At 39.2% G+C, this 72,089-nt stretch overlaps 1 protein-coding gene across 1 annotated transcript; it reads right to left on the reverse strand.

Annotated features, from left to right (window-relative positions):
* Window positions 1–16,522: 16,522 nt before the first annotated feature.
* LOC145088493 (telomere repeat-binding protein 4-like) lies at window positions 16,523–20,608 on the reverse strand. The gene is made up of 8 exons (XM_079026858.1): window positions 20,375–20,608; window positions 19,218–19,361; window positions 18,323–19,133; window positions 18,062–18,235; window positions 17,893–17,972; window positions 17,584–17,801; window positions 17,098–17,497; window positions 16,523–16,985 (listed from the first exon to the last, which is right to left on the reverse strand). Exons 2-8 carry the CDS (start codon window positions 19,299–19,301, stop codon window positions 16,797–16,799), a joined length of 1,956 nt encoding a protein of 651 aa, XP_078882984.1. The 5' UTR covers window positions 19,302–19,361; window positions 20,375–20,608; the 3' UTR covers window positions 16,523–16,796.
* Between the last annotated feature and the right edge of the window lie 51,481 nt (window positions 20,609–72,089).

Raw genomic sequence — 72,089 nt, forward strand, 5'->3', positions numbered from 1 at the left:
AACTAAAATCTAATTTTATCTAAATTAATTAATAAGTATGAGTTTTCTCTAGTTTTACAAGACTAGAAACTTACTAACTATCACTTAATCTAAAAACTAGGAAAGCAAAGAACTAACTAGATTCAATAATGGGAAGGAACTTCTGTTTAGTTCAACTCAATTGATCCTATGGTTGATTTTGTAACATACACGTTTTGAAATCGTGTTTTAAGTAAATAATATTATGAAATATTAAGTGAATTTGAAACGGCCCCAATGGAGAAATACGCACAAGTATACTTGGATGAAACTGTAGCAAGACATGGTGTGCCACTAAAGATCATTTCCGATCGTGATACTCGCTTCACTTCTCACTTTTGGGCGAGTATGCAACATGAATTAGGATCTCGAGTTGCTCTCAGCACAGCTTATCATCCCCAGAAAGATGGTCAAACGGAGAGAACAATCCAAACAGTAGAAGATATGCTTCGTGCATGTGTTTTGGAGTTCGGTGGTAACTAGGATAAATACTTACCTCTTGTCGAATTCTCGTATAATAATAGTTACCACGCTTCAATCAAAATGCCACCGTATGAAGCATTATATGGTCTCAAGTGTCGTACTCCATTATGTTGGCGAGACGTAGGACAGAAGATCCTTGGAGGCCCTGAAATGATTCAAGACACCACCGACAAAATTCAAATCGTACGAGAAAGAATGAAAGCGGCCCAGGATCGACAGAAGTCCTATACAGAAAAGAGAAGACGACCCATAGAATTCCAAGTTGGTGATTTCGTGATGCTGAAGGTATCTCCATGGAAAGGCCGTATGAGATTTGGGAAGAAAGGAAAGTTAAGTCCTAGATTTGTTGGTCCTTTCAAAATCATCCAGAGAATTGGAAAGCAAGCATACCGCTTAGAATTACCTGAAGATTTGGCAGGTATTCATGATGTGTTTCATGTGAGCTATCTGCGCAAATGCTTGAGCATCAATGATGAGACAGTTCCATTATCCGAGGTGAAATTGGATAATAAGTTAAGATATGTAGAAGAGCCGGAAGAGATCGTGAACGAAAGAACAACTAATCTACGTAATAAAGAAGTGGAGTTGGTGCTTGTCAAGTGGAAACACCATCGAGACCCAAATTATACTTGGGAAAATAAGAATGAGATAAGAGCAAAATATCCCCATTTATTTTAATCGATGTAATTTCGGGGACGAAATCCTCAAAAGGAGGAGGTATTTGTAACATACACGTTTTGAAATCGTGTTTTAAGTAAATAATATTATGAAATATTAAGTGAATTTGAATGTTGAGTTCTAACAGATAGTTTTTACTAGAAATGAAGTAAAACTATGTTTAGAATCACTCATAAAATGTTGGAAGTCTTATGAGATTCAAATTAAAAACCAAATAGTAAAATATAGCGAAAATATAAAATTTGGAATAAGTAAAATTTTATTATTGAAAGTTGTAGATAATCTCATTAGAAACATTTGGGCGAAAACCTCATCGAAATCCGAGTTATAACGAAGAAGTTATGACCAAACGAAGATCCGTGATAAATCCGGAAAATACTTTGTCGCGTAAAAATTTAGTTTTCGATAAACTAATTTTTAGCCTTACTAATCTAAATGAAAGTTGTAGAACTCGTGAAAATAATCAACTTTCATATAAAGACCGTTTGAATCTGATTTCGTATGAGAAAGTTATGATTTTTCGATGTTTCAGCTTAGCAGTAAACAGCTAAAAACTCAAATTTTAGATCGAGTGATTTTTAGCCGACACAACCTAAACGAGAATTGAAGGTCTCGTCATTAGTAGTGCAACGGTAAAAAGTCTGACGAAAACAGACGTCGGATGAAGAAGTTATGAATTTTTAACGGATTTTCCTGTCCCTGTCTGTTAAAAATAATAATATTAAAATTAAAGTCAAAATTAGCCGAAAAAGTCTAAACGAAAGTTGTAGAGCATAATTTTAGCTACGCGTGCATATAAAGAACGTCAAAAACGGAGCTCGTATGTGAAAGTTATGGATTTTAGAAGTTTTTGCACAAAAACCGAGAAATCCCGCATACGTGGACTTCGGCCACGTCACCCTCGCTTAAAACATGCCACGTATCCGAAATTGGTGAGTCACCGAAGCCAGCTGGCGAGACGTGTCGCCTGCCCTCGCATCCGAAGTCCGGTCCGCTAAGAATCCGACGCGTGCCCTTTATCACGTGTGCGAGCCTCGCAGGGGTGCCACGTCCGAAGCCTCGCCTTGGTCCAATCAGAAGCCGACACCGAGCCCCTCGCATGCGCAACCCACGTGCGAGCCACCTGCGCACCCTCGCCCTGCTGATGCCGCGTGTCCTCACTGCTGACTCCCCTTCCTTAGCCGACTTCGGACCTCCCTATAAATACAAAGGGTTGCGAGACCTCTCGGGTAATTTTGGAAAATTGCCACTTTCACCCCCCTTTTTGATATTTTTACTATTCCGACTTCCCCCGAAGCCCTGGTACTGATTCTAAAGCCCGAAACACGCCCCGAGACTCCCGAGAAGCCCGGAAAATTTATCTTTTCGGTTTCGAAGTTCTACCTTCGCAGAGCCCGGTTTTCAACGACGAAAGTCATATTTAGAGCCGAAGTACTGCCCAAATTAATATTTTAGCCCCCGGTTATTTCACGGTGAGTTTAATATATAGAAATAATTGTATGTTATGTGTTATATGTGCTACGTGCTTTTCAGTGTTATTATTCCGGGTTATTTTTAATTGCTATTTTTAATAGCAAAGAAATACCTTTGACCATGTGATCAGTGAAAGGACTTAGATTCACGTTGGTACTGGTTTGTAGCCTCTGGCCATGTGGAACATGTCTCCATAAGAGAATGAATTCTATTCTATGGTAGTGGCAGAAGGTTAGACAGGGCTATAAGCCTGAAATCTACCGAAATGTTAATCCGAAGTTGTATATCTTCTGTGCCGTTTGGGCCAAAGCTTTATTGATGTATATCAAGCATGGAAATTGTTATGTCTCATTGATTGTATATCTTTAAATCAAATCAATGATTGATATGGAATGTTTGTCACATGATTCACATATGCCCTTGTTGTTCCTTGTTCCTCTTTGCTTCTGCCCTATTAAAGTATATATATGGCATAACGTTATATTGTATCTATTATTGCAGGAGATAAACATCCAGTATAGTTATATACTGGTAGAAGATTTTTGAATAGTTTGAAACTATTGTATCGATAGAAGCTTATGAATAGTTTGAAACTATTGTATTTTGCACTCCCATATTTATAAAACTATAGAATCCTGGGAAGTTATGTAATATATAACACTTTAAAATAGTCGGTTTGTATCCAGTAGTTTGTAATCTCTTTATCAATGTAAAATATTGTTTTTATGAATATGCAAGTAGCATGTTTTGGAGTAACTATATTGTCGAGTATGAAAGTTTGGGTCTTTCATAAATACGAAAGTTAGGGTCTTTCAGATTTCATGGTAATAGTGCAATTGATTAATTCTTTTATTGGCTACCGACTCTAATGATTAGCTTCGCGTTCACTACACTAACCCTTAGTGAAATAACTAACTCAAACAGTGATCAGTTGTCTAACTTAATTAAATTCACTAGATTAATTATTCGGGTTAATTTAGACTTGCAATAATTAACTAATTTGGTCCTTTAGTTAATTTCTTGTTGATGGTCATCAAACAAGCTCACACATGAATTTACTTAACTTTCTTATTAATTCTAGTTTCATGTTCATTAATCCTAGACATATGATGAAGTGGTCACGTAAACATATGAGGTTGATAATCAAAAGATGTTCATACTATTTAATTACCTTCCTATTAACAGAAAATTAATTATCATTCACACACAAGGTTCTTTAGCAAGTTAAAATAACTAAAATCACCAACATTAAATTAATCCTACCAATAATCAAACGATAGTATCAATTTTGTATCCCCAAACAGAAGTTTAAGAGTTTTAGCTCATAATTAAGGTAAATAACAGCAAACAAACAAATTCTAAGTGTTTAGCCATAATGGAAAACAAAAGATTAAGTAGGATGATGAAATTTGCCTCAAATCTTCTTCGGAATTGGATTCTAGCTTGTATCTTCGTCCTCTAGGGTTTTTCTGGCTCTTCAATCACAACTAACCTCTCCAGAATGGTTCTAGAATTCTCCCCCATCGTTCTGAGAAGTTATCTTTATATATGCGAAACGACTCGTCGAGTCAGGTGACGACTCGCCGAGTCCATATCTCAATCCCCGTATACGATAAGTCTCTGGGTCTTCGAGTCTTTATCTTCTCGAATATTCGCTTGAACTCGCCGAGTAGTTGACCCTACTCGCCGAGTAGGTGTTGTTTTTAGTGTTTCTCTTCTTTGTTCAATTCCCGATCTCTCAACCGCTTCTCCTGCTTCCTTTTGCTTTCGAGCTTCACTTTTGGACCGAAAATATAATTCAAACACTTTTAAGTACCTTTTGTCCATGAAATGCAATAATTTAGCTAATAAATGATAAAAAAATATATACTTAATATGAACTAAATATGCACATATCAGGCGCCTTGGCGATAAGTGCTGCCCCCGGAACCAAATCGATACGAAACTCTACCTGCCTCTCAAGAGGCACGCCCGACAACTCCTCCGGGAACTCTCGCACTATCGGAACCTCATCAACTGACCTTGCCCTCCCTGAATCAGCCCTCGTATCCATCACATACGCCACAAACCCACTACAACCCTGTTGTAGATTTTGCCTCGCTCTAGCAGCCAAACAAAATGCTGACCCAGAACGTGTACCCTCGTCGTACACCGTAAGAACTCCCCTACTACGGTCTCGTATGGTCACCGGCTGTCGCTCGCATTCGATAACCGCTCCAAATTTTCTCAACCAGTCCATGCCCACGATGACACAGACATCTCCCATCGCAATAAGAACCAAATTAATCGGGAACTCAACGCCGAAAATCTCGAGTACACACCCTCGGATCACCTCTATGGCATACACCGCCCTCTCGTCAGCTATGGAAACTCTCAGAGGTCGACTCAACGCCTCTCGACTAATACTGATGTGTTGATTAAAAGCCAAGGATACAAAAGACCGACTCGCACCCGAGTCAAATAACACCAAGGCAGGTACAAAACTCACAAGAAAAGTACATACACATAACATAATATAAACACAATATCTCAATCATCAAAATAAATACATGAAAGAATACATACCAGCCACGACATCGGGCGCTGCACGAACCTCCTCTGCGGTCAACTGGAAGGCTCTCCCTCGTGCCTTCGGTGCCTCAGCCTTCACTGGCCGGCTTTGGATAGCTCTGATAGTAGCAGGGGCAGATCCCCAAGGTGATCCCTGTGCTGATCCCCGCAGCTGCGTACACTCTGCCTTCCGGTGTCCGGTCTGGTTGCAGTGGAAACAAACTGCAAACCCCTTAGGGCAATCCTTGGCCATATGCCCCTCCTTGCCACACTTGTAGCAAGACTCCGCTCTACAAACCGCATCATGACACTTGCCGCACTTGCCACAAGTACGGCCCTTCTGGTTCCCTAATCTGGGATCGGTGGGCTTGGCCCGCTTGGCTGCCGGCTGAGACTGTGCCGGTCGCCGATCCCTCCCCTGAGACTCCGCCTCCTCCCTAGCCTGAGTCTCCAGCTCTATCTCCCTCTTCCGAGCATTTTCCTGAAGCTCAGAAAATGTCCGGTACGACGAGTTCGCCACGAAATCTCGTATATCCCTCCTCAAAATGCTCAGATATCGGCTCATACGTGCCTGCTCGGAGGACACATGCTCTGGGCAGAACATCGCCCGATCATGGAACATCCTCGTAATCACTGTAACAGACTCATTACCTTGCTTGAGGGTCAGAAACTCATGGGCCAAACGCTCCCTCTCCACCTGGGGAACGTACTCATCTCGTAACATAGCAACGAACCTCTCCCAGGTCACTGCAGCAAGCTCAGCAGGCGAATAGTGCGCCATCACAAACTTCCACCAGTCCTTCGCTCCCAAGCGAAGCTGGTTCAGCGCGAACCGAACCCTCAAATGCTCTGGACAAGAGCACGTAAAGAAACACCCCTCAATGTTTGAAATCCACCTCATTGCCGCAACCGGATCCTGCGTCCCATCAAACTCTGGTGGTTTTGTGTTGCTGAACTCCCGGAACAGCAACGCATCACCACCTTGCGGTCTAGCCGTAGCTACAGCTGCAGTGGCCGCAGCAACAGCAGCATCAGAAAGAGCAGCATATCGCTCATCGAAAGTCTCTATCAGGGTGGTCTTGATAGACCCAAACATCTCTGGTATCTCTGCCCTGATGGCCGCAGCCACCTCCTCATGAATGATCCTACGGATCTCCTCATCGCTAGTACCGCTGCTCTCTGGTGTGTTGCGTGTCCCAACCATGATGTCTCTGAAATACAACATAAGGAATATTAGGGACTCGCTCGAGTATACTCGCACTCGATAACTCCACCCTACTTGTTCCTTAGTACTTCAAGGATTCTTACTTGGGTTGTGCACTGATCCGGAGTCTTCAGTAGTACGAGCCCAATACTACTGCCTACACCGCATTAGCATCCACCCCAAGTCCTCCTCCTAGAGTACCAAGTCCCAAGTACTCTACTCTCTCTAGTCATATGCTACTCACTAGCAGATCCCTCATAAGCTCCTCGCTACTACCTAATCACTCTCAAGCATCCCTAGCAGCAAAACTCCTAGACTAAGGCATCGCAAAATCAGGCCACTCTATTCCTAATAAGAATACCGAGTCTACTCTAGCATGCATAATATAACTCATCATACATCATAGCATAACCTATCTCATAACACTTATTGTAAGGGTATTTTGGGAAATCACCGTTCGGGCGCTGGCTGATCGTACACACGACTCTACTCTGCTTGTTTCAAAACTCCTTTACTCTTTGATAATTACTTTATTATCAAAAATTTTCCTCAAATCCTCAGTTTGAGTTCAGATACGCCCGAAGGTGCACCCGAGTCCCTCAAACCAAGGCTCTAATACCAACTTGTAACGTCGTAAAATTTCAAACAAATTTTCACATTTTATTTTGAAGGCTTTGACTGCAGATTACATATTGATATTGGGGATGCTCAAGGCTTCGCTGCCAAACCTGTTCACAAAAGTCCTAAGGGATTCCTGAGGATCCTGAACCACTCGATAGAGATCACTAGTGATCTTTTTGAATGTCCTACTGCAAGAGAACTGGTTATTAAATAAATCAATCAAATGAGCAAACGACGTGATTAAATAAGGAGGAACATTAAGGATCCATTTTATGGTGGATCTTGTGATGGTAGAACCAAATCCCTTGCATAGGCATACTTCTTTCAAATGTGTAGGGATGGGAATAATTTCCATCCTCTCCCTATATCGTGTTACGTGCTCCTCAGGATTCGTGGTTCCATCATATGGATTCATGTTGGGGGTCTGGAAGCATTTTAAAACTTCAGTGTCAGCTATCGCTGGGATGAATCTAGAGATCTTGTGACTTGTGGGGGATACTTCTGGCATCAGCTGAACTATTCCTGGTATGCTTGAGATCCTTTGTCTTAGCTGTTGTAGTTCCTTAGCCATGATCGGGCTCAAACTTGTGTCAAGATCCATTGAGTTAGTTGTAAATTCATTATTAGTGTTAGATTTACCAAGATCCCTATTATTCAGAGTAATAAAGGCTTTCGTTGGGATCCTGAATCTCGCGATGGGTCGCCGAGGATCTTGGGTTGTTGACGTTCAGGATCTTGGGTTGCAAGACTGAGGGCGTTGCCTCTTGAGTCTTGTGGATTTCCTTCCTCATTATCTCCACTTCCTTGATAAGTATCATGTTATCCTCCTGCTGTTGGGCGACCTGTTGCTCCAGTTTCTTCATTACAACAAAGATTTCGTTTTTGGAAATCATCACAAGAGGTAGGGTGAGCATAATAACCGAAAAACCGAACCAAAACCAAATTAACTGATATAACCGAACCATTTTAAAAATCGTTGGTTCGGTATCTAATTTTTGTTAACCGATAACTAACGGTTCGGTTATGGTTTTATAGGTTAACAGAATCATTATTAACCAAACCGCTAACTTATATTTTAATATATAAAAATTATAGATTATATATAAAATAATACAGTCAAACTTATTTAAGATCCATTAAAATATTGAAAATAAAATCCATCAATCCTCACTTACCAGGAGATGAACGAGCAATCAAGCCATCAAAGGTTGATCACGTAGACACACACAATTTTCCAATCATGCATTGAGTTAGATTATTGATTAATGTTGTAATTCATAATCCGCTAATTCTACAATTTGTAAATGTTATTCACAATCAGTTTAATCTTCACACGCATAATCGTAATCGAAGGCTTCTCACACCGTTAATTCTAATCCAAGATCGTTTTGACTTTATAGTCCTATTCGAAGGATTTTTTAACTTTATAATCAAGACTTCTAGGTAAGTTAAGTTTTTTATTCTTCTTGACTCTGTGATATATTAAGGATGTATTTTTTTGAAAATTTTTGGCTTTTTTTATTTACTGTTTTTGACTTCACATTGAATGTATATGAGTGATTGTCTTTTTTTATCCAATAACACATAATATGAATGTTTGGCTCTTTTATTTTATAGTTTTTGATTTAATCGTATTGAACGTGTATGAATGTTTGGCTTTATTTTAATATTAATGTCAACTATCAATATATGAAATTATTAATGTCAATTTTTTTAATGGTTTATATTTTTATTAAATGTTTTTGATTTTGAATGTGACTATATATTATCTCACTCTAAATATTAAAGGTACACATTTTATTTTATTACTATAAGCTAGGTTACAAACATCGACATCAAATACTTTTTGGTATTCTATTTTCTTTTTTTTTATGTCAATATATTTTCGTCATTTATATTATTTTGAACATTATGGTTAACCAATATTAACCATTATCCAAAACCGTTAACCGATAAAAACCATTAACCATAACCAATATTAGCCATACCCAATGGATACCAAAATGAATTAACCAGTCATAATGGTTATGGTTCGGTTTTAACCAATAACCGAACCAAACTGTCCCATACACACCCTTAACAAGAGGATCCTAAAGTCCCGGAGTGACCGGAGAGGTATGTTTCTTCGTAGTTTCAGATACTTTCTTGGGAGCTCCAGTTGGTGGTGGTGGAAGGTTTTTAGAAGAAATGGGAGGAATCGAGGAGGAGGAGAGAGTCGATTGAGTATATATGATTTTCTGAGGGATTTTGAACACCACGGTCCTACAGTGGGCGCCAAATTGTTTTGGACAAAAAATAATTTAACATAAATGGACCAAAATGTATGAGAGGCTGTGATGTTCAATATAGAGAAAATAAGTAATATGAATCAATGCAACACAAATCGTTTACAAGGAAAACTCTTGATCCTTGTTAGGATCTCTGACATAAAACCTTGGGAGGTGATAACGATCACCTGCCTTGATATTTTTATTGATTGAAATGAAAATTACAGAGAGAGTGAAATGAATATCAGTACAAGTGATAGTATTCTGCCAAAAAATTGTGTGTAGTGTGACGATTACAAGTGTTTTATATAGTCAAACCCTGACAACTAGAACTCCGAGAATTTCGGGATCCTCCGAGATTACTTATAGTCGTTTTCTTGACTTGGTCCTCCGGGTCTTTTGCATAGTTCTGATAACTATCCGTTGTGTGTATGAATTTGACTAGTTATTTATGCACATGTGAGAAAGACAAAAGAATATATGTCCGCTATTAATAATAATAAAAATATTAGTCATGATCCCGGAGTATATTCGGGATCCTAAGTCTTTGAGGATCCTTGTATTTCAGGATCTCAATGTAGTTCGGAGATCCTAGCCCTAACAGTTACAAAGTAGCCTTGCATTTTATTTAATATCTAAAAGGAACTTATTCACAAGGGTTGTTGTTTAATAATGTAAAAGGTTATCGTTTGGAATCCTATTGTGATTCCGACTGAGCATCTTTTCCTATTACCAAAAAGTCAATTAGTGGGTATTTATTCTTTTTGGAAGAACACCCATTTCATGGAAATCTAAGAAACATGTTACCATTTCTCTTTCATCTGCAGAAGCAAAGTATAGATCAATGAGACATGTTTGTGCATAATTGGCTTGGTTAAGTAGAGTTTGAAGAACTACAAGTGAAGAATATTGCACATATACCCTTAAAATGTGATAACCTTGCAGTTGTGTGTATTGCTAAAAATCTTATCTTCCATGAGAGGACCAAATACATTGAGGTAAATTGTCATTATGTTCCACAAAAGCTACAAGATGATTTAAATGTGTTTTCCTATGTTTCTACTTCAAACTAATTAGTTGACGTGTTTACCAAATCATTAAATAGTCCCAAACATAAAGATGTGTCCAATTTGGGATTTACTTCATACCCCCAGATTAAGAAGGGTGTTAGCAGAAGGGCAGTTTTCCTCATTTCTTGTATCTAGTTAGTTACAATGTTTGTTATGAAAGTTAGTAGTCAGATAGCTATTATGCAACCTCCCAAAAATTCAAAGTAAAATTTTCATTTTTAAAACAATAAGTCATACAAATAAGTTGTTCCAAAACCAATCAAGCTATTACATCATGTAAATATCAGAGTAAAAATTATAAGTAATCAATGTGGAAACTCTAAGGGATGCAGTGCAGTCACGTCGGACCCTTCCTTTTAGAACCGGAAGTACCTAAAACCATAAATGTAAAACTGTAAGCACAAAGCTTAGTGAGTTCCCTAAAATACCACATATTATACATACAATAGAGATTTCTATGTGCCAACCATAGTCTTACAAATTCCATTATTCCATGATTCGTATCATGGTCTTTCCTTGCCAAGCCGGGGGCCAAAACCTAGGTCTTACAAACAAGTGCTAAGAGCCACCTCCTGGTATTCCATGCAAGTATCACAAATACAACTAGAATTCTACGTATAAATGCCAAGGTCCATACCCTGGTCTTGCATACACTTTTTCGGGAGTTTGAGAACTGATAGCATGGGGTGCTTTCGTATTACCAAGTGCGTGTATTGGTGATGGTTAGTACGTGGTTGGGCATTCAGGTTGGAGGATCGCCTATAGGACCCGAGTGAGTCAGAAGGAGGATCTTGAGAACTGATTGCATGGGGTGCTTTCGTATTAGCAGTCAGTGGTGGAAAGAGTTGTAAGACTACGGGGCAGCCGTAGCATTCACTAGCAGTCAGTGGTAGACAGTGTTGTAAGACTACGGGGCAGCCGTAGCATTCACTAGCAGTCAGTGGTAGAGAGTGTTGTAAGACTTCGGGGTAGCCGTAGCATTCATTAGCAGTCAGTGGTAGAAAGTGTTGTAAGACTACGGGGCAGCCGTAACATTCACTAGCAGTCAGTGGTGGAAAGTGTTGTCAGACTACGGGGCAGCCATAACATTCACTAGCAGTCAGTGATAGAAGGTAATGTAAGACTGCGAGTAAGTCGTAGCATTCCATAGTAGCTTTGTTGGCGAAGTTGGGGCGAGGCCCTTATCTCCTAGCGATCAGATAGGGATCAAGAATGGGTAGTGGATGAGAATGATAGGGAGTTGCCTGTATAGCCCTAGAGAGGTGAGACCTTGGGAGAGGCCGCTCCAGGATATAGTTGGGTGAGACTCGTGGGCGAGGCCCGTATAAGATTAGCAGTGTAGGTGAGACCTGAGAGCATGGTTGCTCAGTAGTATGGTTGGGTGAGACTCGTGGGAGAGGCCCGAGCAAGAGTGGTTAGACAAGTGGGACTAGAAGGATAGAGGCGGGTGGGACCTGTGGGCGAGGTCCGTGAGTTTTAGCAGCACAGGTGGGACCTGGTAGGGACCTTAGTGTCAAGATAGGGGATCGAGGATCCCAGGATTGTAGTGCCTGAATGGCAGAATGGATTGAGCAGTTATAGGTGGTCGAAGTTTCTTCGAAAGTCGCTAGGAGCGACTAGGAGTTATGTGGGGACCAGCGACCGGTGGGAGCCGGTAATCCAGATATTGATAGATTGGTAAGGACCAAGGTAGTCTCAGTTCATCCGGAAGTCAGATGAGGAATAGCAGAATTTTCAGTGACTAGCACTGCGGGTATGCAGTGTATGGTGGAATTCAGTTAGTTGATCGTGGGGTGCTCGACACCAAATTATAGTAGGAAGAAATACCCAGTGGATACTGGCAATAATGACCCGTACAGGAGGTAGCGGGAGTAATGGATTGGTGAAGATAGGATCTTCACATTGATAGAGGAAATAGTTGGTTATGGGGCATTGCCTTGGGGAGGCAAGGAAATCGCGCAAGGAAAGAAGGAGTGAACCCCTATGGGTTCAGTGCAGTACTCGGATAGTACCAGAAGGATTGTCGGTTGAGTAAGTTGTGTTTCCAAAATGTTCAAGGTCAGGGTTGACCCGTACTATTATCCGCAAGGATTGATGTTAGTCAGAATGACCGGGCGGAAGACCAGCGAAGGTAGGCAGCTGGTGTTGGAATAATTAGTAGGGTATTGGAGGCAGATCGCAGGTGGTGGGCCATGGCAAACTTCGAGGACGAAGTTTAGTTTAAGTAGGGGAGAGTTGTAACACCCAAAGTCAGGAAGGCCAAGAAAGGAAAGAAAACCCTAATTTTAAGGGACGACTCGTCGAGTCCAAGGAGGAACTCGGCGAGTCCAAGCGGGATCCTGGTCAAGGAGTAAGTGACCGACTCGACGAGTCGGCCAAGGAGACTCGGCGAATCTGGTCTGAACGAGGAAAACCCTAAATTCGGGACTTGGAGCCTATTTAAGCACCTCATTCTCTTCCCTAGGGTTCCTTTACTGCCTCTCTAACCCAAAACACTAAACCCTAGCCGCCATATTCATTTTTGAGCTAATTATTGCCTTGAAGAGTGCATTAAAGCTTGGAGAAGGAAGAAGGATCTTGGAGGTGCAAGAAGGGGGCTATAGATCCGGGATTGGGAAGACATTTCTGAGCATTTGGAGGTAATAAAATAGTTCTTGGACTCCTTTGCACCTAGATCTATGTGTGTGTTTTGGGCATTCTTGGCATGTTAGTAACCATTTCGAGCTAGAAGTTCAGATCTGAGGTTGCTACCTCAGGTCCATGCTTGTTTTGGTCTAGAATCCCATAAAGTATCAGCTCTTGGTATGTTGGTGAAGCATGGTTGTCATAAACCCTAGTTTGGAGTGTTTTGAGCCTAGATCCCCATAACTACACGTAAAGTTTGCCACTTTACGTGAGGAATAGGCCTTGGAAGTATGGATCTATGTGTTGGAGCCCCTGTTTGACCCAAAGAGCCACTGCATGGATTAAGAGTTGGAGTGACTCGGCGAGTCACATGGGTAGACTCGGCGAGTCGGATGAAGTTGGGCAGGAACTCGACGAGTTGGAAGAACAACTCGGCGAGTCTGTTGAAGGTTGTCTTGGACTCGGCGAGTCAGGTCGCGAAACCCCAAACCCTTCGAGTTGAGGCTCGAACCAGAGAGTCGAGTGGAGACTCGGTGAGTCGGACAGGTAAGGACTCGGAAATCGGTAGACTCGACGAGTCATGGACTGACTCGGCGAGTCGAGTCGTGGATGGAAGGACTCTGAGCTTATGAACTCGACGAGTCAGTAGGCAGACTCGGCGAGTAGGGTTGACCTGGGAGGTTGACTTTGACTAGGACTTTGACGTTGACCAAAGTTGACTTAGTTAACTTTTGGGGGTCAATTAGACTAAGTGTTGCATTGATATTGGTAGCTCGGGGAGCTAGTGGAGCAGGAGTTCAGGAAGTTGCCGGGAAACAGCTAGAGGGGCTACCAGCAAGTTCAGCAAGTGCAGGTGAGTTTCCCTTTTGTGTGAATGGGTCTACGGCCACAATGTCGGCCCATGTAGTTATGAGTAGAAGACCCGGGGGTTAGCCCTAGGCACAGTATGCTAGTATGATATTCAGGACGAGGTCCAATGATAGCGGGCGAGTGCCCAAGGAATGGTTTATGTGATATTTTATACTTGTTGTCTGTGTGATACTTGTATGTGCCTGGTAGGGAGGTGAGTGTGGGCGAGGTCCCGTATCTCACCAATAGCAGAGTGTGGATGGTGTTCCACATCTCATTAGCAACAGATCAGGGGCGAGGCCCGAGTTAGGGAAAGAGTGAGTGTGGGTTGGGCCCGTATCTCACTAACAGTAGGAGCATGGACGGGGTTCCATGACTCATCAATAGCAGGACAAGGGCGAGGCCCAGGATAGGCGAGGCCTTAGGACAAGATCCGTTAATATGTGTTTAGCTTATGTGATGTGATATATTTATGTGCTATTATATGTTAGCGGGCGAGGCCCTGTGACAGGCGAGGCCTAAGTGAAACAGATCTGTGTCCGAGCGGGGCTCGAAGCCAGGCGGGGCCTGGAGCGGCGGGGCCGTTGTAGCGGGCGAGGCCCGAGGTTGGGGGTGAGGCCCAGGATAGCGGGCGTGGCCCAGTATGTGCAGTATGTGGTTATGCATGGTATGTGGTAGGGTGGGGAACTCACTAAGCTTCGTGCTTACGGTTTTCAATTTTGGTTTTAGGTACTTCCGGTAGCGGAAGGAAGAGCTCGGGGTGATCGCATGGCACACACTATAGATTAGACAGTCTGGGAATGTTTTATTCTAATAACGAACATGTGTTTGGGAAATTAATACTCTGATTATGTTTTGGATTGATGACTTTGCTTTAAGTAATGTTTTATTAAAAGAAATTTTTTAGTCTTGAATTTTGGGACGTTACAGCCACGCCGTGGCACAAAATTTCCTCAAAATTTTCATATTTGGTCCCTGATAAAAGTAAGCTTAACCAATCTGGAACACGAGTGTTAAATGTTATCTAAAACAGATCTTGTAATAAGCTTGTATAGTTTATGAATTCAATCAATGGTGATTCTCTCTCAAAATTTTCCAAATCATTCATGTTTGCATGCAATTAGCCTAGACAAGGTTTCTAGAGGCCTACAAAGATGTTTTATGTTATTTTCTCAAGCTTTCCAACGAAAATACCATATTTTTCAGTAATTTATGGTATTTTTACAAGCGTTGAGATAAAATACTATATTTAAACACAATTATTGGTTCCAAATGAAGTTTTTATTTACGATTATGACAACATAGACAAAACCGAACTGCAGTGCAGTCTACACCAACTCTTTAAACACAATGGTTGATTTTAAAGGGTAAAATAGACATTTTTCTTGTTCAGTGTAACAATGAGATGCATAATCAAACAACAAAATTTCAATAAAATGTAGATTTGTTCAGACTTCAGACCTAATGAAGTTTATGGTTCAGTAAGACAATGACTCAATAAACAAATATGAAATAGTATTTTAGTTTGTTGATGTAGATTTAGAAATGTTATATTGTATAATTTATATTTACATATAATTTTCCAGTTTAATAAAAAAATAAAACATATTTGTTGTGACGTGCGCTTTCAAACTTTTTTCTAGAAAAAAAAAAGGCATCCCCAATTCCCCATCCACATGCTCCTCCCACTATCTTAGCATAGCAGCAACGGGATCTACGTTGCGAATATTCTCTCCATTTATCCTATTTCTTGGCCTCATATTTTTTTAATTCAACATTAAATTGGATAAAATTGGATAAGCTTCTAACAAACCTCTCATTAGGTAAATAGTGTTATGAGTGTGAGCAATTATAAAGAAAACAATGATAAACATGTTGCATATTACGTATGATCTTCTAATTCTGATGAAAAAGACATCTAATTTAAAATTGTTGCTTTTTGAAGTTAGATAACATTCACATAATTTTGTTTAATTGAAATTAAAATAGTAAAATTTATGTTATTGGGGATAATTAATTAATTACTAAACTAACAAAAACTTGAGAGATAAAATAGAGGGGAGGTGGGGGTCGGTATCTCGGTATCTTATGGACATATGATAATGAGTTTTTGGAAGTTTTTAGTTTCTAATAAAAAATTCGATTTAAACAGAAAACACTTGGTTTGAAAATACAAGCTTTTAATATTTAGTTTAAATAAAAAGTTTTAATTTTAAAAGCTATTTTAGTGACACTTAACAAAAAAACTATTAGACTTTTTTAATCAATTTTCATAATTGTTTTTGATAAAATTAACATAATCTCTTTTAATTTCTCTTTTATGTAACTTTACATATTTTAAAAGCTTCATGTTACTATTATTTTTGTCAGACACTCGTATAACAAATAAAAACTATAATTTCCAACTACTGCTTACAAGCTAGTTTTGCTATAATATAAATATCCTCTTCAACCAAAATTTAGCAATGTATGGATAATTGACTAATAACGTTGACTGCTATAATTGTAGACTTGTAGTCATACTCGAAGTCTTGAAAAACTGTCACAGAATGAATGATGACTCATTTCCACAAGAGAATATTCTGTGATGTGAAATTCATTTTTAGAAAACGACATATGAGGTAAATACTTGTATTATAATAGAAACGAAACAATAATTAAAAGGAAAAAAAAAAAAGAAGAGGTGACATAAATCAATTTGATTAAGAAGATTACAAAATGCATCCAATTACAAATAGAATTACAATCAATGTACAAAAAGAATGATAAACATGTTAAAATCCCCTTATTCCCCTTCCTTCCAACTTAATTTACCAAATCTCTTCACTCTTCTAAGACGAACAAATTCACAGCAACTAAAATGTAAAAACCATAAACATGTGATGTGTAATTTAAACAAGTTAAAACTTTTTTTTTCCTACTGTTTACCTAAATCTTTCTTTGTACACCCTTCTCCAATCAGACTTTAACAGGAGTCCCAAGTGTCTGAATCAGTTCAGACTGATGCTTCCCGTTTTGCTTTGATTGATGCTGTGACCAATACGCATGTGCAGCCAACACCCGGTCCAGAAGATCCTGTGGTACAGGCTCCCCCCTTCTTTGCTGTGGTGAGATACTTGCTGTATGAACCAATGTTTTCCATTTATCCTGTCATACATACACAATGTATTTATGTATATGTATAAAAACACCATACAACTCTCTCTCTCTCTCTTACAATCTTTTACTTTGATAAAAAAACAAATCTAAGATTTGTTACCTTCAAGTCGACATAAGTTCGGTGGTTTGCATCGTCAAAAGCACGGATTTTAACATCACGCCATCTTCCGGTTCCAAGTGTTTCCACTGCTTCCACAAGTGCTTCCACTTCACAAACAGAAAATGGTCTCCTGGTTCTACGTTGTGATTGTGAAGCTTCACATCTTTTGCTAATCACTTTATTATTATTATTATTATTATTATTATTATTATTATTATGGTTCAATGGCACTATTGAAAGTGCCTCTGGAGTCACTGCTGTGATTGGTATAATAGCTTTTGCTTTTGTATCCACCACTATTTTGATTTCTTCTTCTTTATTTTTTTCAATTTCCATCTCCAACTTACTTTCCGAACTGTTTGACAAAGACACTCTCTCTGTAATTGGACTATCCGGAGACCTGATAATTTAATCACACAAACCATATCATTATATTCACGAAAAAAAATAGTACCATGAATATAGAAAAAGGGGAAATTATATTACGTGGATGATGGTTGATGATTGTCAGATTGTGGAGGAGGTTGTTTTGGGGAAGCTTCCGGAAGACTAGGCTCCAACATGAATCCAAAAGTCTCACTGTTTAACGAAATACATGTTTCTTCTAGTGTTCTATTGTCATCTCTAACTTTCTTTCCTTCAACAAGTACCCCTAAGTGTAATTCACCTCCTAGAATAGCTGTCAGAGCTTCCATAACATTTCTCTGATTCAGGGAAAAACAAAGTCAGCAATGGAACCAAATGGTTAACTTTTAGTTTTAAAAATTATGTGAGTGGCTGCATCTGCATACCAACCTTTAAAGAACCAACTGTGGATGTTTCTGGCATTTCAAGATATAGTTCCGGAACTATAAACGACTTTATGCTGAATTTCACTGTATAATAATATAACCACCATAAACAGGGTTATTAGCTTTATACAGATTTATATATTGAATAAAGAAATTTGGAGAGTATTAAGGACCTCTTTTTGACAGATGCCTCTCGGGTAAATTAGATATGCTTTCACTACTTGTTTCCTCAACATGTTCAGGAAAGAGCTTCCTTTTCTTAAAAGGAGACTCTGTTTGACTTTGACAACGTTCCCGCTTGTACATATACTTCTTATACTGGTTGAAGGACTTCAATCCACCACCACCTAAAAGAAACAATATTCATAACAGGGTCACATCAAACATCATGGCATGAAATTTCAGAAGCAGTGTAAAGAGAGTTGTTGACTTACTGGTAGTGTTGGAGAGTTCATAATCTTTAAGCTTTGGAGCTGTTTTCCAATACTTTGAAGTTAACATCTTTCTTATTCTTCTGTACCCACCACGTGACTGCAACCTAAACGCCTTCATTTTGGTGATATGCTGATTGTAACTAAAACAATTTTCGTCATCATCTCTAATTCCTACCTTTACATTGTTGTCCCTATGCCTTTGAAAACAAGCACTAGGAACAGGATCACTATAAAAGGGTACATGTACACTGCTATATGATTTATTTAATTCCACACATGTTTCCTGCAACTTTTCAGTTTCTTTCTCTATGAGCTTAGGTATATTTGCAGTTGCATCCATGTTAACATCACATAAGTCCCCATGACTATAAGACCCTCCCTCTGATTTGCTAGGAGTATCAATAACTATGTTCTTGCTATCTGAGACTTCCAACTTCACATTAGTGCCAATTTCTTTAAACAAATCTGAAGTGGTGACTATAGAAGCATGTTCTAAGCCAGAATCATTATCAGAGTGTAGTGAATCCTTCAATGGGGGTTCTAGTTTTAACTCTAGATTAGAGGGTTCAGGAACAAACTGACTTTCAGCACAGCATCCCTGATCAAGATCCTCTAATCTTGCAGGTTTGAGTTTAACTTCAAGTGGTTCCTGCTTGACATTATCTTTAGGAATGTTAATCCGTTCTTTTTGTTCTGAACTAGTGCTAGAAGCAGAACCTTCGCTTTCCTGCAATAACTTGCCAGCTACAGCTGCTAGTAACTCAAAGGCGCAAATTTCATTGCCTGCTGATGGTTTCTTATGTGAATTCCTCTAGAAGAAACAAGAATAATGTCAATAGAAGCTTTCATGAATCAGGGGGAAATTGAAATTAAAGACATTTCACTGTATACTCACCCTTATAGATCTGGGAGCTTTAGGTACCACAGGGGAACGGAAACCATCAAATCCTCCATAATGTAGTCTCTTCTTTGACACCATCTCTTAGGCATACATTCCAAGAAAGAACATCAACCACAATGAAGCACTGACGAGGCCTTTCTGCAATTTAATAATAAAAAAAAAATCAGAAGTTTGAATGTAGATAATCATCATCTAGGACTTGTTTACCAAACTTGACATAACGTCAGATAACATGTAATGGGATGCATCTGATCTATATCACTAAAAGATAAAAGCTATAACATTAACAGACAAGGACATCATCTTCTGAAAAAGGTTTAGTTAAAAGACCAGATAAGGCACTAAATCAGAAGCCAACAGGACGTCAACAAGATCTTGAAACCATAAATTTACTGCAACGATCTTTGAGAACAATAAATCCCTCATTCTTAATATCAGCATAACTACAAAAGTCGATAGGTACAAAAAAATTGGTGATTCAAAAACTGGTTTTCTTTCCTACTTCATTTCGATCCCAGATAAATTGGCATTAAAGACGGAGCAATTAAATGAAACTGCAATTTTCAACCCTTGGGACACCAGATGACCAGAAGCTAGATCCCATAATTTGGGAGGGAATATTCATGATGTTAATAATAATAATATTAGGACAGATCTATGGTAAGCTGGAGTCCCCACATAGAAATCACCGCCATAGATGGTCAAACACATTCAACAAAATTAACAAATATGGAAATACAAGACGAAAAAGTAAAAGTACTCAAAACCATGCAATATGAATTTACTATTACAAAAACCTCATCCACAAATCATAGAAACCATAAAGTTCATAATTAGTTAATAACATAGAATTTAACGAAATAGCATTTCATCTTGGATTGGATCTTAGAATCGATAGTAATAAAACTACAACTCAGTAATCCCCAAAACTCAAAATTCAACGCGATCAGATAGATATAGATAAGTTGAAAAAATCCGATCTGATATCTGAACTGCCAATCCCAAAAAGCTTAATTATGGAGGAGATCGGGGTAAATCTCGGAGAAAAACACAAATTCACGCCAATCGGAAGTCAGACATTTAACATCCAAAACTCGAGAAAATCAGAATCGTGAAGTGATGAAGAGGATTGAGCGATCGGGTAATTATACCTGTTTTGGATGAAAAAACCGATTGATCCGATTAATTTCTATGTTACACGTAACTGTACATGGAGCGTGGGATTTGAAATCTGTATGATAAAATCTGTGCAATCATACACAGAGAATTGTAAACAAAAACAAAAATGTAATATAATAGATCAAGAAAAACCACCGAGTGGTTTTGGATTTGGAGAAAACAATCGAAGAAGAAAGAAATAGAAATATGGAAGGAGAGAGGAGAGGGAGCTTAAACCCCTTGTTTATATATTTAAAGGTGAAGGGTAAAAGCGTAATTTCAAAGGGTATGGGAGGAAAGAACAGGTGACCATAAACCTCTCTAATCTCTTTGGGGACGGTTTTTAGGACCACTTTGGCCTCCTTACCTTGCGTGGATATGTGGATAGCTTTTGACACGTGTTTGGATTTTACAAGTCTTCCTTAACTCCTTTTTTGTTTTTACACTTTTTGCTTGTTTATTATATTTCGTGGATAAAATTTATTCACAGCATCCATTTATTTACTCACGTAAAAAATGATGATTTAAAAACCCAGATGTAATACACAATTTAATAAAATAAAATTTTCTCTAAATAATATGATAGAACCCACCTCAGACCTCGGGGGTTATTGAACAATGGCGACCGATAATTAAGTATACAAACTAGATATTGTAAAAAAAAATAAAGTTACATCTTAAGTTAAATATAATGTATTAAAATTAAAATTATAAAATATTGACTTGGATTGGTATTAACAAATAGAATGGTCGTTAACATTGATTTTAAAAGGCATTGATTATTTCATATGCATGTGATAGATGCGTGTAAGTTTTATATTCAGGAATTAAAATATTGACTCGGATCGGTATTTACCAAAATACCTATTTCCTATCAAAACCATAGAAACTAAAAAAATATTCATTTATGATTTATGTGATCCCAATATTAAAAATTTTATTCTGTTCACCATCTTTTACAATCGCAAGTCGCAACCATATGCAGTGAGAGATGTGCTAGCAGTCCCTTTTTTAGTTTCATGGTTTATAAAAGAAAATGAAAATTCTAAAGTTTTTCCTAAAAAAATTCGTTCTTACTTTAAAATCATTTTTATGTGCATTATAGCAGAAATTTTTCAAAAAATATTTTACTTACATTTTTATTTTTCATTTCTTTATAGTTTTTAGGTTTTCATAAAATAAAATTTGTAACAAAATAATACTTTAGTCTGCAGTTTTTTTTTTTTTTTTAATTTTTTTTTTACGTTTTCACTATATTTTTTTATAATATACATATTAATATAAAAAATAAATATATATACAACAAAATATTAATTAAACAACATATTTATGTTTTTTTTAATGTTATTTCTTTATACTATTTACATCCTAAAATATACGTTTCAGAAATATAAATATATTTTTAAAAATATACATTTAGTTTTTAGAATATATAAATATGTTTTTAGAAATATAGATATACGTATGATAATAATCAAAACTTGTTTATATGCAAAAAAAAAAAAAAAGAAACATATTTTTATTTTTAAAACATAAAATATATTTATTTATACTTTCAAAAAAATAGTTATATTTCTAATAAAAATATATATTTATATTAAAAATATATTAATATTCCTAAAAAATATATGTGTATATTTACTTCTATAAATATAAAAGTTCATTGTTATATTTGTAAAAAATATATTTATGCTTCTAAAAATATATTTTTTCATATTAAACCCTATAAACATATAAAAACATATATACAAAGAATACACATTTAAAAAATAAATACGATGTTAATCAAACAATTATTTTCATATATAAATATGTATTTTCCATTAATGCATATAAGTTAGGGTAAAAACGTAAAAAAAAAAATATACAAATTAAGGCTTTATAGCGAATTTTATTTCACTTTATTCTGAAACCTAAGTGATAAAAATGAATATACATGATAAAAATTGGATTATAATGAAAAAACTAACTTTGTTTAATATAAAACTTATAATGAATTTATAAAATTTTCCCTGGCTCTATGTTGTTTGGCTTAGCTGCCCTAAAAGAAAAATATCTTTTTTATTTTCTTTTATTTCCGTTGTATAAACATATTTGAGAAAGAAGAAAATAAAAATAGTTGTATAAGTATAGAGTGAGTATTTGGACTCAACCGATTTTTGGACCAGACCAATTTTGTAGAAATTTGTCAACTTTAGACCGGACCTATTAATGTTTATCAGGTCTAGATCTAGGTTCGTTCCCAATTGTTGGATGTAGGAATGAGCATTTGGATCGAAACAAGATGACTCTTGGGTCGAACCGGTTTTGCAAAATTTAATTGACCTTGGACTGAGCATGTTGATGCTTACCAGGTCTAGATTCAGGTCCAGGTCCGGTTTTTGGTTGTTGGACATAAGAGTGAGCATTTGGACCAAACTGGTTTTGTAGAAATTTGTAAACTTTAGACCGAACTTGTTGATGCTTATCAAGTCCAGATTCAAATCCAATTCCAAATAATGAAAAAAATGAAATTTTATCTAAATGTCCACCAAATTTGTATTTAAGGGATTTTTTAGACGTTTTTTTATTTTAGAATATTTTTTTTAAATTTATCTCAACGTAACATTTTATTGTTGCATTACAAAATTTATTTGTGTTTGCTATGAAAATCCATACAGTAAAAACTACGATATTATTTTAATTTTTTTAACATTTTGGTAATTTATAAAAAAAAATTAATTTAATATTTGTGAAATTGATAAATTATCATTGATTTTTTGTTTTTTTTTTATGAGGATTCAAAAACAGTTTTTAGACGAATAGTGATATCGGATGGGGCCAATCACTCTGGTTATTTGAAAATATACAGCCATATTATTAAATGTTATTTCTCTAAATAAAGTTGTTTTTATCTCTCGACGATGAATTGATGACTTTCACATTATTTGTCTGTTTGATTTCATAAGATTATAACAAAAACTATGGAAATATGCATTTGATAAAGAAAAAAAAATAGATTTACGATTACGAGTTGTAAGTAATCATATTATTACTTGTTGTATTACGTAGCATTTAAGAAATCTCATCAAAATCCGACACATGTATGATTTGCATGCTTTTTAGACAAAAAAAAATTTTCTTGTCTTACGACTTTTTTTAACTTAGTTCGTAAGTTTGATAAAAGATGATGACCATAAAAACTGTTATGTTCATTCGAGAATTGATTTGTAATGGTTGCCACAATCGATGACACCCGGTTAGAAATGAAGGTTAAATATTTCAAGTTGTTGATACAATCATAAAGCTTTTTTTGTAGGAACCATGTCCATATATATGTGCACTCACTCTTCCATTTTACATGTGTCACTGACAAAATATGGTTGTTACCATCCATCGCAACTACCAACAACACGGTGCCCATAAAGTTATTTTTAGGTAGGGCGACCACTATCACAGGGACCCACTTACATTTGTTAAATAAGGTACATTTATACAAAACAATGAAAATAGATTAAAAAAGATATGGAAATATATTATACAACCTTATGAAATTATAAAAAAGTAAGATTTGTGCAACCAATCGAAAAGAATAATTACTTAAATTTTGAATGATGTCACTATTCCAAGATTATGTTTCTCTAAGTTGTAATACTACAAAGGGAGTATAGAGAATGATTCCTCTTGGATCCCCTCATAAGCTTATCCGCATGTTATGTCGCATGTCATGCTAGTTTCCATGAATATTTAATTTGTATTTCGAATTGAAATCTGTCGGTTCCATAGTAGGCTCTACTATAATTACTACCTACAACTTTAGTATTTAAATGACCCAACATTTTTTTGTTTGCTTGGGTATGGATTGAGTTTAATTGTGTTGAAAAGCAAATGTGTTCGTCATGAAATCATGTATGTGTTCTCCATTCGCACAACCGAAATATGCCAAGTACAATTATCATGGTAATAATGTTGGGTTTCTATAGCATCAAGTACACACAACCAACGTAACTGAAATAATCAAAAGATATATCTAAGTGCACATGCTCCATAGATCTATGCTTTACTAGTTTTAGCAACGTACTTTAGAATCAACCTATAAGAAGGATTGAATACTTACCTCTTGATCCATAGATCATGTGAATGAAATCTCTTGCAAAGGATGAAGAGCCCAAAGGAGAACTACTCTAATGTAGTCACACCATTAATGCCAAAAAGATGAAACCCTAACCTAGGGGTGAGCAAAAATTGCACCGCAACTAAAATTAACCGCAAAAAACGCAAAAACCGCAACCGATAAACCGCAACCGCAATAAAAATCGATGGTGAGGTTTTCTGTTTTTCAAAAACCGCAAATTTACGGTGCGGTGCGGTTATTAGTTTTCAAAAACCACAAAAAAACCGCACCGCACCACATATATTATATACATTTTTTTTATCAATTATTAATATATTAAATATTAAAAATAAGACATGTTTCATGAATGAAAGATGAATAAAATACTAGAAGACAAAAGTATGGTTTTTTGTTATGTTTAACTTTGAAAAATGATGAAATTAGACAATTTTAAGAAATTTATTGTTAATTACTATTGATTTGACATTTTTAAGATATTTAATTGTTTGTGATTTAAGTTAATTGTCTTATACATTATGTTTTTTTTATTATTACAAGTAATATGTTTGAACTTTTAAAACCGTTTGAGCTTTAAATTGTGGTTAAAAACCACACAAAATAACCGCACCGAATCCATGCGGTTAATAACCGCAACACAGAAAAAACAAAATCGCACCGCAAAAGTAACCGCGTAACCGCACCGCAAAAATAACCGCACCAAACGGTTTTGAAAATGGATTAATCGCATTTGCGGTTAGTGGTGATGTTTTAGCTAATAACTGCAAAGAACTGCACCGCGCTCACCCCTACTAACCTATGGTTTATATGAAATTAGACATTTAGACTAACCCTAGGAGAGGGTTAAAATTTCTTCATGGATATGGGGAAGAATAGATAGACACATTCTAGAGAAGAAAATCAACTTCTAGGGTAGCAATCTATTTATAGGCTGCAGATAGAGTCTTACAAGGAATCAAACTCTAGGGTTTATCTTTATCTTATTCAATCAGCCTTATCCCTATCTTAGAGATAGCCCAAAACCATCCACCCTTATCTTCGAGGGGATTATGGAATATTCCAATTAATCTCTTGAATTAATTAATATTCAAGCACTTTAATTAATTAAACCAATTTAATTAAAAACCAAAATATTTTCTATTAATTTATTAATTCCTTAGTAAATTAACAACTTCTTTTCTCCATTTCATTTTAGCTATTTTGGTCATGAGGCCAACCCAAAAAGACTTTGTTATTATTTAGAAATATTACCAACTAGTTAATGACCTTGAATATTTTTTCCAACAAACATGATTTTTGAGATCTTTCTTATGAAGATTAATCGGTTTTGTACCGAAATACATCATGAACACTTTCTTTCCTAATGATAGTTGAAAAGCGTTTTTGCTTTTGTAAATTTGTAGTTTTTTATCCTTTATGATAAGTTTTGGCTATGTGATGGAATATGTGTATATACCAGGCATACCATATAATGATGTTTTTTTGTGTAAGTGTATTCATAATCCGACCATTCAATTTCATATTTAGTTTTTTCAGGATTAGAAAGACTTATAAAAAGAATATTGGCTTCCATAAGTAAATAGTAATATCATTCACTAACGAAAGTACTTCTTGGAAATTTATATCATCATTTTTACCAACACTGATAAGAAAGACTGTGGTTGGATCACATCAACTGTATGAAAGAGCAGGGTCTGACCCTGGAAATGTAGTTAGGATTGGGCTTGTAAACTCCCTATGGTTGGGCCCATTACGCATGATATATGAATATGGATAGGAGATTTAATTGCTCGACGCTAGAGTGGAGATCGTGTGTGGATGCATAGTATGTATGATGGAATATGTGGTATACTGGGGAACTCACTAAACTTTATGCTTATAGGTGTCGATTAAACATTTTGCAAGTCGTTCGTGATAAGAGCTCGGCAGGACTGTACACACTCATCGAAGATGTTTGTTTCCGCAGTTTTGTAAACTTAACTCTGATATTGTATGGTTTTAATCAAATGAATGTTATTTGATGGTTTTCAAACAAAGGTTTTAATTGGTTATTATATTTTTAAATTGAAAAATATCTTTGTAATTTTCGGGACGTTACACATTACATTGCCAATTGATAAAAAGGGTTTTGTTATTGACATTAAATGAAACTTCATAAAATAAACAAAGTAGAGATTAAATTCAAATTTTAAAGAACATTTCCGCTTCAAAATCCTATTCAAATACTACGTTGTAAGATGCAATGCGACATCAATTCAAGTTCAATATAGGTTGGTAATTAAGATATTAGCATGCTCTAATATCTCCAAATTGATAAAAATATTTTACTAAAAACATGATCTTTAAGTAAAATTTCTTTTGGTTGATAAATCCAAACAAGCTCTTAGATTAAATCACTAAAAGACTTTGAGTTCATGCAATTAATTCCAAGAATGTTCAATATTTCTCATAAGCTCGGGAATATGAAGATTTAATCTTTGATTACACTAATTTTGATTTTTTTGAAACCAATTAAGTGTTTGTCACTAACATCAAATCACAAAACATTTATGAATTTCATAATTTGACTAACAAAATTGATATGAACCCTAATTTCATTGATCAAGTGAAAATAGTACAAATCAAACATGTAATGAAACCAAATCAAAGATTACTAGATTAATAACATGAAATTAAGTTCACATAACAATCAAAACAACTAGTATTTAGAATCTAGAACCAAAAATGATAAGGAAAAGTTAGCCACACATGGCTAAACCGAAACAAATTCAACAAGTTTGATCTTGAAAAAGAACTTACAAATTCAAAGATAAAATGTTTCCAAAGTGCAAAATGATGATAAAGTATGTGAAAATCTCCCATTTCAATTTCTTGGTCGAAGTCCTTTGAAAAATAGTCAGGAAAATCCTTTTAATCGGAAGTTAGAAATCATAAAAACTGTCAGACCACGTTCCACGACCGTGGAATGGACAGTCTAACCTTTCCACGACCGTGGAATCCCCTAAATAAATGTCTACTTCCAAATTTCTCATTTTCTTCAATTTTGCTCTGGAAAATCTAAAACTTCTCAGAGAGTTTCCCTTGATCATCCTAAGCATGCCCAAATCCTCAAACGCCCCCGAAACATTCACGAAAACTATCAAAAGTAGATCAATCCTTGAAAATGTCCCGAAAATGCAAAATACATGCAAAGTAAGACTAGATGTTATGCAATAATTGAAATAAACATGAAATAACCATATAAAAAAGTGCATTTTATGCACCTAACAATGGCTAAAATAGTGTCATGCTCTGATAAATGCTTATCATATGACCTCAACTGCTCGCGACATTCAGTGACCTTATTTTTCAATTCACGGACCTCGTTTTGCAATTCAGTAATAATTGTGTCCTTATCGGTTGATGGTTTAGTGTCCGGTTGTGGTAGTGGTTAAGGATGAGCATACGACCCGTGGGACCGGACTAGACTGGAAAAAAAAAACGGGACTGGACCCGGGGTATCATATTAGTGGGCCAGTTTCGGGTTTGGTTTCTCTGAATAATCGAGTTTCGGGTTTGGAGCGGACCGTACCCGAATTAAAGGATTAAACTCGGACCGGACAGGAAAACAAACGTTATTTATTTATTTTTATCGACAAACAGTAAGCGAGTATTACCAAAATAAAAAAAATGTTGTCCGATTGAATTAATTCGGCCTCTCATGTGAATCACATTATAGTGTCAAATTTTTTGGTTTCGGCCTCTTCTCTTGATCGCATTATGGTGTCGTTTTTTCTTCTTTCTTAGAAAACCAAAAGTTATTTCCTATTACATTTTTTAATAAAAAATAGTGCAGTTTTTTTAATAAAATAATAATGCAATATTTTTTAATAAAAATATTGTTGTTAAGAGCAAAAAAATTTTATAAAAATAATGCAGTTTTGTTTTATAAAAATAGTGCAGTTTTTTATATAAAAATAGTTATGTTAGGTGCAGAGTATTGCAGCGTGTTCTAATTAGAGTCTTGTAGCGTACGTTATATTCATTTTCTTTTATGTATATTTTTATTCGAATTGTGCAAACAACAAAAATACAAATGATGGATGTTTCGTAATAAGATTATAATTTGAAATAGTATGCTAGAGAGTAACATGACAAACATAACATAAAACTGTAAACAACAAATATACGAAACCCAGTTTGGTACCAAGAACAAGATTGGATCGAAACTATAAAAAACACTACCAAAGACTAATTCGGTCCAAAACACGAAACCCGGTTTAGTACGCGGAACCGGACCGGACCGAACCCGGACCCGCTACACCCAAAAACGGTCTAGTTTTCGAGTAAGGTAATTCACGATTTTAGGTCTTTGGGTTGGTCTAGGTCCGACCCGTTGCTCATACCTAGTAGTGGTGACAGGTGAAATGGAACATCTATCAATGCCTTCTTTTGACGAGGCTCATGGGTGGGGGAGTGTTTGGGTGATGGTGTTAGGGAAGGTGCCTTGTGAACTTATGTGTCAGGAAAATCAGGCAATCAATCTACATTGAGCGAACAACCATCATTCAACACAACTCACATGTTCTATGGGGTCCAACTTCTATACATTTTTATTATCCTTCTAACAAAATTATAAAATTATAAATAAACATAAATTATACGTATAAAGGAAAATGTTTTAAAATATATAAATAATCATACGTCGTTGATGTTTATAAATTGGTTGCACTCAGGCACATGTAAAGGCCTCAGGTGCGACCATGCAACAGCCCAAGGGATCCATTCGGTTGTCGGGTACCAAACAAACTGCTGTCACACCCCAAAACCGGAACGACGGAAACGTTCTGGGGTGGTTGACGTCATGTCAAGTATCACAACACATGCATTATAGTAATCAAAGTACAACAAAACATTGCATTAATAGAATAATTTTACATGGTTACTTTACAAGGTATCAAAGTAATACAAGTAATAGAATAAATACAACATGGTACTAAGCTATCTTCATCAACAGCTCCGGGGATGTACCTGTCTAATGCTAACCTGAGAATACAAGTTATTTGAAAAGCGAGTATCAGCATTTTTACAAATGCTGGTGAGTTCATAAGCATTTAGTGACATTTCATTCAAATAACTTAATAAAGTAGTAGTTTAACTGCTTACTGTGTATTAGAGTTCTTTCCAGAAAATCCTATATTTTCTTTTATCAAAGCAGTCTTCTACCAAGACTGGTCAGTGTTATGTGATAAAAAGTGGTTTTCCCTTAATTGCTATCATTATCAAAATACTGAATTTGATTATTAAAGAAAGCAAGAGACAACAGGGAAATAACATATGCCTCAGCAGTGAGAACTGCTGACAAAGGCAAAGGGATCATAGACTCCAGGAGAGTATCGAACGAACGACACGCCTGGTTCAGTCTAACAAATAGAGACACAGACCCCCGAAGGTACCAAATGAAAGGTACAACTGGTAAGGTCCAAAACAGTGAATACAAACCGCAGACAATATCAAATGAAAGATATGTCTAGCAAGGTCTAAAACAGTGAATACAATGAATACAGTGGATACTGTGAATACAGTGGATACAGACCCCTGACAGCATCAAATGAGAGATACGTCTTGTAAGGTCAAAACAGAGGGGACAGACCCCAGACAGTATCAAATGAAAGATACGTCTTGTAAGGTCAAAACAGAGGGGACAGACCCCAGACAGTATCAAATGAAAGATACGTCTTGTAAGGTGAAAACAGATGAGACAGACCCCAGACAGTATCAAATGAAAGATACGTCTTGTAAAGTCAAAACAGAGGAGACAGACCACAGACAGTATCAAATGAAAGATACGTCTTGTAAGGTCAAAACAGTGTGACTCTGAAATTGATTTACCAGCATACAGTGTAAATTGCTGGCGTAATACCGTTACCTTAAGGCCATGAATTATAAGGTAACCCGGGATACTCGTAACCATACTAACCGACACTAGAGTACCAGACGCCCTACAAGCGTCTATATAATGTGACATTTGTCACCCCTTGGCTTGGTGAGCTGTGGACTGTAGCTAGCAGTCAGGGTGCGGGGGTGTCAATCCCGTATAGATCTATACACACAATGTCCGCTCTCCCTATAGGAGACTCTGGTTACCAACTAGACGACGGAGAAGGTCGTGTCCCGAAGATGCATCCCAAATAGTGGGTAATGACTTCCAAACAGTGGGTAGTGGGTTTCTAATGTAAGTGCTGACCTAGAGGTAGAGACTCTTAACTGAATTGACTGAAGAAAACTCGTATGTCTATGCTCGTGTACATAATATAAAATACTAATGAATCGAACGACTTTCAGATGGACATCCGATCCCACCAGACCACATCTCAAAGAAGAAAAGGAAATAGGGCGGACAAGCCTTCCTAAGTCCTTCAATCATTATTTATATACATCTATACAAGCATAAACATACATCTAACTACGCTTGAGTGTGTATTAAGTGGAATCATATAGTGAAGTATAAGTGTACAGTGAAATATCTAAGTCGTGAAGTATAAGCGTACAGTGAAATATCTGAGTCGTGAAGTATAAGCGTACAGTGGATCATCCGAGACGTGAAGTATAAGCATACAGGGTGGGAAAATCGAATCGTGAAGTATAAGTGTACCAAGTATAAGTGTGTTACGAAGCAGAGACGACAATAAGTGAAGTAAGAACGTCTATCAAGTATAAGAAGCTACAAGTATAAGCGATATAGAGACAAAATCCGGTATAAGCATATCGCGAAGTGAAAGCATTATCGAGTAGGAATTTAAAATAAATAAAAGTGAAGCAGCAGTAACTAACAAGCGAAAGCATTCATGAAAACCTTGGAAAACCTTATTATTCAGGAAAATCGCATTTGTATCCTTTGATAAAATAAGTGTGAAAGCCTTTAGAAATCTTTGGGAATCTTTTATAAATCAATTTGAAAATGGATCTTTGATAAGCAATAAAAGTAAGAACTTGAACTAGTGAAAAACCCTTTTTGAAAGCCATTTATAGTGTCCTACTCGGTAAAACAGTGTACAGTGGTAAAATCTTGTGCATGCGGGTTATCAATCATATGTGATTGATATGATAACTGGCATGTTTAACTTGTATTCCCCCCCCCCTATAAAACATGTAAAAACATTTAAAAGGTTCATTCAGGGGTATGAACTCACCTGGTGTAAGTAGGTCCGACGAAAGTGTCGTTTGGGCATTCGGTGTCACGCAAGGACTCGAACACACACAATGACCTATTTAACATATGATAACATATGTTCACATACAATTAGCATATATAATACTAATTAAACACATATACACGCTCACAGGAGCGGAAAACACTTTGGCTAAGTGTTTGGGGTGTCCCGGGTAGCGTTTAAGGGTGTCAATGGCTAAGGAATGGAGCTTACTATCCAAGAGTACACTCCCAATGTTGAGTTTACGGCCCAGGGACATCTCACCATGAGTTTACGGCCGTAAACTCATGGTGATGGGTTCTAGGGTGTTTAAAGCTTCTACTAGCATCATAGAATTATTCCAAGCACTTTTCCTAAAAGGCATGAATGGGTTTAAGGCTTCTAAGGGCACTTTATAGGAGTTTACGGCCTAGAGACACTCCTATGGGAGTTTACGGCCGTAAACTTTCAATCTTTGAGTTAAGTGAAGTTTTAAGCCCCTATTACCTTTCTAGCAAGTTGTAATGAAGTGTGATGCTATTTTGGGGGATTAAATCTAACATTTGGATGTGTTTTGGGGAGTTTACGGCCTAGACACTTGCTTGGGTCGTAAACTCCTTTTTACCCTACCATTTCATGAGTTTAAGTCCTTAAATCCTTCCTAGCATTTTATAGAAATAGCCTAAGGTCATTTGGGGGGCAAAAACCACATTTTGGGCATGTTTTGGGGTGTTTACGGCCTTGGTATAAACCTGGGCTGTAAACTCCTTTTTCCCCTTCATTTTGATGTGTTTAATTGATCCAAACCCCAAATACTAAGTCCCTAAATTATGTATGAAGCCTAAGGGTGTTTTAGGAGTGTGTTTGGGGCTTTTTGACATGGTTTTGAGGGGTTTACGGCCTAAGCATGTGCTTGGGCCGTAAACTCTCTTTTATGCCCTAAATCATTGTGATTTAATGTTTAAACACTCCTAGGCAATTCCCTTGATTTATTCCCAAGCCATTAGGGACATTCTTGAGTCATTTTGGCCATTTTTTGGGGGTTTACGGCCTAAGGAGGCACTTAGGTCGTAAACTCCTTTTTCATGTCTCAATCTTGTGATCTCTAGGCTAAAAAGACAATAATGTACGCATAGAACAAGTTAGGGTTGATAGTCTTACGTTTAGGAGTCGGAAATCGCGGTTTTTGAGTCGAAAACGAGCCTAGAGAGAGTATAGAGAGAGAGAGGGTGGAAAAGCTCCAAATGGAGTTTACTCCCCTTTTTATATGGGTGGGAGTTGGAGCTCAATGGAATTCTACCCAGTACTGCCGTTAAACAGGGCTTTTGGTCGCACCCGATTTAGTGGTCGTAATAATAAAAACTAACTTTTCCATTTAAATGGAAATGTGTGATGTGTGTTTTTATTCCCTTTTATCACGACTTAAAGGCATATTAATGTAAACCAATCGAATGTTTATTAAATTGATGCCCTCTAATTAGCGGAACTTTTATACAGTGGAATATTCCGTTAACGGTAATAGGGTAATGTAACGGAATAACTTTGGGTTGTCACATCATCCCCCCGTTAGAGGGAATTTCGTCCCGAAATCCAGGTCTAGGCAAGAAAGTAGGTATGAATGATAGAGGCAGGAGGGTACTTCCTGTACGGTTGTCCTCGCATTCCCAAGTGATCTCTAGTGTGTGTTTGTCATTCCAACAGACCTTCACGTACGGGATGCGGATTCCGTCTCGTGTAGCTAGTGGGTTCCAACTGGTGTATCTACAGGGTTAGAGTTCTCAATGGATTCTATCAAGATGAGTGAGGCACGAAGAGTGTTGTCGGGAAATCACATATCAAGTCTAAGAAGTGGATCGACCGGGTGTGCATCTTGTGGTATATCCGAAGGTGGTAGCGGCCTGAATAGGGTTGGACCAAATCTCCATGAGAATTCTCATATGGTCCTAAGCTCTCGGAATGGTAGAGCTTTTCAGTACTCAGAACATAGTGTACTTCTATGGCAAGAACATCACTGGCGTGATCGCCATTCCGAAGTTCCTAACGTTCTCACTCGTACTGTGCGTGTAGTCCTTCAGGTTGGTTCTTAGGAATCTCGAGTGGTCTTTGGTTTCGTGTTTTCTGTCAACTGGCTGATTAGAGACTTTCTAGATCGTCGAGTGTGTTGCGTGACTATGGTTATCGGTTTGTTGTAGAGTGTCTATCTCAAGCTTGTGCAAAATGGACCTGCACTAACGAAGCTTGAGATGCGGAAACCCTGGAGGTCGGGAATATAAGGCTTCACCAGACGAGTGTTGGACTATCTCGGGAGGTGGTTCTACTATCTCTGCGTGAGATAGTATTCGTGGAACACCTAATAGTCCAATGAATCTCTAAGGTTGTGGTTTATTCTAGTGTGGAAAGGGCATGTTCCTGCATAACCCCTCGACTAACACCAATGCCGGTGTCAAGTCTATATCCTCTTCGGGATCTGGTTCATGAGGCTTAACGCAACTACTTTCGCTCTTGATCAAGGATTCTTGGCCGCGAAGGTTATCCTGTGGTTCTCGGTATCCTAGTGTTCACTTCGGAAAGTGTAATTCATCGTCTACCGGGTGACGACGATTTTCCTCCTTGCAAGAGGGTGGAGGATGATAAGCACCACTCGTCTGTAATTGGGTGGACGAGGTGCCTGAGTAGTGCGAGCATCTACTGTAACTACTCTTCCGAAGGTTCCGAGTTTTCTCGGTCTAAGTCAAATCTAGTGGGTATAGGGTCTCCCGGGGGATTCTACGGAGTATGCTTCGGATGGTGGTCGTCTTCTTAGAGTATCTGCAGTGCTTTTCGCTTCGGTGTTTATCTGACTACGTGGGGTCAGTCAACAGTGCGCGGTACCCTCCCTTGGGTACTTCGGAAGGCTTGAGATAAGAAAGACGATTGGCAGATCGCATTAAGTTTGATTATTTGTGTTAGGTTTAGGTTCGGAAGAACCTTTATTCGCCGACATGGCTATGAAGAAAGTTCTTTTTACACAGCACCAAGAATGAACACATGGTTGCACGAAGTCAAACCATGATCAATAGAGTCGTCGAAGTTGGCACCCTTCGACATGATATAAAGTGAAGATCGATAGAGTCATGTGCCGAACAGGCACACAAGTTCTAGGCGTCTCGGGTTTCGTCCTATGCATCACTACCGCGGATACTTGGACCGATAGAGTCGACGCGGAACTATAGAGAGTTCTAAGTGTTTCCGAATAGAGTATCTTTTCATGAACGGATTCTCACGAGGCATTTCTATAATCGCCTCACATATACTAGTCATGTATATTTAAGGTAGGGAGGACTGTTGACTGAGCAACCCCGCCCTAAATCCACAACCAAACGAGGAACAGGAAATGAGGCGGCATTCGCTCACTCTAGGTCTGTCCATCTTAAATATACATGGTCGTAACGTATATGTTTAGCCATTATAGTTTTACCTGATGAATTTTTAAATCTTATAACAATGCTGCGACTTTCGCCTTACTGGGAAGAATTTACATTTTGAATTAATCTTTTAATGTATTTAGTTTAGTTATCTGAGATCGAGAGACGTACCAAAATCTACCGAGTTCCTTGATGCTTCTCCCTAAGCATTAGAGTTAGACTCCTCCTGTGCCTTTGTCTTTCCCTTCAGTTGGGCAGTCCTTCTTGAAGTGTCCCATTTCACCACATATACGACAAACTGGATTTGTCGTCACATTGGTGATTGATGCAATACGCTCCACCGGAGTTCTGCATACACGAGCCGTATGCCCCTTCATGTTGCACCTAGCACATAAGAGTTCCCGGCAGGCACTATGATGATGGTAGTTGCACTTGCTGCAGTGGGGAAGGTCTCCTAGGTACGGTCTTCTTGGAGTCGGGAGGGAAGGATTGACAGGGGTATAGACTGCCTCAGCTCGTTACCCTTCGGAAGGTCCTTGAACCGAGGTACTTCCCTCCTCAATCTTGAGTTTTCTCTTTAGTGGGTTTGAGTGAGGTTCTTGGGTGGCTGAGTGTGGAAGTGTTGGCTGCTGCTGTCTATCGCCAGGATTGGAAATCCCGACAGGGCCCTTGCTAACATTGGCGGTGTTAGCATTCAGGTGAGTCATGACAGCTGCTACGACTGCTGAGACTGCAGCTTGGAACGTAGCTTCATCGAATAAGAGAGCAGGTTTCTTGCTTGTGGATTGGTTACGCTTCTTCGGTGGCATGGTTTTCCTACATGGAAAGGAATGCAAAGTAATGAGAGACGATGGCTAACCCTGGACATTTCTGTCCTGAACGTATTAGGCATAAATTTTTCCCGTGCCCTGGGTACTAGTCGGCTGAGTTTCGACCTACATCCCTATGATGTAGTCCTGGTAATCAAAGTGGGTGTATGAATATCGGAAAAAGGCCATAAGATGCGAGTCGTTCCTACTAATTTACCTTTATACTGGAGAAGGTTTCACTCTCCGGCCTGGAGAGATTTGAGAACAGTTCGGAACAAGACTGCGGAAAGAGAGGCTCACAAGGGCAGATGGCTAAATTTCTCTCAATAGAGATGCGGGGATCCGCCCTAATCGTGTATCTGGCAACGGGAAACGACGATTTACCTAACACATAGTGTGAGTAGTGTAACCACTAACTCACTAAATTGTATTATTTTAAGGGTGAATTATCGTGACGAATACGAGGAAAAGACAATTCTCGGGTTTCATGTACTAGCTACCTCGGTCTGCCTCGTATCTTTGACTGGAATCGGCTTTGGTTTCCTTCGGGTAGTTTCCTAGGGTTCTCTTCTCGTATGGACATATTGAATTTCTACTCCACCTTCCTTCTGATTTCAACTGTGGGTGTCATCACTTCATGATGGATGACTGGGAATCTCCGAAGTTTAGGCGAATTCCTCACCGATGTCCCTAAAAGAATATAGACACCTGGTGAATTCAATAGTCTCGACCCAGTTCATTTATTTCCGAACAGGAAATCTTCTCAATGAACCTCCTCGGGGTCAAATTCAACTCTTCTGTCGAGCACTGAAGTGGGTAGGGTTTTCTACAGGGTTCGCACGAGAATGGAAATGTCTAAAGAATCCTAAGAGATTATTAACATTTCACTATATGATCCATATCAAGTCCTGCTACGATTACACAGGGTATAAAAATCATATATAGCTTAGATCCGATAGGCCTTCGAATATGTGATACTACTCTAGAACCACATCCCAACGAGGAAAAGGAGATAGAGCGAAACCACACATTCTTAGCCTATGGGATCCTTATTATATATAACCCTGGGAGTACACCCTCTGTAGTTGTAGGTATATCAATAGGGATCTTTTTAGTTATTCACGCACGGTTGCTTATGGATTCCAAAATACCCAGATGGTATTTCAATTCTTGTTTGAGTCTTATCTTCTGGTTATGATTCTGGGATTTGTGTAGATCTTTTAGCGTTCTAAAATACTCCTATAGTATTTTAACTTTATGTTTGGCTCTAGCAGTCCTAGTTGGTAAGTTTCAGACCTGCTGCACACCACTATCACCCCCGAGCACACGTTCATCGCATCTCGGATAAATGTAGTTGATCAGGTTACATTTATCCCAACTTACGATTACATAACTGCCCAGGTTTGACTGTAGTGCTCAACATTCGAAGACTTTTATTATTGTTTCTTCTTGTGATACTTTTGTTCGAGTGTTTAGATTCTGGATGTTATTATACTTTGGTAAAATATGGTTATATTTTAAAGTATAATTCTTGGTCAGAGTGTTTTATCCCTTTGTGTTTATAGGTTGTATATCTTTTATGAATTGATATACTTAGCTCACTATAAACAATGCTCTGATACCAATCTGTCACACCCCAAAACCGGAACGGCGGAAACGTTCTGGGGTGGTTGACGTCATGTCAAGTATCACAACACATGCATTATAGTAATCAAAGTACAACAAAACATTGCATTAATAGTAATAATTTTACATGGTTACATTAATACATCAAAGTAATACAAGTATTAGAATAAATACAGCACGGTACTAAGCTATCTTCATCAACAGCTCCGGGGATGTACCTGTCTAATGCTAACCTGAGAATACAAGTTATTTGAAAAGCGAGTATCAGCATTTTTACAAATGCTGGTGAGTTCATAAGCATTTAGTGACATTTCATTCAAACAACTTAATAAAGCAGTAGTTTAAGTGCTTACTGTGTATTAGAGTTCTTTCAAGAAAATCCTATATTTTCTTTAATCAAAGTAGCCTTCTACCAAGACTGGTCAGTGTTATGTGATAAAAAGTGGTTTTCCCTTAATTGCTATCATTATCAAAATACTGAATTTGATTATTAAAACAGTCTTCTACCAAGACTGGTCAATGTTATGAAAGATACGTCTTGTAACGTCAAAACAGAGGAGACAGACCCCAGACAGTATCAAATGAAAGATACGTCTTGTAAGGTCAAAACAGTGTGACTCTGAAATTGATTTACAAACATACAGTGTAAATTGATGGCGTAATACCGTTACCTTAAGGCCATGAATTATAAGGTAACCCGGGATACTCGTAACCATACTAACCGACACTAGAGTACCAGACGCCCTACAAGCGTCTATATAATGTGACATTTGTCACCCCTTGGCTTGGTGAGCCGTGGACTGTAGCTAGCAGTCAGGGTGCGGGGGTGTCAATCCCGTATAGATCTATACACACAATGTCCGCTCTCCCTACAGGAGACTCTGGTTACCAACTAGACGACAGAGAAGGCCGTGTCCCGAAGATGCATCCCAAATAGTGGGTAATGACTTCCAAACAGTGGGTAGTGGGTTTCTAATGTAAGTGCTGACCTAGAGGTAGAGACTCTTAATTGAATTGACTAAAGAAAACTCGTATGTCTATGCTCGTGTACATAATATAAAATACTAATGAATCGAACGACTTTCAGATGGACATCCGATCCCACCAGACCACATCTCAAAGAAGAAAAGGAAATAGGGCGGACAAGCCTTCCTAAGTCCTTCAATCATTATTTATATACATCTATACAAGCATAAACATACATCTAACTACGCTTGAGTGTGTATTAAGTGGAATCATACAGTGAAGTATAAGTGTACAGTGAAATATCTGAGTCGTGAAGTATAAGCGTACAGTGAAATATCTGAGTCGTGAAGTATAAGCGTACAGTGGATCATCCGAGATGTGAAGTATAAGCATACAGGGTGGGAAAATCGAATCGTGAAGTATAAGTGTACCAAGTATAAGTGTGTTACGAAGCAGAGACGACAATAAGTGAAGTAAGAACGTCTATCAAGTATAAGAAGCTACAAGTATAAGCGATATAGAGACAAAATCCGGTATAAGCATATCGCGAAGTGAAAGCATTATCGAGTAGGAATTTAAAATAAATAAAAGTGAAGCAGCAGTAACTAACAAGCGAAAGCATTCATGAAAACCTTGGAAAACCTTATTATTCAGGAAAATCGCATTTGTATCCTTTGATAAAATAAGTGTGAAAGCCTTTAGAAATCTTTGGGAATCTTTTATAAATCAATTTGAAAATGGATCTTTGATAAGCAATAAAAGTAAGAACTTGAACTAGTGAAAAACCCTTTTTGAAAGCCATTTATAGTGTCCTACTCGGTAAAACAGTGTACAGTGGTAAAATCTTGTGCATGCGGGTTATCAATCACATGTGATTGATATGATAACTGGCATGTTTAACTTGTATTCCCCCCCTATAAAACATGTAAAAACATTTAAAAGGTTCATTCAGGGGTATGAACTCACCTGGTGTAAGTAGGTCCGACGAAAGTGTCGTTTGGGCGTTCGGTGTCACGCAAGGACTCGAACACACACAATGACCTATTTAACATATGATAACATATGTTCACATACAATTAGCATATATAATACTAATTAAACACATATACGCACTCACAGGAGCGGAAAACACTTTGGCTAAGTGTTTGGGGTGTCCCAGGTAGCGTTTGAGGGTGTCAATGGCTAAGGAATGGAGCTTACTATCCAAGAGTACACTCCCAATGTTGAGTTTACGGCCCAGGGACATCTCACCATGAGTTTACGGCCGTAAACTCATGGTGATGGGTTCTAGGGTGTTTAAAGCTTCTACTAGCATCATAGAATTATTCCAAGCACTTTTCCTAAAAGGCATGAATGGGTTTAAGGCTTCTAAGGGCACTTTATAGGAGTTTACGGCCTAGAGACACTCCTATGGGAGTTTACGGCCGTAAACTCTCAATCTTTGAGTTAAGTGAAGTTTTAAGCCCCTATTACCTTTCTAGCAATTTGTAATGAAGTGTGATGCTATTTTGGGGGATTAAATCTAACATTTGGATGTGTTTTGGGGAGTTTACGGCCTAGACACTTGCTTGGGCCGTAAACTCCTTTTTACCCTACCATTTCATGAGTTTAAGTCCTTAAATCCTTCCTAGCATTTTATAGAAATAGCCTAAGGTCATTTGGGGGGCAAAAACCACATTTTGGGCATGTTTTGGGGTGTTTACGGCCTTGGTATAAACCTGGGCCATAAACTCCTTTTTCCCCTTCATTTTGATGTGTTTAATTGATCCAAACCCCAAATACTAAGTCCCTAAATTATGTATGAAGCCTAAGGGTGTTTTAGGAGTGTGTTTGGGGCTTTTTGACATGGTTTTGAGGGGTTTACGGCCTAAGCATGTGCTTGGGCCGTAAACTCTCTTTTATGCCCTAAATCATTGTGATTTAATGTTTAAACACTCTTAGGCAATTCCCTTGATTTATTCCCAGGCCATTAGGGACATTCTTGAGTCATTTTGGCCATTTTTTGGGGGTTTACGGCCTAAGGAGGCACTTAGGCCATAAAATCCTTTTTCATGTCTCAATCTTGTGATTTCTAGGCTAAAAAGACAATAATGTACGCATAGAACAAGTTAGGGTTGATAGTCTTACGTTTAGGAGTCGGAAATCGCGGTTTTTGAGTCGAAAACGAGCCTAGAGAGAGAGAGTATAGAGAGAGAGGGTGGAAAAGCTCCAAATGGAGTTTACTCCCCTTTTTATATGGGTGGGAGTTGGAGCTCAGTGGAATTCTACCCAATACTGCCGTTAAACGGGGCTTTTGGTCGCACCCGATTTAGTGGTCGTAATAATAAAAACTAACTTTTCCATTTAAATGGAAATGTGTGATGTGTGTTTTTATTCCCTTTTATCACGACTTAAAGGCATATTAATGTAAACCAATGGAATGTTTATTAAATTGACGCCCTCTAATTAGCGGAACTTTTATACAGTGGAATATTCCGTTAACGGTAACAGGGTAATGTAACGGAATAACTTTGGGTTGTCACAACTGCTCACAGGAAAACTCTCAAGAATCCATATCTTAAACAATCATGTATTAGATTAGTTATCAAACAAAAAATAATAAATTGTTAATCATGTAAAAAACCGTTTACGGTGTACGTCAATTTTTGAGGTTGTTTTGATTTTGGTTCCACTAGATGTATAAACTTATCAACCTTATTGAATATAGTCAATAGTTGCAAATGCAATTGATCCAAAATTTTCCCCCTGTAGTGACAAAGAACATGGTTTGGCATGCGGAAATTGAGTTTGCACAATTGAACATGGTGATTTGGGTGCTAAAATATATATTCGATCATAGTAAATGAGTACAAAAATAGATCCAGTCTAGAGCTTCATAAATATCTCACTCACTAATCACTATGAACTACATCTCTCAAGCACACCTCTACAAGTGGACAAACTCACCTTATATAGAGGTGTTTACATGTCTCTCTCTCACTCTAACAAACAAATGGGTCTAAAGGCTAAAGCACCACATGCAAGTGAGTTTTACAAAAGTCAAACACTTACAAAGTTATGAATGAAGAACTTTGCACCCCAACATTCTCCCCCTCAAAGTTAGGAATGAATGACCCACTTCAAATCTTCCAAAATCAAGCACTACGCGGTTCAAGCCTCAAATGTGACACATGTCGAAACGAACTTCAATCTTCAATTCTTCCATGATTCTTCAATTTGGGCTCTAGGACGTGAGACCATACAATCCGAGCAGCAACGAATAATCACCCAAAAGTTGTGCATAAAAACACACCCCAAAAATCTTCAATAAAACCAAACCCATTTCGAATACATCACTTCCAAACATCCAATTGCATCACTTCGTAAGCTTCAAAAATTCAAGATCACTTCGGTCGTCAAATCCGCGTAATATGAAAAATTCAAGTTCGAATTTCCATATACAACTTCTCCCCCTTTTTATAATCGAAATTTGATTATAAAACTCCCAAGGAAAAAGAACGTGCTCTTTTCGGAATTTTTCGTGTCAAAACTCCCCCTTAACATGTGGCATAAACTTTGTGCTTCAATCCAGAAAACCCAAAAAATATTCAATTTTTATCATCGTTCACGGATTGCCTTTGACAAAATTTCTCAAAAATGGGTAGAAATCGTCAATTTCAGAATTCTGCAGTGACCCGTTGCGCCTAAAACAGCAAAACATGCAAAACTCTCTCCCTTTTCCAAATATGGGTAGAAAGCGTCAATTTGCACAAACTGCAGGGGCTTGAAATGCATTCTCTTCAATTTTCAGCAAAAACAATCCTTTTTCGAATTTGGGTGCAAACCGCCAAACATTCGAAGCCTCAGGGACTATTTTTGAAAATTCTGCCATTTGCACCAAACATACGAAGAATCCCCAAAATATTCGAAGCTCAAAAAAAAATTCAAATTTGGGTGAAAAGTGTCAAACATTCGAAACTTTAGAAAATATTCGAATTTGGGTGAAAAGTGTCAAACATTCGAAACTTCAAATTTTCAAATTTGGGTGAAAAGTGTCAAACATTCGAAACTTCAAAATTTTCGAATTTGGGTGAAAAGTGTCAAATATTCGAAACTTGAGTGAATTGATGAGGTTTGCCAAACATTCGAAATTTCAGGGGTGATTTTCGAAAATTTTGCTTTTTGAGCAAAACATAGGAAGCCTTTTGCCAATCATTCGAAGCCTTGCCCCAACATTCGAAGTTAGACCATTTGTGTCACTTTGTTAAAAGATCAGGGACCCAATTTGAAAATATTTGTTTTCTTCTTCAATGGAACGCTTCGTACGAAAGCTCAGGCACCAAACACACGGATATTTTTCACCCACCCAAACACACGAATGTGAAGCGTACGAAGAGTTGACTATGAGCAGTAATGAACAGTAATACCATTCGTATGTTCCCAGTTCTTTGATTCCAAAAATTCTTCGTTTCTTGATGTGCTTCGTTCCTTTCATTACAGGGACCCCAAAATCGATTTCCTTTAGACGCGAACGAAGACACATACAACATACAGATCATCGACTCAACCCCTTAAATCCAAAATTAATAGTTTGCTTTAACAAATCATCGACTCCAATCATGCAAAGTCTTCAATCGTTCATTCACAGCAAAACATAGTCGATCATTTTTCGTTCATTCTATCATCACCCATCGACTCCAAACATTCGAACAGTATGCCCCAATTCCAAAATCAAATTTTCGTTTTACACGCCTCGATCATTCCAACTCATTCGATCACTCGTTTACAATCAAAGTTTCGTTTTCCCCAAACCAAACCAAGAACAAACGAACAGTGACCCTTCGTTCTTGATTACTCGACAACAAGTCTCAAAATTATCGATTCAAACTCCATTCACATACGAAATTGAAAATCAATCCTTCATCAACTTTAGCCCTTTGCCTCATTAACAATCAACACAAATCATTAATAATGACCCCAGAAATATCTATCGACATCCAAAATGTCATCAAGAACATCGACACAAAAGATTATCCTTCAAAATTGATTATCGACTACTAAGCATTTGACTTCCAAGTCGATTTTGATTCTAGAATGTGAGTTCGACTTCAATCAATCCATTAAACACCCAAAATTCCCTGATCATGAATCAAAAAAATCAAATTTGACTTTTCCAAATCTTGACTTTTCAATTCCAGATGTAAAATCGATTCTATAACCAGACGATCGATCTCAAATCAAGTTACAAATCTATAATCGACATCAACGAACACCTTCTATTCGATTTTTCAGATTAATCGAAAGAAATTAGCAAATTCTTTCATGTTCGTCATCTGTTCTTGAGCATTCAGCAACATGAACCATTTTCTGATTTCAAAGATATGTCTCATATAAAATCGAATCTCATTTTCTGATTATCAATCAACGACAAACGATTTAAAAGACACGAAAAAATGAGAACGAGAATTCAAGAACAGACGATCAAGAACAATCGTATGATACAAATGTACAACAAATAAAGCCTGTGTACAAGTTGGATGACGAACAGCAAAGAATAAGGAATCGGATCATTGATGGATTTAAAAAGAATTGGGCTTAATAAAAATGAGTTCCTAATGAACAGTAACAAATCGATGAAAATAGATCCCAAATTTGGACTTAAAAGATGAAAAGTAACAGATCAGAATCTGTGGGTTTGAAAATTGATTGATGAACAATAATCGACTCAAGATTTTGGGCTTAAAATACGTGAATAGTAACATAATTGATTTTTGATTTTGTTTGGGCTTGATCTAAAAAAAAAATTTATTGGATCATCAATGGGGTAAAAACGGATTAGATCCAACGAAACAAACAGATCAAATTAAAAAAAACGAAACGCACGATTCAATTATTACGAGAGATCATAGAGAGAGACTCACCAAAATTGTTCCAAATTGCGACAAAAATTGCCAAACCAAGAATCGTTCTTCAAATATCACCTTGATCTTGAAGACCTGCTCTGATACCAATTGTAGTGACAAAGAACATGGTTTGTCATGCGGAATTTAAGTTTGCACAATTGAACATGGTGATTTGGGTGCTAAAAGATATATTCGATCATAGTGAATGAGTACAAAAATGGATCTAGTCTAGAGCTTCATAAATATCTCACTCACTAATCACTATGAACTACATCTCTCAAGCACACCTCTACAAGTGGACAAACCCACCTTATATAGAGGTGTTTACATGTCTCTCTCTCACTCTAACAAACAAATGGGTCTAAAGGCTAAAGCACCACATGCAAGTGGATTTTACAAAAGTCAAACATTTACAAAGTCATTAATGAAGAACTTTGCACCCCAACACCCCCCTCCCTATGGATATCTATGACATAATTTTGTAAAAAAAGATTAGTAATGATAATTATAATCCGTAATAATAAATTAACGACATGATACCTGTCGAATTCTTCAAGTTCGGATACCAAAGCGAATACTCTTCTAAAACTGTAATGACTCAAAAACAATGATAAAATTTTTAATTTTTAAATCCAATAGTTTCATTCACCAAATATCTCCAAGTCAATCACCAAATACAATATCAAAATATCGGAGTACAAATATCCAAAAAATGTAGAAATCATGAGGGGAATATATTGTGTCATCATGTCGGGCATTTCCCTTCGTACCGGAAGTACCTGAAACCATAAACATAAACTGTAAGCACAAGGCTTAGTAAGTTCCCCAAAGTACCACATACCAAACATACAACTAGGCCTAATCGTGGGGTTTATTCCAACCCAGTACACAAATATGGATCTAGCCTTTGGTCCCAACCCTGGGGTTTCTTCCAACCCATCATATACTCATGGGCCTAGCCCCGGGGTTTATTTAAACCCAATCATACAGTAATGGGCCCATCCATGGGGTCTATCTCAACCCAATCATATATAAATGAAAGAGTCATATAACAAGTAGCATTCTACATAAACAATTCAGTGGGTCGGCATTGGTGCCTTCGACCCACAAGCACAGTGAGAAGACTCACATCTAACTGAAGGTGATTGAATCACACACTCGAGTTGTTGCTAACACGGTTCCTCACACTACTCAAAAACCAAAGATAACCCTAATTAATAATCAGGGTGTCAACCCATAATCAATGGTCAAAAACCTATTTAATCTTACCAAGGGCAAAAAACCATTTCTCCCTTCCCATGCATGACACAAAAAACAATGCCCAAAACCCTTAACGACCCAAGGCCTAAAAATGGCCCAAGTAGGTTTTTTGGGAGTATGCCCAACGTACTGCCTTTTACACCCATCATACAACTTCGACTTGGAGGGATTACGGGGCTGCAACCTAGTACGCCCGATGTACGAAGGGTTACAACCAACGTACCCTGCATACGTCCAAACCTTCTATTAAGGTCTTAATACCTGAAGACTTCACGTACCAACTTCATATCGAACTTTAATAAGCGTCTAAAATCATAAAGTTGAAACCTTTATGCCTTTGCATGGCAAAAGGAAGCTCAAAACCAAAACACTAACTCATATTACCATCAAACTCCATAACTCTTGCATGGATGAATACCAAGGACCAAGCTTGCATTTTTATGTCACTAAACACTCTAAAATGTCTGAAAGGACAACTTAAATGGTCTGGAGTAGACAATACTTATGAGACCAAGGTTTTTGGGTCAAAACGGTCATAACTTGCAACCTAACAAGATCTAGCAAGGCAAACATCAAGATTTGAGCTTTATACCTACTGAAGATGCACAAAGATGAATAGATGTTGAATCCAAGAGTTTGATTTCAACACCACAACTCCAAGGGTCTTCCTTCACCACCAAGAGCACCAAATGTCACAAAAAGGCTTCAAAATTCACACACAAGAATTAGGGTTTTGATATAGGAGCTAAGAGAGATGGAGGTTAGAGGTATGGAAGGGTTTGCGGCCATAAAATCCTTTAAACATGGTCCAAACCCTAAAAATTAGGGTTTAAATCCCATACGAGTACGCCCTGTGTACCTCCACGTACGCCCATTGTACAAGCCAAAATTCACGACCAACTTAAATGAGTTACGTGATGCATAGCTCCAACCTACGTCATGCGTATGGACTGGAAATGCAAATATTTTGGGTTTTAAGCTATAATTTGAAATGTACCTGATACTGAATGTTACAAAAATAGGTTGTTTAGCCAACCTCCAGTGAACCCCTTCTCTAACAGATATAAAAGACATACATGGACTGCATCCTTGTCCGATAAGTCATTAAGAGAATGATTAAACACATTCATCACATCGTCTAATTTCACTGAGACATTCCTTGCGACCATAGGAATCACACGGGAACGGAAGGCGACGTCAGAACCGGTGGCAGGAAAATAATCTCCAAAGCAGAAGCTGGTGACAAGCCAAAATTCTTTCTTCCCGAAAGACAACTCGTAACTCCCAATCTAAAAAACCATTTTCTCTACTTCGCTTCGGGGGTCTGTGATAACTTCGTGGGAAATCATGTAATGTAGAAGTAATGGATCCACATCTACCTTAGGATTGTCTAACCACCACCCAAAACATGAATTATGAAACATATTTTTGCATGTCGATCTGTCTTTGAATGCTGCAAGAATTTCCCCACCAATTTTGGGTTTACAAGACAATGTAATGGATGCATCAAAAACCTTGTTGTGCTGCAAATAAAAGATTGTTATTAACCAACTCCAAAACAAAAAGTGACCAACATTTCGGACACGTTCTTAGTGTTCTAGACCAGTTTCTCATGTTCTAGACTAGTTTCTCGCATTCCAGGTCATTTCGGAATGCAATTTTATGTTTCGGAACAGTAGATTCCGATGTATAATAACATTATATGATCCGGAATGCAATTTTATGTTTTGGAACACTAGATTTCGATGTATAATAACATTATATAGACAACTAAACTACTTTTGGATTGATCCTTATGCACTGACATCATTTATTAGGTAGGACTTGTCAATTACTTCATTATTCATTTCCATTACTAGGTGTAAGACCCGTGTATCACACGGGTTTATTAAAAATAAAAATATAATATGAATATAAACATTATATATTTTATAAAATAATGCTTTTCTATAAAAAAAATGTAATCTTTTGGAAAATTTATGAAAGAAATCAAATCGTTTGGATTATTTATGAAAATTTATTATCAAATTAATAGAATGGCAACCTTACATATATATATAACCCATTAGAATTTTTTGGAAATTTATTTTAAGGAAAAATTGAAATCCCTAAAAAATGACAAGTGGAAAATAACAATTTTAAAAATCTTAGAAAATGACATGTGTCAAAATGAAGGAAAAGATGACAAGTGTCAAAAATATTTTCATTTATTAGGTAGGATATCATTAATTTAGTTTCCATAAATTAAACCTACTATAATAACTATTAATTTCAAATTTGAAATTTGAAATTTGAAATTTCAATTTCAATTTCAAATAAATTTACACTTTAAACAAATGTATTTAACATTTTATTATAATAAATCGTTTAGTACACGGGTTTAACAAATAAACACATAATTTTAATTAATTTATTTTTTGCATGTTTTTTTTTCATAATTTTCACTTATTTCATATTTCAAATTCAAATAAACTCTTTATTTAATCGCTTCTGTTTAACATTATGTTTTAATTAACCCGTTTCACAACTAGTATAGAATATGTTTCCACATAATATATTCAATGAATGAATTGATCATGAATTACAAATTGCGATTAAAATTAATACGGAGTAAAAAGAATAAGAGAATAAGAAGAAGAAAAAAAAGAATGTGGAGGGCCGGTTTATTGGTTTTGAAAGCCGTGTAGAAAACGTGAACAAAAGTGAATGGAAGCTCCTAAGGCTTTCATACCGTTTCTATCAACCCTATCATCCATTCTAAATAAATAAAAACACATAACCAAAACATCATGGAAATCTATCACATTCATCATCTCTTGTGTAACTAAACAACCAACTCTCAAACATGAATTTAACGATGGATAATTGTGATTTGTGCCCTCGTAATCATTAAATCACAAGCTTCAATGAAAGGAAATCAAACTCGAAACTAATTTCGAGAAAAGAAACTACGTTTTTATTTTTTAACATTTTATTTTTGTTTCCTGCTACTCTACTTGTAATAAAAGAGATGGAACGTGCCTTCGGGCTTGGTCTTCCTTTCCTTTTTCTTTTTCACTTTTTGGTTTGAAAAATTGAGATTTGAGAATGCAAGCTGGCTCGTCGCTGTATCGCCAATAGCCCAATAGAGATTAATTTGAGCCGAATCTAAACCTCTATGGCTCAATATCTATAATTCTATATCCATTGTTTGGCCCAATATTTCCCAATTCTTTTCAAGCACATGACACGCGCCACACCACACTAAACCATGCATGGTATTCACGAATTTCATATCATTAGTAATTGTGGATTTGCCCTTGGACTGGAAGCAATGGACTCAGCAATTAGCATGGAGCTCGACTATGTTCCCTTGCCTAGCGCCCCGGTTTTGGCATTATGAGTTGTGTTGTTATTTATTTATTTATTTATTTATTTTCATACATATTTTTGCTGTGCGGCGCATCTTGCGCACAATATTTGTCATTTTGCTGCAGTTTGATTTTAGAAAGACTTCAAACTACAAAACCTCTGCGCGACGCAACACTTGATTTGTCTCTTCAAATCTCTTCAGCTATCATTTTTTTCAAGTGGTTCTTTTTTTTAGAAATTTGGTATAACTTTTTTTTTTAACTTCGATTTTTTTTTAAACTTTGATTTATGGATTTGATACAATTTCTTTTTATAGTTTCCACAATTTTTTAGAACTTGATTTTTTTTTTTAAAAAAAACCTTTAAAATTTTTCATTTTTTATCGTTTCTATTAACAATATTTTTAGTTTCGGTTACGTAACGCCAGAGATTTATCAGATATTATGTTGCTTTTATTCAATATATAATATCAAAATGTTGCGATTTTGGGGCAGAGACGTACGTTGTGCGTACAAGGTGTACGCACGACGTACATGTGTGAGACACGAAACGGGGAGAAGCATTGCGTATGCTGGGCGTACCCAATATAAAGACATTAACTCCGTCCCAAACCTCATTCCCTCAGCCCCCACTGTCCCTCAAGAGCAGAAATCGAACCTGAAAACCCCTTGCATGCTTTGTGAGCTAACTTGGTGCGCTTTTGTGTGATTTTTGGTGATTTTGAAGAAGAAGAAGTTAGAAGAAGGGGGCAAAAACGTGAAAGGGGCTTGCAAATCTAGGAGTTTGGCATCTTTTCTGACTCATTTGAGGTATCAAGCTTCAAACTTGACCATTGCATGCTAGTTGTAGTTTTGGGGTGTTTTATGTGACATTTTGGCTCCATAGTTGAGATTTATGTGTTCTGGTAGTTCCAACCCATAAGAGTTGTCTTTTTGAGCTCTTAGAAGCATTTAGAGTCATAAAAATCGGGTCTTGATGGTTAAGCCACAACCATGCAAGTGTTAGATGGTCATAAAGTGTGTTTAAGGACTTAAATAATGTCTTAACCCCCATCCATGCATGTAAAGACATAAAATTTGTAACTTTATGGTTTAGGACGTCTTAAAGGACCTGGATCTATGTTTTGGACGTTGGGACTTAATGGATTAAGTCAAAAGAAGGACTTAAGGGTGAGTGGCAGGAACGTTGGACGTACCCCTAGTATGTTGCGCATTCCGGGTTAGTTTCCCGTTTCTGGTCAAGGCCAGCATACGTCGGGCATACGTGCCAAGTACATCATGTGTATGCTTACAGAGTGGTTAATCTGGGTTTTTGGGCCTTACCTTAGGTGATTGAGCCTTGATTTTTTGGGCCTCATGGCCTACTGTGGAGTAAGGTCTCCTGGCCTAGGACTGGGATTTATGATATTGGGCCTTATTGGGCTTTATTAGGCTTTAAAGTTTAAAGTAATAGACTTGGGCCCAATAAATAACTAAGGGACTTGCTATGCTTTAGGGAGAGGATTCCCGAGCCATCTGAGGAGTACGATTGTGGCACACACAGTTGAGGTGAGTTACCTGTATGGGTAGGTCAAATGCACCAATGTCGGCCCACTAGTAGTTGTTTGTAGTAAAGTTGATTGTCTTTGTAATAATTGTCTGGTATGTTACTATCTGTTATGTTTTATGTACTTACTTGCTACGATATTGTGTAGTAGTGGTAGGGGTGAAATAGACCAAATATCCGGTTGAAATAGACCGAATGGGAGGCCAGCACCCATATATGTTAGGCACTATACGATTGAAATAGACCGAAGGGGATCCCAACTCCCATATATGCTCGTTAGTATTCGGTTGAAATAAACCGAAGGGGAGGCTGACACCCAGATATGCTTGGCAATGTATTTGTTGTATGGGATGTGGTATGATGGGGGAACTCACTAAGCTTCGTACTTACGGTTTTCAGTTTTGGTTTCAGGTACCTCTTCTTCGAAAGGAAAGGAGTTGGCATGATCACAACTATTGTGACATGCTCTACAGGGGTTTGGATGTCGGATGATGGATCTGTCCTGGAAGCTTTCCTGAGAACACAACACATAAAAATCGTTAAAGGACGTCCGAGTGTTCTCCCAGGACATCACTCCGACGATCAAGTTAGTTTTTTTAGAGAGAGAATTTTAGGGTTAAATTCGTGAAAGAGAAGATGGATCTCTTGTTGGATAAGGTGTCTAAGTCCATAACTATTTCTGGTATGTACTTGACCCGGTTTGGCATGGTCCATTTGGGTTGCATGGCATCATGCATTTGGATAAACTAAAATGAGAGAAATAACACTTATGGTTTATTAATATATTATAAATTCTAATATATTAATAATATTATTTAATTAGTATTGATCAAGAATTAATTTAGAATTAATTAAGTAATCAAAAGATAACTAATTAAATATATGGGTTGATTATGTAAATCATCCATAACTTATATAGTGGGCTAAAGGCTTTATGGATTATTAAGTTGGGCTAAGACCCATAGGATGCTCCATGGAGGTTTAAATCCACGGGTCATGGAAATGAAGAGCCATGTTACATTAGGGTTTACATGGTGTAACCCTAAGTGTAACACACTATATAAAGAACTTGATATCATCTAAAATCAGCTACACTAAGAAAAGAAGAGGGCTAGGCCAATTTTGAAGTATTCTCCATTCTCTCAAAGTTATTCCAAAGCACTTGGTGTTGTGTGAAACATTTGAGGCATCACACTTGGGGTGCTAGGCTCTCAAGGTTTTCAAGGAATCAAATCAACTACAAGGTATGTAATTCTAGCCATCTTTTATGTTAAAATTTCCCCATGTATGCTAGATAGGATTATGAACCTTGGAAATCATATTTTGCATGTATTTTAGACAAACATAGATCCAAGTTTTTCTAGGGTTTCATATACACTTAGGAGTGTTAGAATGCTCATAACCCATCATCTATTTCTTGAGGCGGAAGAGATCATTTTATACCTGTTACTAACGGATCGTGGGGACCTCGTCCAATGAGTGTGAGATGTAGCCTCCTCTGATTGGGAGAATCATGCCCATGTTAACCAACTGCCTGGTGACATCAATTTTGGGCGTCACCTAAGCTTTTTTTCACGTCTTGATTGGTCGTGAGTGAATGGGAAGATCACGGGGAATATTTTTTCCTCGTGAAGGGCAACGAACTGCCACTCTGTTGTTGGATTACTTAGGCCAAGGTTTTGGTGAGATAACATCTCGTTTGTACTTTACGTTACATTTAACGTGGCCATTCATGGTAGCGTTAACAGCAACGCATCACACTATTGATGTTTTTAGACCACTGGCTTTTATAATTACGTAATTAAAAATGAAACTTTTGGTTATGAATTTTAGGATGGTACAAGTTGGTATCAGAGCCTTGGTTTGATGGATTTGGGCACACCTTCAGAGGTGTCGAGACTCAAATCGAGGGTTTAAGAGATTTTTACAAGAAAATTGTTTTTTTCTAAATTAAAATTAAGGGTTTTTAATAAAGAACAAGGAGTGTGATGCGTGCAATCGGCCAGGATCAAGTAAGTTTTCCCAAGATAACCATACATGTTATATTATGATATGAAGTGTGAATATGTGAACTGCATGCTAGATTAGGGCTAAGGATCTAGGAAGGATGCCTTGTATGCCTATTGTATGTGCTTATTGAACTGCATGCTAGGTTAGGGCTAAAGATCTAGGAAGGATGCCTTGTATGACTACTGTATGTGCTTATTAAACTATAGGCTAGTCTTGATTAGTCAATGATATGATGGCCTGTTTAGGATATGTCTGGTTTTGGTTACTCAATGCTCGAATACTGCTTGCTTTGTGCTTTTAGGAGTTCTAATTATCTTTAATTAACTAGTAAACGAATACATTAAGTTACATATTACGAGGACTAAATAATTTCAGAAGGTTAGGTCTAGCCCTATTTCACAGCTCTTGTCTGAGTCTAACCGTTGTAGGGTGGGACCTCTCATTCAAAAAATCATCTGGTCTTAGTGATATGTAATGGTATTTGCGAGCTAGTTAGAGAAAGATAACAGAGACTTCTTATGCAGATGATGGCGGAGAGTGAGTCAGAGATTACCCTAGGGCAAGCCTAGGATGAGGATTGTGAATCGTATACATGGATAGGAAGTGACCTTGGTAAACCAAGGCAAACCAGGAGGAAAGTACGGATATATATGGCTGGTAGTATGGGCTCGTACTATTGAAAGCAAAGGATCCGTACTTGACTCTTGGAAAGCTGCGGGGAACCAGGAGTGGCAGAGTGTAAGGTCTTTCGATGATTATGTATAATCCTAAAAATTGTATGGTTTGTTTCAGAATGGTGGTGGCACATCATGGAGCAGGAGGCTCAGGGTCTGGGTTTGGTTCAGGTACGAGTTCTGAGCCGATTGATGAGGGATTATGCGAGTTCATTGCATCCAAGATTACGAGAGGCATCCTTGAGTCGACCCCGGTGATTTTCGGGTCGATCAAGGAGGGTATCATTCAGCTGATGGATGATCGCCTTAGGGCATTCAGGAGTGACATGGCACCTGGCCAGTCATGGACTCGTACGCTCTCCTTCGAGGATTTCAGGGGATGCGAAGCGCCAAACTTTTGCGGGGTGAAAGACCCCATTATGGTGAGACGATGGATCGCGGACATTGAGTCTACATAGTTGACGAGCTTCTGTCGTGAGGGGTTGAAGGTCAGGTTTGCTGCTGGTTTTTTGAGGAAGCGGGCTAGAGACTGGTGGGAGGCAGTTGGTGATACTTTGGGAGACCCAGCCATTGAGGCGATCGCCTGGTCGGATTTTGTAACCAGGTTCCAGGTCGATTTTACGCCCGCTGTGGAGGTTCAACAGCTGGCCAAGGAGTTTTTAGATATGAGGCAGACTACAGAGACAGTGGTGGAGATCACCACCAAGTTCAGGGAAAGGGCCTTGTTGGTGCCTTAGTACGCAGGTGATGAGGAGATGAAGAAAACCCAGTACCATGATATGCTAAGAGCTGACATTCAGAAATATGTCAGTTATTCGGCGTGTCCGAATTTGGATGATATGATAGTCAGGGCACGAGAGAGGGAGATTGAGATAGAGCACATTAGGAAGAGGAAGGAAGAGGTTGGGCAAACGACTGAGGTTTTGGTAAAGAAACCCAAGGGATTCGACTTGAGTTCAAAGGGCCAGTAGGGTCGGGGCCGCTGTGGGAAATGCGGCAAGTTACATGAGGGAGCTTGCAGGGAAGGAGATCGGGCTGCTATTGGCGTGACAAGACTGGGCACTTCAGCAAGGATTGTGCTGCCCCCATCCCTACTATTCAGACATTAGACATGCTTTGTTTTCATTGCAACCAGCGAGGACATAAAAAGGCCAATTGCCCGAGATTGGTATCAGGAGCGCCAGTGGCGGCGCCAGCTCCATCGACCCTGCGGATCACAGAGGGTCGACAAGGCAAGCCAGATGCTCTTGTGGTGAGGAGCTGAGCCTTCCAGCTGACCGCCGAGGAGGCATGTTTCGCACCAGATATGGTGACGGGTATGTTTCTTCTCCCTATCTTTTATTATATTTTAGTTTGGATATTTATGTTCCATGTATTCTGTTTTAGGATCGTTCCATGTGAACAATATCCTTGTGTTGATGTTATTTGACTCGGGAGCTACCCGATCTTTTGTTTCTCTTGCACTCAAAAAGAGGTTTGCCGAGTCTTCAAACACGTTAGATTGTCCTTTAGAGGTCGAGATTGCGGACGACCGATCTGTCCGGGCATCAGAGGTTTATAGAGATTGTGTCCTGTGGATGTATGACGAGCGTTACCTCGTGGATTTGGTTCCCATTCCTTTGCGTGGGAACACGGTCATCATAGGCATAGATTGGTTGATCCCTAACGGGTCGGTGATTAACTGTGAGCAATAGTTGGTTCGAGTGAGGACCCCAAGTGGGGGAGAGCTAGTGATTCAGGGTGAGAGACTGCAGCGTGGACCGATCATGTGTTTAGCAGCGAGAGCCAGACGCTACCTTCAGCAGGGATGTGCAGGTTTTTTCGCCTATGTTATGTATACTCGGGAGAAGGGTAAGGCGACCGTGGAGGATGTGTCAGTTGTGCGGGAGTGTCCGGACGTATTCCCGGAGGATTTGCCCGGGGTACCTCCGAAGAGGCACCATATTGGTTGGCTCCTCCCGAGATGTAGGAGTTACCTACATAACTGTAGGAGCTGTTAGACAAGGGATTTATCAGTCCGATCAATTCGCCGTAGGGAACCCCGATCCTGTTTGTGAAGAAGAAGGAAGGGTCATTTCGGATGTCTATAGATTACTTGGAGTTGAATAATGTAACGGTGAAGAACTGTTATCCCCTCCCAAGTGTCGGCGTTTGGCCGAGAAGCTCGGAGACCGATTGATTAGAGTGTCGACGTTGTGGGGAATTGCATTGAAGTAGAAGCGAGAGCTGATTTCGAGGACAAAATCTAGTTTAAGTGGGGGAGAATTATAACATTCCGTTTAAAAATAAAATAAAATAAGTAAATAAATAAATAAGGATAATAATAATAAATAAATAAAAATAAATAAATAATAAGCCATAAAATCCCGAGATGTATTTTATATTTTATTTTATTTTAGCCCTAAATCCTTAGTAATTTATCAGTGTTAGCAATAAGGAGTTAAATGATATAAATTCCTAAATTCAGGGTCTATATTGTAACATTAAGACTTGAAATGTAAAGGATTTTGTGAAGCAGGTTGTTTGGTAATTAATGGTCTTAATTTGAAAAGAAAGAGGGATGGAGGGATTGAAAGTGTTAAAAAGGCAAAAGTTTGAATTGGAGGAGGCGGGGCTAAAACCCATCATCCCCTCCCTTGTGTTTCCTCAGTTAACATCATTACACCTAAAAACCATAACCCTAAATGACTCCAGGCGCCACCCTTATACCCCCTCACCTGCAGCCGCTGCTCCGTCCACCGTCGAGATCGTAAACCACTGAGTCGTTACCGTCACGTCTGTTAGAGAGGTCGGAAGACAAAGTCCGGAGCTATTGTCGTCGCTGTCTCTCGCCGGTAAAGGCACATCCCTTCCCACCCTCTTTGCTCTTCTGTTTCTTCATCCCGTCGAGAAGCCATCGCCTTGCTTCTGTCGCTACTGTCACTTCCGACGAGAAAATGGAGAAGCCAAGTAGGAGAATCAAAGCAAGAAGTGGTAAGGTGGTGTTGTTGCATTCATTTCACCAGAAAAGATGTGTTTTTTATGCAGCTTCTTCTCCTTCTTCCGTGTGTGGAACCGACGACAACCATCTAGTTTCCGCTCACCACCACTGTTAAGTGTGATTGGAAGTGAGTTGAGGCTGGTAGAGTTCTTCGTTGTTACAGTGGTTACTACACACATATCGAGGTGAGTTTCGCCTCACTGTACCCGTGGATTGAACACACCAATGCCATCCCTCTGGTTTCAGCTATTTGATAATAGTAAAGGAATGTCTTAGGGATCTGTTAGACTTGTGTTCTGGTATAAAATCCCGAGATGTATTTTATATTTTATTTTATTTTAGCCCTAAATCCTTAGTAATTTATCAGTGTTAGCAATAAGGAGTTAAATGATATAAATTCCTAAATTCAGGGTCTATATTGTAACATTAATACTTGAAATGTAAAGGATTTTGTGAAGCATGTTGTTTGGTAATTAATGGTCTTAATTTGAAAAGAAAGAGGGATGGAGGGATTGAAAGTGTTAAAAAGGCAAAAGTTTGAATTGGAGGAGGCGGGGCTAAAACCCATCATCCCCTCCCTTGTGTTTCCTCAGTTAACATCATTACACCTAAAAACCATAACCCTAAATGACTCCAGGCGCCACCCTTATACCCCCTCACTTGCAGCCGCTGCTCCGTCCACCGTCGAGATCGTAAACCACTGAGTCGTTACCGTCACGTCTGTTAGGGAGGTCGGAAGACAAAGTCCGGAGCTATTGTCGCCGCTGTCTCTCGCCGGTAAAGGCACATCCCTTCCCACCCTCTTTGCTCTTCTGTTTCTTCATCCCGTCGAGAAGCCATCGCCTTGCTTCTGTCGCTACTGTCACTTCCGACGAGAAAATGGAGAAGTCGAGTAGGAGAATAAAAGCAAGAAGTGGTAAGGTGGTGCTGTTGCATTCGTTTCACCAGAAAAGATGTGTTTTTTATGCAGCCTCTTCTCCTTCTTCCGTGTGTGGAACCGACGACAACCATCTAGTTTCCGCTCACCACCACTGTTAAGTGTGATTGGAAGTGAGTTGAAGCTGGTAGAGTTCTTCGTTGTTACAGTGGTTACTACACACATATCGAGGTGAGTTTCGCCTCACTGTACCCGTGGGTTGAACACACCAATGCCATCCCTCTGGTTTAAGTTATTTGATAATAGTAAAGGAATGTCTTAGGGATCTGTTAGACTTGTGTTCTGGTATAAAATCCCGAGATGTATTTTATATTTTATTTTATTTTAGCCCTAAATCCTTAGTAATTTATCAGTGTTAGCAATAAGGAGTTAAATGATATAAATTCCTAAATTCAGGGTCTATATTGTAACATTAATACTTGAAATGTAAAGGATTTTGTGAAGCAGGTTGTTTGGTAATTAATGGTCTTAATTTGAAAAGAAAGAGGGATGGAGGGATTGAAAGTGTTAAAAAGGCAAAAGTTTGAATTGGAGGAGGCGGGGCTAAAACCCATCATCCCCTCCCTTGTGTTTCCTCAGTTAACATCATTACACCTAAAAACCATAACCCTAAATGACTCCAGGCGCCACCCTTATACCCCCTCACCTACAGCCGCTGCTCCGTCCACCGTCGAGATCGTAAACCACTGAGTCGTTACCGTCACGTCTGTTAGGGAGGTCGGAAGACAAAGTCCGGAGCTATTGTCGCCACTGTCTCTCGCCGGTAAAGGCACATCCCTTCCCACCCTCTTTGCTCTTCTGTTTATTCATCCCGTCGAGAAGCCATCGCCTTGCTTCTGTCGCTACTGTCACTTCCGACGAGAAAATGGAGAAGCCGAGTAGGAGAATCAAAGCAAGAAGTGGTAAGGTGGTGCTGTTGCATTCGTTTCACCAGAAAAGATGTGTTTTTTATGCAGCTTCTTCTCCTTCTTCCGTGTGTGGAACCGACGACAACCATCTAGTTTCCGCTCACCACCACTGTTAAGTGTGATTGGAAGTGAGTTGAAGCTGGTAGAGTTCTTCGTTGTTACAGTGGTTACTACACACATATCGAGGTGAGTTTCGCCTCACTGTACCCGTGGGTTGAACACACCAATGCCATCCCTCTGGTTTCAGCTATTTGATAATAGTAAAGGAATGTCTTAGGGATCTGTTAGACTTGTGTTCTGGTATAAAATCCCGAGATGTATTTTATATTTTATTTTATTTTAGCCCTAAATCCTTAGTAATTTATCAGTGTTAGCAATAAGGAGTTAAATGATATAAATTCCTAAATTCAGGGTCTATATTGTAACATTAATACTTGAAATGTAAAGGATTTTGTGAAGCAGGTTGTTTGGTAATTAATGGTCTTAATTTGAAAAGAAAGAGGGATGGAGGGATTGAAAGTGTTAAAAAGGCAAAAGTTTGAATTGGAGGAGGCGGGGCTAAAACCCATCATCCCCTCCCTTGTGTTTCCTCAGTTAACATCATTACACCTAAAAACCATAACCCTAAATGAATCCAGGCGCCACCCTTATACCCCCTCACCTGCAGCCGCTGCTCCGTCCACCGTCGAGATCGTAAACCACTGAGTCGTTACCGTCACGTCTGTTAGGGAGGTCGGAAGACAAAGTCCGGAGCTATTGTCGCCGCTGTCTCTCGCCGGTAAAGGCACATCCCTTCCCACCCTCTTTGCTCTTCTGTTTCTTCATCCCGTCGAGAAGCCATCGCCTTGCTTCTGTCGCTACTGTCACTTCCGACGAGAAAATGGAGAAGCCGAGTAGGAGAATCAAAGCAAGAAGTGGTAAGGTGGTGCTGTTGCATTCGTTTCACCAGAAAAGATGTGTTTTTTATGCAGCTTCTTCTCCTTCTTCCGTGTGTGGAACCGACGACAACCATCTAGTTTCCGCTCACCACCACTGTTAAGTGTGATTGGAAGTGAGTTGAAGCTGGTAGAGTTCTTCGTTGTTACAGTGGTTACTACACACATATCGAGGTGAGTTTCGCCTCACTGTACCCGTGGGTTGAACACACCAATGCCATCCCTCTGGTTTAAGTTATTTGATAATAGTAAAGGAATGTCTTAGGGATCTGTTAGACTTGTGTTCTGGTATAAAATCCCGAGATGTATTTTATATTTTATTTTATTTTAGCCCTAAATCCTTAGTAATTTATCAGTGTTAGCAATAAGGAGTTAAATGATATAAATTCCTAAATTCAGGGTCTATATTGTAACATTAAGACTTGAAATGTAAAGGATTTTGTGAAGCAGGTTGTTTGGTAATTAATGGTCTTAATTTGAAAAGAAAGAGGGATGGAGGGATTGAAAGTGTTAAAAAGGCAAAAGTTTGAATTGGAGGAGGCGGGGCTAAAACCCATCATCCCCTCCCTTGTGTTTCCTCAGTTAACATCATTACACCTAAAAACCATAACCCTAAATGACTCCAGGCGCCACCCTTATACCCCCTCACCTGCAGCCGCTGCTCCGTCCACCGTCGAGATCGTAAACCACTGAGTCGTTACCGTCACGTCTGTTAGGGAGGTCGGAAGACAAAGTCCGGAGCTATTGTCGCCGCTGTCTCTCGCCGGTAAAGGCACATCCCTTCCCACCCTCTTTGCTCTTCTGTTTCTTCATCCCGTCGAGAAGCCATCGCCTTGCTTCTGTCGCTACTGTCACTTCCGACGAGAAAATGGAGAAGCTGAGTAGGAGAATCAAAGCAAGAAGTCGTAAGGTGGTGCTGTTGCATTCGTTTCACCAGAAAAGATGTGTTTTTTCTGCATCTTCTTCCCCTTCTTCCGTGCGTGGAACCGACGACAACCATCTAGATTCCGCTAACCACCACTGTTAAGTGTGATTGGAAGTGAGTTGAAGCTGGTAGAGTTCTTCGTTGTTACAGTGGTTACTACACACATATCGAGGTGAGTTTCGCCTCACTGTACCCGTGGGTTGAACACACCAATGCCATCCCTCTGGTTTCAGTTATTTGATAATAGTAAAGGAATGTCTTAGGGATCTGTTAGACTTGTGTTCTGGTATAAAATCCCGAGATGTATTTTATATTTTATTTTATTTTAGCCCTAAATCCTTAGTAATTTATCAGTGTTAGCAATAAGGAGTTAAATGATATAAATTCCTAAATTCAGGGTCTATATTGTAACATTAAGACTTGAAATGTAAAGGATCTTGTGAAGCAGGTTGTTTGGTAATTAATGGTCTTAATTTGAAAAGAAAGAGGGATGGAGGGATTGAAAGTGTTAAAAAGGCAAAAGTTTGAATTGGAGGAGGCGGGGCTAAAACCCATCATCCCCTCCCTTGTGTTTCCTCAGTTAACATCATTTCACCTAAAAACCATAACCCTAAATGACTCCATGCGCCACCCTTATACCCCCTCACCTGCAGCCGCTGCTCCGTCCACCGTCGAGATCGTAAACCACTGAGTCGTTACCGTCACGTCTGTTAGGGAGGTCGGAAGACAAAGTCCGGAGCTATTGTCGTCGCTGTCTCTCGCCGGTAAAGGCACATCCCTTCCCACCCTCTTTGCTCTTCTGTTTCTTCATCCCGTCGAGAAGCCATCGCCTTGCTTCTGTCGCTACTGTCACTTCCGACGAGAAAATGGAGAAGCCGAGTAGGAGAATCAAAGCAAGAAGTGGTAAGGTGGTGTTGTTGCATTCGTTTCACCAGAAAAGATGTGTTTTTTCTGCAGCTTCTTCCCCTTCTTCCGTGCGTGGAACCGACGGCAACCATCTAGATTCCGCTCACTACCACTGTTAAGTGTGATTGGAAGTGAGTTGAAGCTGGTAGAGTTCTTCGTTGTTACAGTGGTTACTACACACATATCGAGGTGAGTTTCGCCTCACTGTACCCGTGGGTTGAACACACCAATGCCATCCCTCTGGTTTCAGTTATTTGATAATAGTAAAGGAATGTCTTAGGGATCTGTTAGACTTGTGTTCTGGTATAAAATCCCGAGATGTATTTTATATTTTATTTTATTTTAGCCCTAAATCCTTAGTAATTTATCAGTGTTAGCAATAAGGAGTTAAATGATATAAATTCCTAAATTCAGGGTCTATATTGTAACATTAAGACTTGAAATGTAAAGGATCTTGTGAAGCAGGTTGTTTGGTAATTAATGGTCTTAATTTGAAAAGAAAGAGGGATGGAGGGATTGAAAGTGTTAAAAAGGCAAAAGTTTGAATTGGAGGAGGCGGGGCTAAAACCCATCATCCCCTCCCTTGTGTTTCCTCAGTTAACATCATTACACCTAAAAACCATAACCCTAAATGAATCCAGGCGCCACCCTTATACCCCCTCACCTGCAGCCGCTGCTCCGTCCACCGTCGAGATCGTAAACCACTGAGTCGTTACCGTCACGTCTGTTAGGGAGGTCGAAAGACAAAGTCCGGAGCTATTGTCGCCGCTGTCTCTCGCCGGTAAAGGCACATCCCTTCCCACCCTCTTTGCTCTTCTGTTTCTTCATCCCGTCGAGAAGCCATCGCCTTGCTTCTGTCGCTACTGTCACTTCCGACGAGAAAATGGAGAAGCCGAGTAGGAGAATCAAAGCAAGAAGTGGTAAGGTGGTGCTGTTGCATTCGTTTCACCAGAAAAGATGTGTTTTTTATGCAGCTTCTTCTCCTTCTTCCGTGTGTGGAACCGACGACAACCATCTAGTTTCCGCTCACCACCACTGTTAAGTGTGATTGGAAGTGAGTTGAAGCTGGTAGAGTTCTTCGTTGTTACAGTGGTTACTACACACATATCGAGGTGAGTTTCGCCTCACTGTACCCGTGGGTTGAACACACCAATGCCATCCCTCTGGTTTCAGTTATTTGATAATAGTAAAGGAATGTCTTAGGGATCTGTTAGACTTGTGTTCTGGTATAAAATCCCGAGATGTATTTTATATTTTATTTTATTTTAGCCCTAAATCCTTAGTAATTTATCAGTGTTAGCAATAAGGAGTTAAATGATATAAATTCCTAAATTCAGGGTCTATATTGTAACATTAAGACTTGAAATGTAAAGGATCTTGTGAAGCAGGTTGTTTGGTAATTAATGGTCTTAATTTGAAAAGAAAGAGGGATGGAGGGATTGAAAGTGTTAAAAAGGCAAAAGTTTGAATTGGAGGAGGCGGGGCTAAAACCCATCATCCCCTCCCTTGTGTTTCCTCAGTTAACATCATTACACCTAAAAACCATAACCCTAAATGAATCCAGGCGCCACCCTTATACCCCCTCACCTGCAGCCGCTGCTCCGTCCACCGTCGAGATCGTAAACCACTGAGTCGTTACCGTCACGTCTGTTAGGGAGGTCGAAAGACAAAGTCCGGAGCTATTGTCGCCGCTGTCTCTCGCCGGTAAAGGCACATCCCTTCCCACCCTCTTTGCTCTTCTGTTTCTTCATCCCGTCGAGAAGCCATCGCCTTGCTTCTGTCGCTACTGTCACTTCCGACGAGAAAATAGAGAAGCCGAGTAGGAGAATCAAAGCAAGAAGTGGTAAGGTGGTGCTGTTGCATTCGTTTCACCAGAAAAGATGTGTTTTTTATGCAGCTTCTTCTCCTTCTTCCGTGTGTGGAACCGACGACAACCATCTAGTTTCCGCTCACCACCACTGTTAAGTGTGATTGGAAGTGAGTTGAAGCTGGTAGAGTTCTTCGTTGTTACAGTGGTTACTACACACATATCGAGGTGAGTTTCGCCTCACTGTACCCGTGGGTTGAACACACCAATGCCATCCCTCTGGTTTCAGTTATTTGATAATAGTAAAGGAATGTCTTAGGGATCTGTTAGACTTGTGTTCTGGTATAAAATCCCGAGATGTATTTTATATTTTATTTTATTTTAGCCCTAAATCCTTAGTAATTTATCAGTGTTAGCAATAAGGAGTTAAATGATATAAATTCCTAAATTCAGGGTCTATATTGTAACATTAAGACTTGAAATGTAAAGGATCTTGTGAAGCAGGTTGTTTGGTAATTAATGGTCTTAATTTGAAAAGAAAGAGGGATGGAGGGATTGAAAGTGTTAAAAAGGCAAAAGTTTGAATTGGAGGAGGCGGGGCTAAAACCCATCATCCCCTCCCTTGTGTTTCCTCAGTTAACATCATTACACCTAAAAACCATAACCCTAAATGACTCCATGCGCCACCCTTATACCCCCTCACCTGCAGCCGCTGCTCCGTCCACCGTCGAGATCGTAAACCACTGAGTCGTTACCGTCACGTCTGTTAGGGAGGTCGGAAGACAAAGTCCGGAGCTATTGTCGTCGCTGTCTCTCGCCGGTAAAGGCACATCCCTTCCCACCCTCTTTGCTCTTCTGTTTCTTCATCCCGTCGAGAAGCCATCGCCTTGCTTCTGTCGCTACTGTCACTTCCGACGAGAAAATGGAGAAGCCGAGTAGGAGAATCAAAGCAAGAAGTGGTAAGGTGGTGTTGTTGCATTCGTTTCACCAGAAAAGATGTGTTTTTTCTGCAGCTTCTTCCCCTTCTTCCGTGCGTGGAACCGACGGCAACCATCTAGATTCCGCTCACCACCACTGTTAAGTGTGATTGGAAGTGAGTTGAAGCTGGTAGAGTTCTTCGTTGTTACAGTGGTTACTACACACATATCGAGGTGAGTTTCGCCTCACTGTACCCGTGGGTTGAACACACCAATGCCATCCCTCTGGTTTCAGTTATTTGATAATAGTAAAGGAATGTCTTAGGGATCTGTTAGACTTGTGTTCTGGTATAAAATCCCGAGATGTATTTTATATTTTATTTTATTTTAGCCCTAAATCCTTAGTAATTTATCAGTGTTAGCAATAAGGAGTTAAATGATATAAATTCCTAAATTCAGGGTCTATATTGTAACATTAAGACTTGAAATGTAAAGGATCTTGTGAAGCAGGTTGTTTGGTAATTAATGGTCTTAATTTGAAAAGAAAGAGGGATGGAGGGATTGAAAGTGTTAAAAAGGCAAAAGTTTGAATTGGAGGAGGCGGGGCTAAAACCCATCATCCCCTCCCTTGTGTTTCCTCAGTTAACATCATTACACCTAAAAACCATAACCCTAAATGACTCCATGCGCCACCCTTATACCCCCTCACCTGCAGCCGCTGCTCCGTCCACCGTCGAGATCGTAAACCACTGAGTCGTTACCGTCACGTCTGTTAGGGAGGTCGGAAGACAAAGTCCGGAGCTATTGTCGCCGCTGTCTCTCGCCGGTAAAGGCACATCCCTTCCCACCCTCTTTGCTCTTCTGTTTCTTCATCCCGTCGAGAAGCCATCGCCTTGCTTCTGTCGCTACTGTCACTTCCGACGAGAAAATGGAGAAGCCGAGTAGGAGAATCAAAGCAAGAAGTGGTAAGGTGGTGTTGTTGCATTCGTTTCACCAGAAAAGATGTGTTTTTTCTGCAGCTTCTTCCCCTTCTTCCGTGCGTGGAACCGACGGCAACCATCTAGATTCCGCTCACCACCACTGTTAAGTGTGATTGGAAGTGAGTTGAAGCTGGTAGAGTTCTTCGTTGTTACAGTGGTTACTACACACATATCGAGGTGAGTTTCGCCTCACTGTACCCGTGGGTTGAACACACCAATGCCATCCCTCTGGTTTCAGCTATTTGATAATAGTAAAGGAATGTCTTAGGGATCTGTTAGACTTGTGTTCTGGTATAAAATCCCGAGATGTATTTTATATTTTATTTTATTTTAGCCCTAAATCCTTAGTAATTTATCAGTGTTAGCAATAAGGAGTTAAATGATATAAATTCCTAAATTCAGGGTCTATATTGTAACATTAAGACTTGAAATGTAAAGGATTTTGTGAAGCAGGTTGTTTGGTAATTAATGGTCTTAATTTGAAAAGAAAGAGGGATGGAGGGATTGAAAGTGTTAAAAAGGCAAAAGTTTGAATTGGAGGAGGCGGGGCTAAAACCCATCATCCCCTCCCTTGTGTTTCCTCAGTTAACATCATTACACCTAAAAACCATAACCCTAAATGACTCCAGGCGCCACCCTTATACCCCCTCACCTGCAGCCGCTGCTCCGTCCACCGTCGAGATCGTAAACCACTGAGTCGTTACCGTCACGTCTGTTAGGGAGGTCGGAAGACAAAGTCCGGAGCTATTGTCGCCGCTGTCTCTCGCCGGTAAAGGCACATCCCTTCCCACCCTCTTTGCTCTTCTGTTTCTTCATCCCGTCGAGAAGCCATCGCCTTGCTTCTGTCGCTACTGTCACTTCCGACGAGAAAATGGAGAAGCCGAGTAGGAGAATCAAAGCAAGAAGTGGTAAGGTGGTGCTGTTGCATTCGTTTCACCAGAAAAGATGTGTTTTTTATGCAGCTTCTTCTCCTTCTTCCGTGTGTGGAACCGACGACAACCATCTAGTTTCCGCTCACCACCACTGTTAAGTGTGATTGGAAGTGAGTTGAAGCTGGTAGAGTTCTTCGTTGTTACAGTGGTTACTACACACATATCGAGGTGAGTTTCGCCTCACTGTACCCGTGGGTTGAACACACCAATGCCATCCCTCTGGTTTCAGCTATTTGATAATAGTAAAGGAATGTCTTAGGGATCTGTTAGACTTGTGTTCTGGTATAAAATCCCGAGATGTATTTTATATTTTATTTTATTTTAGCCCTAAATCCTTAGTAATTTATCAGTGTTAGCAATAAGGAGTTAAATGATATAAATTCCTAAATTCAGGGTCTATATTGTAACATTAATACTTGAAATGTAAAGGATTTTGTGAAACAGGTTGTTTGGTAATTAATGGTCTTAATTTGAAAAGAAAGAGGGATGGAGGGATTGAAAGTGTTAAAAAGGCAAAAGTTTGAATTGGAGGAGGCGGGGCTAAAACCCATCATCCCCTCCCTTGTGTTTCCTCAGTTAACATCATTACACCTAAAAACCATAACCCTAAATGACTCCAGGCGCCACCCTTATACCCCCTCACCTGCAGCCGCTGCTCCGTCTACCGTCGAGATCGTAAACCACTGAGTCGTTACCGTCACGTCTGTTAGGGAGGTCGGAAGACAAAGTCCGGAGCTATTGTCGCCGCTGTCTCTCGCCGGTAAAGGCACATCCCTTCCCACCCTCTTTGCTCTTCTGTTTCTTCATCCCGTCGAGAAGCCATCGCCTTGCTTCTGTCGCTACTGTCACTTCCGACGAGAAAATGGAGAAGCCGAGTAGGAGAATCAAAGCAAGAAGTGGTAAGGTGGTGCTGTTGCATTCGTTTCACCAGAAAAGATGTGTTTTTTATGCAGCTTCTTCTCCTTCTTCCGTGTGTGGAACCGACGACAACCATCTAGTTTCCGCTCACCACCACTGTTAAGTGTGATTGGAAGTGAGTTGAAGCTGGTAGAGTTCTTCGTTTTTACAGTGGTTACTACACACATATCGAGGTGAGTTTCGCCTCACTGTACCCGTGGGTTGAACACACCAATGCCATCCCTCTAGTTTCAGCTATTTGATAATAGTAAAGGAATGTCTTAGGGATCTGTTAGACTTGTGTTCTGGTATAAAATCCCGAGATGTATTTTATATTTTATTTTATTTTAGCCCTAAATCCTTAGTAATTTATCAGTGTTAGCAATAAGGAGTTAAATGATATAAATACCTAAATTCAGGGTCTATATTGTAACATTAATACTTGAAATGTAAAGGATTTTGTGAAGCAGGTTGTTTGGTAATTAATGGTCTTAATTTGAAAAGAAAGAGGGATGGAGGGATTGAAAGTGTTAAAAAGGCAAAAGTTTGAATTGGAGGAGGCGGGTCTAAAACCCATCATCCCCTCCCTTGTGTTTCCTCAGTTAACATCATTACACCTAAAAACCATAACCCTAAATGACTCCAGGCGCCACCCTTATACCCCCTCACCTGCAGCCGCTGCTCCGTCCACCGTCGAGATCGTAAACCACTGAGTCGTTACCGTCACGTCTGTTAGGGAGGTCGGAAGACAAAGTCCGGAGCTATTGTCGCCGCTGTCTCTCGCCGGTAAAGGCACATCCCTTCCCACCCTCTTTGCTCTTCTGTTTCTTCATCCCGTCGAGAAGCCATCGCCTTGCTTCTGTCGCTACTGTCACTTCCGACGAGAAAATGGAGAAGCCGAGTAGGAGAATCAAAGCAAGAAGTGGTAAGGTGGTGCTGTTGCATTCGTTTCACCAGAAAAGATGTGTTTTTTATGCAGCTTCTTCTCCTTCTTCCGTGTGTGGAACCGACGACAACCATCTAGTTTCCGCTCACCACCACTGTTAAGTGTGATTGGAAGTGAGTTGAAGCTGGTAGAGTTCTTCGTTTTTACAGTGGTTACTACACACATATCGAGGTGAGTTTCGCCTCACTGTACCCGTGGGTTGAACACACCAATGCCATCCCTCTGGTTTCAGCTATTTGATAATAGTAAAGGAATGTCTTAGGGATCTGTTAGACTTGTGTTCTGGTATAAAATCCCGAGATGTATTTTATATTTTATTTTATTTTAGCCCTAAATCCTTAGTAATTTATCAGTGTTAGCAATAAGGAGTTAAATGATATAAATACCTAAATTCAGGGTCTATATTGTAACATTAATACTTGAAATGTAAAGGATTTTGTGAAGCAGGTTGTTTGGTAATTAATGGTCTTAATTTGAAAAGAAAGAGGGATGGAGGGATTGAAAGTGTTAAAAAGGCAAAAGTTTGAATTGGAGGAGGCGGGGCTAAAACCCATCATCCCCTCCCTTGTGTTTCCTCAGTTAACATCATTACACCTAAAAACCATAACCCTAAATGACTCCAGGCGCCACCCTTATACCCCCTCACCTGCAGCCGCTGCTCCGTCCACCGTCGAGATCGTAAACCACTGAGTCGTTACCGTCACGTCTGTTAGGGAGGTCGGAAGACAAAGTCCGGAGCTACTGTCGCCGCTGTCTCTCGCCGGTAAAGGCACATCCCTTCCCACCCTCTTTGCTCTTCTGTTTCTTCATCCCGTCGAGAAGCCATCGCCTTGCTTCTGTCGCTACTGTCACTTCCGACGAGAAAATGGAGAAGCCGAGTAGGAGAATCAAAGCAAGAAGTGGTAAGGTGGTGCTGTTGCATTCGTTTCACCAGAAAAGATGTGTTTTTTATGCAGCTTCTTCTCCTTCTTCCGTGTGTGGAACCGACGACAACCATCTAGTTTCCGCTCACCACCACTGTTAAGTGTGATTGGAAGTGAGTTGAAGCTGGTAGAGTTCTTCGTTGTTACAGTGGTTACTACACACATATCGAGGTGAGTTTCGCCTCACTGTACCCGTGGGTTGAACACACCAATGCCATCCCTCTGGTTTCAGCTATTTGATAATAGTAAAGGAATGTCTTAGGGATCTGTTAGACTTGTGTTCTGGTATAAAATCCCGAGATGTATTTTATATTTTATTTTATTTTAGCCCTAAATCCTTAGTAATTTATCAGTGTTAGCAATAAGGAGTTAAATGATATAAATACCTAAATTCAGGGTCTATATTGTAACATTAATACTTGAAATGTAAAGGATTTTGTGAAGCAGGTTGTTTGGTAATTAATGGTCTTAATTTGAAAAGAAAGAGGGATGGAGGGATTGAAAGTGTTAAAAAGGCAAAAGTTTGAATTGGAGGAGGCGGGGCTAAAACCCATCATCCCCTCCCTTGTGTTTCCTCAGTTAACATCATTACACCTAAAAACCATAACCCTAAATGACTCCAGGCGCCACCCTTATACCCCCTCACCTGCAGCCGCTGCTCCGTCCACCGTCGAGATCGTAAACCACTGAGTCGTTACCGTCACGTCTGTTAGGGAGGTCGGAAGACAAAGTCCGGAGCTATTGTCGCCGCTGTCTCTCGCCGGTAAAGGCACATCCCTTCCCACCCTCTTTGCTCTTCTGTTTCTTCATCCCGTCGAGAAGCCATCGCCTTGCTTCTGTCGCTACTGTCACTTCCGACGAGAAAATGGAGAAGCCGAGTAGGAGAATCAAAGCAAGAAGTGGTAAGGTGGTGCTGTTGCATTCGTTTCACCAGAAAAGATGTGTTTTTTATGCAGCTTCTTCTCCTTCTTCCGTGTGTGGAACCGACGACAACCATCTAGTTTCCGCTCACCACCACTGTTAAGTGTGATTGGAAGTGAGTTGAAGCTGGTAGAGTTCTTCGTTGTTACAGTGGTTACTACACACATATCGAGGTGAGTTTCGCCTCACTGTACCCGTGGGTTGAACACACCAATGCCATCCCTCTGGTTTCAGTTATTTGATAATAGTAAAGGAATGTCTTAGGGATCTGTTAGACTTGTGTTCTGGTATAAAATCCCGAGATGTATTTTATATTTTATTTTATTTTAGCCCTAAATCCTTAGTAATTTATCAGTGTTAGCAATAAGGAGTTAAATGATATAAATTCCTAAATTCAGGGTCTATATTGTAACATTAAGACTTGAAATGTAAAGGATCTTGTGAAGCAGGTTGTTTGGTAATTAATGGTCTTAATTTGAAAAGAAAGAGGGATGGAGGGATTGAAAGTGTTAAAAAGGCAAAAGTTTGAATTGGAGGAGGCGGGGCTAAAACCCATCATCCCCTCCCTTGTGTTTCCTCAGTTAACATCATTACACCTAAAAACCATAACCTAAATGAATCCAGGCGCCACCCTTATACCCCCTCACCTGCAGCCGCTGCTCCGTCCACCGTCGAGATCGTAAACCACTGAGTCGTTACCGTCACGTCTGTTAGGGAGGTCGGAAGACAAAGTCCGGAGCTATTGTCGCCGCTGTCTCTCGCCGGTAAAGGCACATCCCTTCCCACCCTCTTTGCTCTTCTGTTTCTTCATCCCGTCGAGAAGCCATCGCCTTGCTTCTGTCGCTACTGTCACTTCCGACGAGAAAATGGAGAAGCCGAGTAGGAGAATCAAAGCAAGAAGTGGTAAGGTGGTGCTGTTGCATTCGTTTCACCAGAAAAGATGTGTTTTTTATGCAGCTTCTTCTCCTTCTTCCGTGTGTGGAACCGACGACAACCATCTAGTTTCCGCTCACCACCATTGTTAAGTGTGATTGGAAGTGAGTTGAAGCTGGTAGAGTTCTTCGTTGTTACAGTGGTTACTACACACATATCGAGGTGAGTTTCGCCTCACTGTACCCGTGGGTTGAACACACCAATGCCATCCCTCTGGTTTCAGTTATTTGATAGTAGTAAAGGAATGTCTTAGGGATCTGTTAGACTTGTGTTCTGGTATAAAATCCCGAGATGTATTTTATATTTTATTTTATTTTAGCCCTAAATCCTTAGTAATTTATCAGTGTTAGCAATAAGGAGTTAAATGATATAAATTCCTAAATTCAGGGTCTATATTGTAACATTAAGACTTGAAATGTAAAGGATTTTGTGAAGCAGGTTGTTTGGTAATTAATGGTCTTAATTTGAAAAGAAAGAGGGATGGAGGGATTGAAAGTGTTAAAAAGGCAAAAGTTTGAATTGGAGGAGGCGGGGCTAAAACCCATCATCCCCTCCCTTGTGTTTCCTCAGTTAACATCATTACACCTAAAAACCATAACCCTAAATGACTCCAGGCGCCACCCTTATACCCCCTCACCTGCAGCCGCTGCTCCGTCCACCGTCGAGATCGTAAACCACTGAGTCGTTACCGTCACGTCTGTTAGGGAGGTCGGAAGACAAAGTCCGGAGCTATTGTCGCCGCTGTCTCTCGCCGGTAAAGGCACATCCCTTCCCACCCTCTTTGCTCTTCTGTTTCTTCATCCCGTCGAGAAGCCATCGCCTTGCTTCTGTCGCTACTGTCACTTCCGACGAGAAAATGGAGAAGCTGAGTAGGAGAATCAAAGCAAGAAGTCGTAAGGTGGTGCTGTTGCATTCGTTTCACCAGAAAAGATGTGTTTTTTCTGCATCTTCTTCCCCTTCTTCCGTGCGTGGAACCGACGACAACCATCTAGATTCCGCTAACCACCACTGTTAAGTGTGATTGGAAGTGAGTTGAAGCTGGTAGAGTTCTTCGTTGTTACAGTGGTTACTACACACATATCGAGGTGAGTTTCGCCTCACTGTACCCGTGGGTTGAACACACCAATGCCATCCCTCTGGTTTCAGTTATTTGATAATAGTAAAGGAATGTCTTAGGGATCTGTTAGACTTGTGTTCTGGTATAAAATCCCGAGATGTATTTTATATTTTATTTTATTTTAGCCCTAAATCCTTAGTAATTTATCAGTGTTAGCAATAAGGAGTTAAATGATATAAATTCCTAAATTCAGGGTCTATATTGTAACATTAAGACTTGAAATGTAAAGGATCTTGTGAAGCAGGTTGTTTGGTAATTAATGGTCTTAATTTGAAAAGAAAGAGGGATGGAGGGATTGAAAGTGTTAAAAAGGCAAAAGTTTGAATTGGAGGAGGCGGGGCTAAAACCCATCATCCCCTCCCTTGTGTTTCCTCAGTTAACATCATTTCACCTAAAAACCATAACCCTAAATGACTCCATGCGCCACCCTTATACCCCCTCACCTGCAGCCGCTGCTCCGTCCACCGTCGAGATCGTAAACCACTGAGTCGTTACCGTCACGTCTGTTAGGGAGGTCGGAAGACAAAGTCCGGAGCTATTGTCGTCGCTGTCTCTCGCCGGTAAAGGCACATCCCTTCCCACCCTCTTTGCTCTTCTGTTTCTTCATCCCGTCGAGAAGCCATCGCCTTGCTTCTGTCGCTACTGTCACTTCCGACGAGAAAATGGAGAAGCCGAGTAGGAGAATCAAAGCAAGAAGTGGTAAGGTGGTGCTGTTGCATTCGTTTCACCAGAAAAGATGTGTTTTTTCTGCAGCTTCTTCCCCTTCTTCCGTGCGTGGAACCGACGGCAACCATCTAGATTCCGCTCACCACCACTGTTAAGTGTGATTGGAAGTGAGTTGAAGCTGGTAGAGTTCTTCGTTGTTACAGTGGTTACTACACACATATCGAGGTGAGTTTCGCCTCACTGTACCCGTGGGTTGAACACACCAATG

Source organism: Lactuca serriola, chromosome 2, assembly GCF_051521515.1.
Source record: "Lactuca serriola cultivar US96UC23 chromosome 2, Lser_US96UC23_V15, whole genome shotgun sequence".
Lineage (NCBI taxonomy): Eukaryota > Viridiplantae > Streptophyta > Magnoliopsida > Asterales > Asteraceae > Lactuca > Lactuca serriola.

Excerpts from the sequence above, each read along its gene's own strand:
- LOC145088493 (XM_079026858.1), bottom strand. The coding sequence starts at position 19,301 with ATGGTGTCAAAGAAGAGACTACATTATGGAGGATTTGATGGTTTCCGT. Across the intron at positions 19,134-19,217 it reads AAGCTCCCAGATCTATAAGG|AGGAATTCACATAAGAAACC; the intron begins GTGAGTATACAG and ends TGTTTCTTCTAG. Across the intron at positions 16,986-17,097 it reads GAACTTATGTCGACTTGAAG|GATAAATGGAAAACATTGGT; the intron begins GTAACAAATCTT and ends TATGTATGACAG.